At 33.1% G+C, this 72,089-nt stretch overlaps 1 protein-coding gene across 16 annotated transcripts; it reads right to left on the reverse strand.

The window, feature by feature from the left end:
- Window positions 1–291: 291 nt before the first annotated feature.
- On the reverse strand, window positions 292–36,456 carry LOC143253713 (ras-related protein Rab-24-like). 16 transcript variants are annotated; one of them, XM_076508010.1, is made up of 8 exons: window positions 35,754–36,445; window positions 28,593–28,648; window positions 27,500–27,573; window positions 26,353–26,524; window positions 19,025–19,120; window positions 15,582–15,702; window positions 12,831–12,977; window positions 292–5,876 (listed from the first exon to the last, which is right to left on the reverse strand). In XM_076508010.1, the coding sequence occupies exons 6-8, from the start codon at window positions 15,693–15,695 to the stop codon at window positions 5,808–5,810; spliced, it is 330 nt and encodes a 109-aa protein (XP_076364125.1). In that variant the 5' UTR covers window positions 15,696–15,702; window positions 19,025–19,120; window positions 26,353–26,524; window positions 27,500–27,573; window positions 28,593–28,648; window positions 35,754–36,445; the 3' UTR covers window positions 292–5,807. The 16 variants fall into 16 exon arrangements, with proteins under 16 accessions (XP_076364125.1, XP_076364173.1, XP_076364167.1 ...); XM_076508058.1 differs by lacking the exon at window positions 27,500–27,573 and having other exon boundaries at window positions 36,197–36,445; XM_076508052.1 differs by lacking the exon at window positions 27,500–27,573 and having other exon boundaries at window positions 36,152–36,445.
- Window positions 36,457–72,089: the final 35,633 nt, after the last annotated feature.

A 72,089-nucleotide genomic window follows, 5' to 3' on the forward strand; every position in this document is an offset into this window, starting at 1 on the left:
CTTAAGAAAAGAAGATGTAAATATTTGAACTTGAGCAGTTTTATATATCTCATCTACCTGTATCAGTTCTTCTAGAACAGTTTATATCATGCCATGATTGTTTTCTTCACTACACTTGTTTAGTAATAACAAGTTCAATAGCTCTTTCTGTATGTCAAGATATCTTCTTTATTTAATTTACTGCATAGTATAAATAAATATTTAGCATGAACTTGTGAAAAATTTTCAAAAGAATTAAAATTTATTTAATAACTGATAAGAAAATGAGTATTTACATCACCAGGTTGTCCATGTGATAAACATTTATTGATGGACATTACAAAAGACAAATATAAAATTAAGAGAGACATCTAAAACAAAGGTATAATTCTTGCCTTATTGCTTCTTGTGTTTCTTTATGCTTCATTAAAACATATTCTAGGTTATATTTTATATTTACACACAACTGCCTGGTGTTGTGCATATTATTGTTTTTACATGTTTTTGTTACAGCCACATTTTTATACTCTGATTGACAAACAAATTTAACAGTTTTGTTGTTTATAACCTAGAAAATAATGTCAAAAGAAAGTATCTGATGTACTATTATAAATTTTGTTTCCAAGTACTAAGCTACCTAGAAAATCTTAAGAAAAACAAAAGTACATGAGAAACAAAATGAGTGGTATGTTATTTTTTTGCACTGACTAGTTATGAAAATATTCTGAAGAAAATTAGCCAATATGAAGACGGAATTTTACTTTCTAATATAGCACAATTTAAGAATTCCTTTTTAAGGGAGATATTATTATATGATTGACTAAATGGAAATATGTTTTCATATGAAGTATATATTTTTTTATCAATCTTTTCTTTTCTGAAATATAGAATTGTGGTTTCTTCATAATCATTTTCAAGCTTTGTTTTGTCTCAGCCAAATCATCTGCATTACTGTTTTAAAAGTCAATGAATACAAAATCAAGCTTTGCTCTTTAGAGGTTTATTTATGCATTTAAATATCAAACAACAGGGATGTGTGGCACCTGAATGGGAAATTCTGAAAGCTGCAAATGTTTCCTTTATTTCTTAAGAACAAAATAAAATGGGCAGTTATAAAATATTTAGATGTTGTACTTTAGGGAAATTATTTCATACTAACTTGTAGAAATGAAGTTCAACTAAGTTAATGTTACTTTGTTTATGCTTATGTGGTTTATATGTACATCATACATCCAGTGCTGTGTTCATACAGAACTTTCAACATTCCATTTACTGTAGTATTCAGTAAAGTATAAATTACAAATATATAATTTAATCAGTGATAATTGTTTTATGCCATGCAAGTATTTATTTTCTCACATATACAAGATAAATGTACACAAATCTACTACTGCTGTTGCTCTAACCTACTCTTACCATTCCAGTAACCCTCATCTAAACCATTTCTTTCTTAAGGTAGGGAACACATGACTGAATACAATACTTCAAATGTAGAATAACCACGTACCTATACAATGAGATTATAACATTTTATAACTTGTATTCAATATTTCTGTAGATACAACCTAAAATCCTATTTGCTCTATCACTGGCAACAGCACATTGCTTGGATGGCTTGGGAGACTGATCAACCATTATACCAAGATCCCTTTCTTTCATAACACTATTGAGTTTATTCTCATCCAAATTATATTTATAATTCAATAACTCATGTTCATTATCTTGTATTTATTATAATTAAAACCCATCTAATTAAATGAAATTAAATTCACTAAATGATCTAGAATTTTTTGTAAATAAGCAGCATCTTTTACACAGCTAGTTACAACCAAGACCTTACTAGCATTTGCAAACTTAAGTAATTTAAACCATTCCTTCATCTATATATACATGTTGTTGACCAAAATCAAATAGGGCAAAAGTCCTAAGACTGAGCCCTGAGGTACCCAACTTGTGACATTAATTCAGTTTCACTGCACTTCACTTCTACTTTATTCCATTAACCAACTACAGATATTCTGCTTTTACAAGCTTTTTATGTGGTGTCTTATCAAATGTTTTCCGAAAATCCAGACACAACAAATCCACACCCTTACCCTCACCTACAAAAGCAGTAACCTTTTCAAAGAATGTCAAAAAATTTGTAACCATATTTAAACCATGTTGGCTATCCAATAAAATTATAAACTTTGTTAAATGGCTTTGAAAAATATCTTTTATCAGACTTTCTAAAACTGTTCTTGCAGCTATATCTCAAGACAGATGGTATGGGCATTAGAACATTTATTAAAATAAAGTGGAAAAAAAACGTTTCAGTCTTCTTAGGCCATTTTTAGGTTAACAATGAGAGTTTGTAACACACCTTTGCTGGGCATGTCTTAGGGACAATAGTGTAAACGGTTACAACGTTGCTAATGTTAACTTGTGAACAGAAAAAACTAACCAAACAGCATTTCTCAACACCAAGGTCGCAAAAACCAATACACAATTCAAAATAGAAATCCACAGAAAAATAACCCATACTGGACTATACATTTCCTAAGACTCAAAACATGAAACAAAACAAAAACTCAACATATTAAGAAACCAAACAGCCACAAAACTATGCTCATCTGATAAAATTAATGATGAAATCAACAAAATAAAACAACACTTTATCAACATCAACAAAGTTTTTCCAAAAACCATTGAAAAAATTATATACACACACTTAGATCAATAACATGGTCAATAACAAACAAACAATAATAAATCCCAAGAAACAACAAACTACAAAACTTTACACTGCTGCATACCATATTTTCCCAATATCAGCAAAAAAAAACACCAACATTTGGAAAAACTTATAACAAAACATAACATTGCAGTAAACACCACATTTATTCAAAACCCAGACACAAAACTAAAGTCCATACTATGTAAAAACTACACTGACAAACACAATACCAACATTATTTGTAAAACACAATGCAACAACTGACATGACTTTTATATTAGAGAAACAAGCAGAAAAATAGAAGCCAGATTAAAAAAACTAAAAGAAAAACCTTCACACATTTTTTTCACACTGCAAGTCAAATAAACACAACATAACCAAAGAAAACACCCAGATACCAAGCAGAGAAATAACATAAACAAATACAAAATCAAAGAAGCCACACCTATAAAACTCAAACCAAAATAAAGGAACACCTTTATACCTATACTAATTAATAACCTAACATATACTGTAGCGCCCCCTACAATCCCATACCCGTTTTCACTCTCATCCCTGAGACATGCATCTCACAACAGTCAATTGCAAAATCTCTTTGTTAACCTGAAGATGACCTAGAAAGGCTGAAATGTTGTTCTCTATTTTAATAAAAGTTCTAATACCTATACCAGAGGGTCTTGAGATACATTTTTACTTTAAGTGGGTTTCTTGTCATCACAAATTATTCTACCAGCTGGTGTAAGACAAATTTCATTACCTCCCTTGAAAGGAGGAGTGACATTAGCTAGCTTCCAACCCTTTGGCACTTGACAGCTATTTTAAAACTCACAAAATATAGCAGCAAGTGGCTTATGTATCCAATCCTTAACCACCTTCAAAACAATATTATTCTGTCCAGGAGCCTTATACTTTAAACTTTCCAATTTTTATTTAACAAGTTCAGAATTCGTGCAATTGTCTTGTTCAATCTTGTTTCCATATATCAACTGTTTAAGTTGAAAAATACTGCTTAAATCTTCATTAGTAAAAACTGACGAGAAAGGTGGATTTAATAACCCAGACGTCTCATAATTATCAGATACAAGCCTTCCTTTATTACCCTTCAAGGGTCCTACCCCCTATTCTAATGTTTTGTTTACCTTATATGTACTTAAAGAAATCCTTATTGTTAATTTTTGTATTTTCAACTAATCTTCTTCATACATCCTTTTTGCTGCCCTAACTTCCTGCTTAACCAACTTTCTTGATTTTTTATATAATATTCTGCATCCCAGTAAATTAAATTTTTTAAAATTTGTGATGCTTTTCTTTAATTTTTATATCTTTTTTGAGCCAACCTTTTTTTTTTAACTTGAAGCTGCCCTCTATTTTGTGTGTAAGGAATATGTTTATCTTGAATATTTATACATTTTCCATATCTGATGAGTGTCTCCAAATAACTCAGTTGCCTAATTCACAACAGGTAATTCTTGCCACATCCCACCAAAATACCATTATTTCTAATCTCCATATGCACGAAAACGTCAAACCTAATGTAGCAATGATCACTTGCACCTATATGTTCTCCAATTTCCAACATCTCAACAACCTGTACATTATATATTGACAATAAATCAAAAATGACCTGGTGAACAATAACTACCTTGAACACTTTTCAAAAACCTTTCTCCTTCATGGTTGCTCATTAAATTTATCAATATGATTTGGTGATCAGTAATAAATTTCCACTAAAACCCTGCTAACAGAATTATAGAAATCCAAATGAGTTCAGTCTTTTTGCAATTATCTTTGATATCCTGTATTATCACTATCATAATAACTTATTTTGTTTATTATTTTACACATTATTAGCTTGAATATTAAAAGCACAATTGATTAATACAGCTAAATTAAAACAGCTGCTTTATTGAAATTTTTTTTTTAAATTATAGGTTTAAAAAATATAACATATTCAGTGGCATAATTTTCATTTCAAAAGTGAGGATTGGGAAAAGTTTCTGAGCAAGGATATATATGAGGGTATTCTGAAAATAACAAAAAGTCACAATAAGGGAAAATTATATCTACAAACATATTCCAGGTAATTGATGTGTTCTAGACCTCCTTACATCAAGTGCAGTTCCAGATCATGTACATCACTGAGAAAACAACCTTGATTTTGTTTGAATGTTTAATGACTTTGGGAATAGTCTTTGAAATTGAAGTCAGTAAAAATTACACAGCTTCAAATAATGATGTAAAGATAACAGAGAAATAGATATGAGCTATCTTTAATGGTAATGTAATGTCATTAAAATGTTTGTTTATCAAAAAAAAAGACAATTATGAATTTTCATTTGCATGAATGGTGAATTTGAGATGCACCCTGTAAACTTTCAATACTGCAGTAAACTAATTATTACTTGGAAGTTGTTTCTTTATCCAATATGCCTTTAACAGGAGTTAACAACATGACAAGAAGAGGAAATAAATTTTATATACATTTGAAATAACAAAACTATGACAAAATAAAGAAATAATAAAATTTTACACTTCTACAAGAGTGGAGGTTACATTTGAATATGAAAGAAGTGTCAATAAAATCAACAAAATAAAAATAAATAAGCAAGAGAATCATTACTCATTATGCTCTTTAAATAATATTGATAAAATACCACAAACTGGTGTGTGTTACATTATGTGCAATATTAATGTCAGTATATTAGTTGATACTTTTTATCTTTAAATTGACATTATGTTCTATAATTCTTACTATACACACAAGAAACAAAGAGAGACAGGAAATTTTGTGTTTATTAAACAGTTAAATATATATAATTATTTAAATATAGTGCAAAAACTACTCCCAAAGCACAGTTTCTTTTAATTATACACAAAATTATTTTGGTACAAATTTAGGTTGATTCATAATGTGTGTCAGCACTCATCATCCCAGAGTTGACTAGCTTAATTATTGCAAGTTTTAGTATTTTAACTGTAAACTGTCCAATAAAATACAAAGGCTATCTTGTTTTAAATTTTTTGCCCAAGAAAGGTGATAAAGATGACACTGAAACAGACACATTGCCACTTCCACAGTTGAATATACTTGCTCACAGTTTAGATCTTTAGGCTATGAATGTGTAATATAAAATAAAATAACAGATATAGATGTGGCTCTCACATGACCAGAAAATGCATCCTGTAAAATAAATACAATGGGTTTATCACTGATTTAGCCATTTAAAATTTGAAGCAGAAAATACATGCAATAGGTTAACACGTGATTTGACAGTGTAATATATGAAAGAGAAAATAAAGGGATTACCTGTGACTTGACAACAGGACATATAAAATGAAAAAATTTATAAATTTACATATGATTTGTCTATGTAACATGTGAAAAGGAAAAACAGGTTAACCTATGATTTAACCACACACGTGAAACATGAAAAAAAGTTATAATTTTCCTATACTGAAAATATATTTGTAATAGATACTTGCTTTTGCTCACAAGATTAACTATTCTTGTTCATTGATGTATTCTACATGTGAACTTTTTATGCATGCCACAAGTCTTCTGCTCCCCTCATTAGAATCAAGTAATTCCAACATGTCTCTACTACTTTGAAGTTTGGCAGAAAATGGAAGCACTGGAAGAGTGGGAAGCATGACTGGAAGGAAATAGCTAGCAGAAATACATTTTCAGTATAGGAAAATTATAACTTCCATAAGGGTACTTCCCTCCTCTCACAAGATCAGCTAGAGTCCCACATTGATTACAAGGAAAAACAGGTGCAAGTGAAGAACAAATCTAGATGAAATGGATTAACATGGTATAAACAAGTGAAGCAAATTATCACTGATTAAGTGAAGCAAAGACTCTCTGGCAAAGGGAAATATGAAGATCTGGAATAAGACTGCTTGATAACCTGAAATTGAGGAAACTGAAGATTCTGGTCAAATATACATCAGAAACTTGGACACACCAGCCACAGTAGGTCGAGCAGCTGGAAATCCCTGAGCATGGGACCATGTGTGAAAGACTTTCCACTTCCAATGATATATCTCCAGGGAAGAGGGATATATGGACTCAGCCAAATGGAAGGCTTCACAATAGAAGAAATTTGATTTCCTCATTCAGGACTGGATAAAAGCCAGGCTTGAAGATGGATGATGTAGAACCAGTGACTGAGGTTGATAAAGGAGGACAGAGAACAAGGTACAGCAAGTAATAATTGGAGTTGGTGCAAACAAGGAAATTACATCTGAGTCATCCAACAAAGAGCTGTCAGAAGAACTCAGAAGGGAGTGGTATGGACTACGGAAACCTTCTGATGAAGCATTCTGATGTGAGGATATCGAAATTTGTAAGACCAATATTGGTTGAAAGCGACAATATTCAATGCCTGAGAATGAGGCACTGGGAATTTCAGCAATGGTAAATGTATCAATGTGAGGAAAACCCCACTGACTGCCAAGCTACTGGAAAACGAGAGGATCAAGGGATCAGTCCATCATATAAATCTTGTCATGGTGGGAAAAACAATTTGCCATGAGATTTAAAGCACTTGGAACATGACAAGCAACTGAAAAATTAGAGGCATGTGGGACCAATAGTAGAGATCCAAAATGTGAAAACAGAGGGATCTTGACCAGCTGCCAGCTGGATGATTGATATATGCTTTGGTTGGTTGGTTGGTTGATTCAGTGCTTTATGGCACAAAACAGCTAGGCTATCTGTGCCAAACATCTGGTAAAAATTTAAAAGTAAATTTAGTAAAATTCATAAAAGGAAATTAAGGTAAAACAAAACAAAGTTTAAAAAAAACATAAATAGCATAAAACCAATGTTTACATCTGGTCTACAACATCAAGAGAAAAACTACAGTAATTCAAGTTGCAAAGGACTTTCTGTAGCGTAACTGTAATAATCATAACTTGCCAGGAAGACTGAGGTAAGTACAAAAACCATTGTCAGTCACCTGAAGTTGGCCTTTTCAGTCCTGGTTCCAAGTTATTTGACGTTATGGCCATTTTCATAAAGGAAAGTAATAAAATGGTTAAAAAGAGGTGTAGCAAAATTATAATAATAACTCACCTGGATGACTAACGGGTAGTTCAAACAGCAGCATTAGTCACTTGAAGCTGGCCTTTCTAGTCCTGGTTTCGAGTTATTTAATGTTAAAGCCAGTATCTAATTTCAAATCAAACTAGATGAACTGTGATTTTTAAAGGGGAGCCACATTAAAAAGGTGTAATGTATAAATTAAAAAAACTTAAATGGCATTAAAAAAAATTAGTGGTCTTTAAAAAACTAAAAACATTACCAAGGTGGACAGTGTCACCATCACCAATAACACTGTCTAACATTATGGACAAACCTTGGGACAAAACATGCTTAAAATGGTGCCGTTGTTGAGAGTCATAATGGTGACAAGAAAGTATTGTGTCCTAAGTGTTACATAGACTATACACTAGTGCATTAGTTCCAGATAAAAGAAATGATGAGTCATAAAACTGTGATCAATGCATAGTCTAGTTAGAATAACTTCATCTTTTTGATCCTTACAGAAGCAAGATGGCCAAAGTCCAATAATGGGGTTTTATTTGGAAAAGCCTGTTATCACATTGCTCACTCCAAGTCAACTGCCAACTGGTACAGAGCCAAGCCTTGAACACAGGACCACAGTCCATGTATGAAACAGGAACAGCGATGATAGTGCCAGAGCAGATAGATATAGCTGCAATGTCAGCAAGCCCATTCCAGCAAATACCAACGTGGCCTGGTATCCAAAAAACAAGATAGAAGTAGATGTTAAAGAGACATGGGCCAGTCTGTTTTGAATATCAGCGAGAACAGGGTGTGAACCAACGTGAAGCGATTCCAGGGCCAGTAAAGAACTAAGCGAAGTATAAATAGTACAGTTTGAGTACTGCTTAGCTTCTGTGTGATCCAGGGCAAGAGAAATAGCACACAATTTAGCAGTGAACACAGAAGCTGTAGAGGGGATTATGCACACAACCACCGAACCACAACTAACCATAGCAGAGCACATACAGTCACCTGATTTCAAACCATCTGTATAAATAGGAATGGAAGGATGGTTTGAAATATGTTCAGCAAATATCAGACAGTATTTCCAATCAGATGACTTAAAGATGGGTCACAACTGGGGACTGTAAGAAACCACGGTGGGATGGGCTAACCAGTGGATACAGCAATGTTATCCAAGGACAAACCCAATTCATCCAACTGCGCCTGGATAAGAAGGCCAAAAGGAGCAATGTCAGACTGTCTGGTCTGAAAAAGCATGGCCCATCGAAGAAAGAAAACACAACCCCAGGTGGGATGCTTTGGTAAGGAATGAAGTTTCAAAGCATATAGCAAAGACAGTTGCAAATGGTAGAGGTACAAAGAAGGTTCATGAGACTCTATGTATAAGCTCTGAACCCCAGGCCCGTTTATGAGCCTTACATGCTGTGTGGCAAGCAGGATTTCACCACAAACAAGGATATCATGGAAAATGTGTCTAGGTTTTATGAATACACTGAGCAGCTGCTTGTATAATACAGTCAGTTACTGCTGCCACACAGTCATCTACTGATGGCTTACAGATGACGGCAGGATCAAGTTCTGCAAGAAGAGCAAAAGAGGGCCAATTTGCTTGATCCAGCTTCCACCGGGGCTGCGGGTCGGGTGGTATCGACAAAGGCCAGTCTCTCTCAAGATTATAAGAAAATGATCACTGCTTCATGGATTATTATCAACCCTCCATGAAAAATGGGAGAATAATGAAGGGGAGCAAACTGAGAGATCAATAGCAGTAAAGGACTGACTAGGTGCATGAAAATAAGTAGAAGAACCAGTATTGAAAAGAGAAAGGTTGCAATCAGAGAGTATACACTCTACAGAGCAACCCTCCTATCAATATCAGCACTTCCACAGAGGGGATGATGTCCACTAAAGTCCCCCAGGATTAAAAAGGGAGATGGCAACTATTCAATGAGAGCATCAAGGTCTGATTGATCATATGTCTGTCCAGGCAGCAGGTAGAGAAAACAAACAGTTATGGTATGGCCCAAGGAAACATGGATGGCTATGTCCTCCAAGGGTGTGTCGAGTGGCAAAGACAGGGTGGGCACATGCTGATCAACCAACAGTGCCACCCTTCCATGCACTCATCCATCACAGAGCCTGTCATTTCTGTACAAAGAAAACCACCGAAAAGGTGATTGTATCAGCAGGTTTCAGAAATGTTTCCTGTAAGGAAAGACATACAGGATGGTAGGAAGCAATCAGTGTTTTGATGTCATCCAGATTATAACTTAAACCTTGACAGTTTCATTGTATCAAGGCAGCCATTTTTATTTATGTGTAGGCAAATTGGGTGGAGAACCCTTGTGTTTACAACCACTTTTTTTTTCTTTACTCTCTTTATTTGAGTGAGGTCTATTGACCTCCATGGATCCTGCCCTATGTCAATTGATTGTTTTGCATTTTGGTGTGGGAGAAGAAGATGTATCTGAGGAAATATTTACACCCAGAACCAAAGAAAGTGAATCTTGGGACTTGTTGGAATGTATGTAAGGGAGAGAGATGGGTGTTGAAGTTGATTCATCAACTTTATTAACCATGGAGGTCAAACGATTTTTCATTTGTTTTGAGAATGATTCTTTTGGAGGCACAGAAAGATCCAACTGCACTCCCACTGTAGTAGTGGTACAAAGTGTAGCAGCGTACATCCAAGATGAAGTAGTGGACAGCAACTTTCGAGCCTCAGGATAAGTAATGTTATGAATTGTTTTCAAATGCTACAACTCTTTCTTCCAACCATTTAGGACAAGAACGAAAGTAGGATGGGTAAGAGCCATTGCAATTGATGCAATGAGAGCCCATTTCACATTGATAGGCATTGTGGTCCTTGCCACGACAACAAGAACATGTCAAGGAACAACAACATGATGTCTTTGAGTGAACGAACTGCTGACACTGGAAACATTGGAGATGGTTTGGAATGTATGACCATACCCTGCCTTAATGGTGGCAGGTGGACGTGATGATGTAAAAGTCATAATGAGGATATTAATTGGCATTGTAATTCCATCTCTGCGAGTGGAGATATGCCTCACTGCAGAAATATCTTGAGTGGAGAAACCAGCGAGAATCTCTGACTCAGGAATGTTCTTCAAATCCCTCTCGTGATGAATTCAAAGTCAAAGTAGCATGAGGTGTAACCTCAATAGGTATATCCCCAATTGCCTTTGAATGCAAGAGGAGTTCACTATGTTGAGATGTGGATATTTCAACCAGAATGTCACCAGATTGAAGCTTCTTTACTGATTTTGGAGAGCCAGCAAGTCCCTCTAGTCCCTTCTGAATGAAAAAGGGAGATATTTGCCCTGAAGGTCTGTCTGAAAGAGAATGTAGGATAAGAAAATGAGGTACAGCAGGTGTTACAGATGTTGTAGATTGCTGCTCAGAATCTTCAAGACGTAGTCATTTACCTGTGGACTATTTTTTCATTATTTTATTTAAGTTTTTATTTCGAGGATCCATAATAAAAAAATGAATATTTTGGTGCCCACTGACCCTACCCACCATGGAGCTCTACGAGAGGATGCACTACATCAAACAAGGGCACTGCAGCAACACCTGGGTTTTGTGAGCACTATACCCAAACACCAGCATCAGATACAATGTCTACAACACCTGTTGAGAACATCCAACACTGATACTTGGTTGATCCTAGCCCAAGTAGACCAGCCGACTGACCCAAAGGGGACCACTTCAAGACTGCCTGTCTGCAGGAATTCAAGGCAAAAGTGATATGTTTGGGTTGAAACCCTGCCACCAGTATCTTCTCCTCCTCTTCACAGGTCACCACACACAGAAAATACGTGGGTGGATGTTTAAATCTCAGAGGAGGTAAAATGAAAGAACAGACCCTTCCCTAGGAGGTCCCCTCACCAAGTACAGATATGTACACCAAGGGACCTGAGAAATACCTAACAAGTTTATTGGACTGGTCCATAATTTATAAAGAGCCATATAATAAACATTTTTTTACATTTTTATAACTTTAGAAAATGTTTATTGCAGCCAAAAAAGGAAAAAGCAATGATTCATTGTTCCTTGTAAGGAGGTTTCTACTTTAACTGCTAACAATAAAATAAACACAGGCAATAGATGTGAAAAGATAAGAAGTAAATACTCTCAGAAGTATTGTAGTCTGGAACTTCATTATCAATACTAAAAGAATAGAACAATACTACTCATTTCTTTCATATTATTCAACCTTTAAAGTTTTATAGTAGTTTCAAAGTCAGCAAAATGACCAGACCCATACAGATTCAGGGTATTGAAATAAACAGATAAAATATTAAGTTTTTCTAGGATAAAAATAACAAAACAAACTTTGATATTTATTAAGGAGGTCTTATAAATTGCTTAACTTAAATTTCAAAATTTTCAGATGAAGAAAAGTATTTTTAACTTTGCCTTAAAATGGGTTTTTACTCAGAGCAGTCAAAATTGTGACTCCACATGCTCACCAACAAATTACATAATCCAAGTTTTTGTCTGTAAAAAGCTTGTGCCATTACTAAAAACTTGAAAACTTTCATCAAAATACATAAAACATGTTAAAAGTTATACTAACTCTGATGGTCATTTTGGGGTTAATCATGAGATTGGTGTAATCAACTGGGACAGGAACAAAGGAGTTAAAAGAATAATGAGTGTCAGCCAGTGTATGTATGAACTGTCACTCACTTATACTGAAAATGTATTTTCAATAGGCACTTACTTACTTTCACATAAATAGCTATTCTTGTTCAGTGCTCAAGTTCATGTTATAGTAAGTTCCACCCAAAAGTATGAACTATCACATTATATTTTGGTAAAAAATGAAAGCACTGGTTTTCAGTGAAAAAGAAGAGTGGAAAGAAGAGGTAAGTACCTATTGGACAAACATTTTCAGTTTACAATATATTACTTCCATTCACATAAATAGTTAGAATCCTACACTAAATAGGTGAAGGGACAACGTGAGGAAAAGAAAGAAGCATTGTTCGAAAGTCTCGGAGAGAATTGTATTTACAATTCCTTCCATGTTTTACTGCCATCAAATGCAAAGATAATGTGAATACAAACCTCCTCAAATTTCTTTAATTCTTCCACCCAAAACTTAACCCTTTCAAAACTGCTGCTATCTGTGAGGTCATAACAGACGATAGCTGCCTTGGCACCTCGATAATATATCTTACTCATTGCTTCATATCGTTCGCTCCCAGCAGTATCCTTGGAAATAAACAAAAGAAGAAATATCTTATCATGGTATCTATGGAACAAAATCAAAATGATAAAATCCAAAGTTATTCTCACTTTTCACATTATATAATGTTACAATGAAAATAACATTTTCACTAAAAGATAAAAATTCACTAGGCAAGTACTTAATAGAAGAACTTATATTTTCCTCCTTTTGCAGAGTTTACTTTGAAACAGAAAAACCAAGTTATGGAACATTCTGATGAGAGTAGACTAAAATTAGAAGATCAAAATTAATTAAAACATATGTTAACACAGCAAGAAAAAAACAAAAACTGATCCTAACACCACCAAAATAAATTTCTATTTGAAGCTACACTGCACTGCATATATTACATATAAAGTACAAAACTCTACGTATCTGTTTGATCCTTATCAGACTACTCTTAGATTGTTATGCCAATCTCAAGCAGAATTTTTTGAATAATAATTTGGAGCAAGGGGTATGTAAATGATGGGTTTACAACTCTCTCCATCCCTATTAGTGCTTTAACTGAACACTCAATAACTTTGACTAAGGTAACATTCACTATACTTACAGTTTACACTACTGACGCCAAATAGAAAAAACTTTATTAGGTATTCTATAAACACAAAGTGGGGAATGCCACACAAATGTTATATTTCAGACAGCATGTGAGCACTCTGCTTGGAGCAATGAATAAAATGACCACAAGTGATGCAATAATACCTAAAAGTTTCTACTCCAACAGCCACAATAAAGCTGATATGAAGAGCATTTCTTGAATTATGCCTACTTTCTAATTTGGCTTGTAACCTTTCAACTCTGGCCCATAAGACACTTCTGAAGTCAATGACTGTGAAATAACTAATAACGTGAAACATTGTGAAAGGACATTAAGAGTTGAATGTTGAAGGTAGATAAGAGACAGACACCTACCATCACTACTTTGGCCACTAACTCTTTCTACAAAGTCACACTGACCATCACACAGCGTATAACATGTGTGAAACATGTACATATTGAGTTCTTAAAGCTTAAACAAAACATTTGGTGAGATAATGAATAATACTGTAATAATACATTATGTAGTAAATAAATTATGTAAAAGTTAGGATTTTGATGTTATTTATCACATGATCCACACACACATTTTTGTAGTTAACAACTAAGACAAAAGACAGGTACCTCAGCTTGTTCATTATAAATTAAGATTTGAATTAAAGACCTTGTACACTATTACAATGTTAATACAAAATTAAAATGTTATATGCAACATCCTGTTCTATGCAACAAAAATATTTGCTAACATTATAATTTTAATGTTGGAAAAGGAGCACAGATGTAACTGTACACTTCCCTCTCCAAGGCATATGTCTAATTAATTAACAATGTTGTTAAGAAAATTGCCTGATAATAAAACACTTTCTTGTAACTTTTTATAGTTGAAGATCCACATTTATTTTCAAGCTAAGCTGTGAATGCTATTCTTTTCCCCTTTGTTGATTGTCTATTATGAAAATGTATTATATTTGTTTGATCAATTTTATGTTAAAAAGATTTATTGTTAACCTCCTTGGAATGATGCTACTGGATAAAAATTTGCTTTGCTTAATTCAGCTTCATTTATTTTAGTTGGCTGAAACAGGATACTCCTGAAATACAAGATTACTGTATGTAGCTATACAAACATCACATGTACCATCAAATGCACGTTCATAAACAATTGCATTTTAAATTATATTTAAAATGTAATAAAACCATGAATACTATTACATATGGCATATTTAAAAATAAAATGTGAATGTTTTATTTCATATATGTGGACTATGTATAAAATATCAAGGTTTTCAATGACATAAACTAGTAGTTATAATTATTAGTGAGTAATGCAAATTAGTGCCACCAAATGTCAAAATCTACCCTTTATTATGGCCCTGCTGATATACAGGCCACCAGAGAAATACATAAGAATATTAACAACATACTTTGTGAAGTTTCATAGTATCTGTAGAAATGTGAAAGTTTGTAGACCATTAAGGTATTTCTTATAAAAATCTTACTGAGCCTGAAACAATTATTAAACATGATATGCAGGTGAAGCATCCCTCCTCTAATATGAATTTGAAACACTGAGTTACTTCAATCAAATGTAATTAATTTTCTACAAAACTGGAACAGAAAATGCTCACAAGAAAAAAAAAAGTCTAATAAAGACAGATTTGGCTTTACACAAAAATGTGTAAAGTACATGGTGTTAATTTGCTTCTTCTGTGTTTTCTGACAATATTCTAAGAATTATACCACCTGTTTAAATCTATTACATAAATAACATCAGTAATATACAGCACAATATATGGTAGATTCTTACAAATTCATTCATTCTTTTTTGGCACACTACAAAAATAGTTTTAAAACTGGTAAAAAAGTTTACATAATATTTACAATTAATTTCCTGTCTCAATATAATTATGACTCATTTTTTTTCATTTGACATATAGATAAGTATCTGAAAACCAATTTAAAAAAAACAACAAAAAGATTTCCACACAGAATATTGAGTTTCTTCATCAAAATTGATAATCAAATCAAACAATACAGGAGTCACTTACATTCTGGTAAGGAAGATCCCCATTGAAACGATCATGCAGGTATTGTTCCAACAAACTTGTCTTACCACCATACTCCTTTCCAAGCAGCACAATCATTAAATCAACTCGTTTCATGTTACAACTAAAACAATGAAGAGTTAAATCCCAAAAATAAAAATCCAAAACTTAAAAACGTAACACCAACACTAGTCAATGGTGAAACAAGTACTAGAATTGTTTTGCAACTAACTGGTTCTCTCATCCTTTAATTTTTACAGTGCTTGCTTGAGAAACAAAATCACATATTCCAGCTATTTATTGACCAATTATTCTGTACACTAAACACTTTATACAACTTACTTTACCTAAAATCCAAATGTTCTCATTTGATGAGATCATCAGTCTAAGCTCTACCCATCTTACAAGCTTACTAAGAGCTAAAATGTGATTGAATATAGTAAACAATAGGTTATATGCAAATATAAGTTTTAGTTTTCAGACTTATGAAAAATAATCACTTCTGGACAATGTTACATACTATTACTTCATAATTTACAAGTTACTTTTATCACATTATTTTGATTCTGATTTATATAGTTAGCTCACTTTTAATCAGCAGTTCTTAATCAAAGATCAATACACTTCACAAATATGCTAAACCTTTTGTATATAATTTTTTTTCTAAAAATCCTTAAAACTGTAAAAGATTTGGGCCTCATTTTTCACTTTTATTAGGTGTTTTGACATACTGGACATGAATGATGAAATTAAGTTAAAATGCAAATGTAAGTCATTTATCTTTGACATTGAACTATATGTTGTTGCTCAGGTGGTGATGGTAGAGAAATCAGTTATCAATGTTTACTGCTCTGTAGGAAAATAATACAAAGATCTTTTACTTGCATCATACTTATCCAAATAACCAGTGATAAAAATATTTGCTGTTACAAAGCATTAACAGATTCACACATATAATTGTGTAAAATACATCCTAAGTAACACACACACACACATAAGTATAACTACTTTTCCCAGTATGTTGTATTTGCAACATACAAAGCATCCTGTGGAGTGTAATTCCCCATAGTGGCTCAATGTTGGCATAAGTTGTGTGTTCAGTAGATATAATTTTGGAATCCAGCAATAATTCCTTATTGTACTGGAAAGTGTCTTCAACTAATTCAACAGATTAAGAAGTAGTGCATAAAATTCAGGAACTTATCAATTAATTCAGATGAAGACTGACTTCTGATTAAGATGGTAAATTATTGCAATACCACTACTAAACAATTAAAACCAAAAAGCAACACTAGCCTCCACAATAAATATTAAACTATAGAGAAACTAGCAATGTGGAGAAAACACCTAAATGTTAATTGTCAATTCTAATAAATTACCCATAAACATTCATTCATTTGCAATGAGTAGTGATATGAACTGACTGATCAATACTGTTGTCATTTTAGCAACAATTGATGTAGTAATTCTCACTATTTGCCCAACAAATACGTCTTATGGTTTTTGAATGTGTAAAAAGTACTTAAACCTTGAGGGATTAGCTATATAATTCATTTACATTTGTGTGCATATGCTGTTTATGTATTTCACACTTTAAATTTTATTTCCAAACTTGCAGTAGTTTATTCTAAACTCCCAAAACAAATGATTTTCAACCACTAATTGCAACTAGGTGTTTTAATGTTTTAAAGTATATTCATGTTCTGTGTATTAGTTGTTTGTAGATATAGCCATCAATCATGTGATATATTTTCTTATTAATAAGTTATATCAATTTTTTTTTACATTAATTTTATTCTTTATAATACTTCAAGATATTTGAAGAATTTTTTTTATATTTATAGCTATTGTCATAAAAAACCTTTGTATTGTTAATTTAACATGTGAATAGCATTAACCTTATGTAAATTTCCTAAGCTGGTCAAAACCTTTGAAAGTTTTTTAGAACTATTACTGAAACTTTGTTAATAATGAGGGTACCTAAATGATGACACAATGTACCCTAATCATTATGAATTTTAATTTTCTGGTGTACAGATTTAAAACAACAGGCATTGCTAATCAATTGTATAAATGGATGTCTTTGTTAATGTACATTATTTCTTTTATAGATGCACATACAGGGGTGAAATTCTCTAAAACAATTCTGAAAAAATATAGGTAGTCAGCTCAGTGTGGACATGTTTTGGAAAAAGAAAGATAAAATCTACTTGTAAACATAAATAAACAACAAAGCAACTCAAATACATCCTGGTATTAGTACTGTCTTAAAAAAGTTCTAGCATTTAGTACCAACAAATACTAGCAGAATTTCACCCCTGGATATATACACATCCAGTTAGTTTCCTTCTGACTGGAAGATTTTAGCAGTTAAAAGTAACAATAAGCTTTGAAAGCCAAAATTCATATTTGTTCTGTGGTGAAACTAATACTCTGTTAATATATAACAGAAAAAGGCATAATATTTTCAATATTTTGATAAAGAAAGAAGATGTTTCACTCAGCTTAGCATTTTCAAGTGAAAATGTGAAATATTTTATGAGGGCACAATTGTATTGTAGTGTCTATGTGACAATTAACAAGCCAATGGGAAGTAGCCACTGGTGGGATATGATCGTTTAGTTTGGCTAGACCCATTTCCGCAAATATAAAGGGGGATATATTACTGAGGCTTCTTTCATTTTCCTAATTGCAAGGTCATTTTCATGATTTACAATTTTCAACTCTTAGGGCTCTTAGAAAAATTAAAAACAAGGAATTTTCTATGAGTATGCTTTCTAAGTTTATTTTTAAGCTTTCTTCTTTCACCATTATACTATTACATGGAGTAAATTCTATTTTATAAATTACTTTACTGTTATGTTTGTTAGTTACTGTACCTTTGTGACAAGTCATAACCTAATTTACAACTTAGTTCAAATACAAATTTTCTGTAAACATTTACCTCATATTTTTTTACCTTACTAAAAATGCTCAGATAAAAAGGTAAGGTGCAACAAATAGTGCTATTGAAATCTATATCAGGTTCTTTGTTATGTTAAAAATTATTTAGAACAGTTTTACAATGTCCCAAAACAAGTTATCAGTTAGCATTATTAAAATATACATTGGCTTCATTGTTCTTTTTAAAACACTTCATTCAGAATATGAAAAGGTGAAGTAATAGTTTTATTGAAGGACTCAAGGACCATACTGCAGAGCCTAGAATGTTACATTTTAAAATGAAGTCTTCAGTGTTCTTTCAAAATACATTAATGTCTAGAGATGTAATGAGGAAAATCCAAGCTAAAAAATTGGTAAGGTTATAGCTGAAGATATCATATGGAAACACAATGAAATGTAAAATGCATCTATTTTTGTGGATTTAGAGAGATCAATATCTTTGAATTCTGTACAGCAATGTAGGAAACCACAAGTTACAAAAAGTTATTGAATCAAAAACTTACCATTAAATGCACAAAAAGTGACTCCAAATCAGTTATTTATCAGTAGTTCTGAAAAACAGTTCTGCATGCATATCTATTTCATTGTCTCCTCAAAAGCTAGATGTAAAAATCATATAAAACATGATTTAAAAAAAAAAATCCACAATAAATAATTATTGTACATATTATTCTTTTTATTACAAAAATACAGAAATGCAGATTAGTTGTATTTTGATTTTCAGTTACAAAATAACTGAATTAGGTACATTTTAACCTTTAATGTAAAAACAAAACACATATGTGAACTACATTTTGAAAAAGGTTACTAAACAATAAATAAAACTGAACCAGGTATACTTTCTACATTAATAACCCTTGCATAGTTTTTGATAGTTACCAAACAGCAAAACTACTCAATCATTTTCTGTGGCTGGATCCCTGTCAAGAATTTTGATATAAATCAGTTTGATGTTGTGTTCATTGTTTCTACTATAAATTCCTATAGCAGAAACTTCAATATAAGTTTTGTTGTCATTCTTGAATTTACTTATACATACATAAAGAAGACAAGCACTTAATTTCTTATTTTTGTTATGTCTCACATTTACATAGTGCATTGTACAAATGGTTCATTTTGTTAATTTTCTTTTAAACCCTCAAACTGCAGTTGATGTCATATAATGGAAGCATTTTGCACCCCTCTGGTGGTGATGTTTTCACAAATGATTTAGTTAACCTAATCTGATGAATGAATGTTTTTGGTAACAGTTTTCTCTAAATCATTTGACTCAACATAATCAGTAATGCAGGCTCTAAGAATATGTGCAAATCATTCTTGATATATATTTTTTCTTACATTTATTTTGAGGTCAAGAGAGGATTCAACTGTATTTTTGTGTCTTTAATGTACATGGAAGATTTAAGTATATTTTTTACAATAAAACTTAGTAATGGTTGTAGTGTTTCCACTGGAGTTATAATGTGAATTATAAATTTAAATATGTCCTACAGTTTTTAAGTTCATCAGAACCAAGTAGCTACAACACATATCAACAATATATCTGACACTTTCTCCTGTTTTAGTGGAAAATAAAATGTTATTAAAACAGTTTTTCAAACACTGCATGTAGCTTTCCACAAATACTAAAATGGGAGAAGAATACATTAATTATTTTGTAAACTACTTTTTCTGGTGGAAGTCACGTGAATCTAGAAATAATTCTAAACTGGAAATGATGGTTAAACTCTGAATAATTTCAAGCATGAGATATTTATGTTGAAAGTTGCAAACTCTTCAACTTTTGTTCAACCCAAGAAACTTCCTCTTACCTAAAATGCAACTAAATATATTTCATGCCAAGTGTACTTTCAGTTCTAAAAGTGAAACGTTAGGAAGGGAAATTATTTTCAAGTAAGTTTCCATGACTGGAATTGAAAATAGAGAGGAGACAGTAAACTATTACCTTTCATGGCTAATTTATCTCTAGTTACCAAGTCTGTTCTTGCTGGGATACAATGTAGATGTAAAGGATCACTTATGAAAATACAACTTTCTGTTTTCAAACATTTCGCGTTCTTTGGCATGTAGCAACTATCAAGGAATCATGTCTCAACACTGAATATATCTACACTCTTGTGCAAGTTAAATGAAACTAGGAAAATTATGATTTTTTCAACTTTTTGCATTTTATTTCTGAGAATCCAAAATTACTCACAAATTAATACATGATATGACCACCTTAAAATTACAAGGAGGATATGGAAAATTCGATCAAATGTGGGAAGTGTATATACATTCCATTGCTGGTATTGTGAGGCAAATGAAGTCAACTAAACTGACCTGTAAGTGCAGGTAAAGAATTTTCCAAACTGAATTTAACAAAAGAAGGAGCCTCTAGTGCACACAACTTCAGAAACAGAATAGTGCCATTCTGAACCTCATATTATAAAGATCATCTGAAACCTTTGTGCAAATTAACTGAAACAAAACAGAAAATTACGATTTTTTCAATTTTTTGCATTTTATTTCTGAGAATCCAAACATTACTCACAAATTAATACATGATATGACCGCCTTTATTTTCAGAAGATCATTAATCTGCTTTGGCATTGAGTCCACGAGTTGACTGTAATCTTTACTAATTTTTGGTAATCTTTCGTAGTACAGTCTCTTGCCCAAAGTCTTTCTTTACAAATCACCAAACGATTTTCAATAGGATTTAAGTCCAGAGAGTTTCTAGGCCAGTCCAGTACCTTTATTCATGTTGTAGTCATAAAATTTGTCACAAGTTTCAATGTGTGGCATGGAGCCAGATCTTGCTGAAAAATGCCAGATCCATCAGGAAATCTCTTTTTCAATTCTGGAACGACTCTTCTCTGCAAAACTTTGATGTACTGTGGTCCTCGCATCATACCTTCTATGATATGTAAGCCTCCGATGCCATGGTAGCTGAAAAAGCCCCAAAACATCTTCTTCAAGAGATGTTTTACGAACTGATTGATGTGATATTCTCGGAAGTTTCTCACCTGGAGATCTGTGAACATGCAGACATCTTTGACCCTGTACGAAGAAATGAGTTTCGTCACTGAATAACACCTTCCTCCATTGTTCTTGTATTTCAGACCCTATTGATACCATTTTTTCTTCATTGAGTTGGTAAGAAGTTGTTTTTTAAATGGTCTCCTTACCCTTTTAACGCAATTTTGAATGAGGTAATATTCCTCAAAATTTTGTCATATATCCCAAAAATAGATTGACCGTACTGCAAAACACAGCTAATGACACCATCTGTGTGAAAAAATGACTATTAAAGGAAATCAGCGGGTCCAGTGAGCCTACACCGGCTGCCATGTTGAAAATACTGTGAAATGACCATTTGTTTCAATTAATTTGCACAAGGGTGTATAATGTGGCCAACAAAAGATGAAACAACAAAACTGTTTCTATAATGTTTTACTTTTATCAGAAGTTATGCTGTTTTATTTTATCACAAATAGATACTGTTAGTGCATTGTTGTTTGAAATACATAATGAAGTCATGTTGTAAGGACTTCCAATCACTGAAAATATATTAAAAATACATTTTAATCTTTATTAACAATGGAAACACAATTAATTTCATTACCACCTGCTTTTTTAACTTAAAGTATGTATCCTAAATAAAAAATATTAAGAATTACTGTGTAAACAGAAACATACTATAGCATCTTGCTTCTATATAACCTATTATCATCTCCACCCTTATATTTATGCATGCTAAACATCATCTGCACCCATACATTTACTCCAATCACAGTAATGGAAAAGTACTTTCCAGGGATGATAAAGGGCTTATGACAATATTTATCAGACAAATGGCTACTAAGCATACAAAACTATTTTAACTTTTATACAGAGATAAAGTAAACTGTTAATCCTTGGTTTATGACATTTCATTCAGAAAAAAAAAAAGTTTGCAGTTTGACCATGCCAAATCATATCTTTCCTGAACTAGAAATGAACCATCATATTTTAACTTTTCAGAATTAAAAATAGTAGGAAACTGTTACTTGTATAGTTCATATAAGAGCAGCAGAATAAATATGTTTTGCTAAAAATGATGATAAAGCAGGTAATTCTAATGCTATATGAATGTAATATATAAAAATATTATGTTTTTATTTCCGTGTAGTACAATACAATGTTATTTTGAATTTATTATTTGTTCCAAATAATGTTTAGGTTTCACCAAACATCTTGCTGAGAAAATTTTTAACTTGATCTTGTTTCCAGATAACTTTGTTTTTGTGTTGTTATTGAAATAGGTAAAACAAATTACAATGTGGGGAGAACACCACTTACTGTAAAGTTGTATAAAGATATTGACAACAGTGTCTTTCAGTACTTTTTCTGGCAATATTTAGAGGTTACAGTTTCACCTATGATGTAATCACAATGACCAGTTATGTGGAACTGTAGGTAACTCTGAGTAAGTGGGAGGTTTCTTGGAAACAAAGAAACCTGTCATTTAAGTAGTCTGTTATTAGATTTTAATGGAAAGTCTAGAACTGAATCTTAATCAAAATCATCAAAGAAGAATTATCTATAGCAATTGTGTAGTACCAGAACAGCAAGTTTACACAATGTGTTTAGTATAAAATATTGTGCAATTTGTTCTGCATTTGCTTCAAGTCTGATTCTTATTTTGTTTAACATTGTCTCAGTTGTCTAAGTTCTAGTAATATTCTAAAACTGATCAGTTGAACAAATCACTATTTATATGGTGGACCAATTCACCTGAATATATCACAGGAGCATAAATATAATTTAGAAAAAGTAATTACTTTATAATCACAATGTTTTATCTTTTTTTACAAGATTAAAAATATTCTTCCATTAAAAATGTGGTCAGAAAATACAACTGCATTTTTTCATTAACAAAAGAAATTTCTTTAAACATTTTTATTATCCAAATGTTAATATAACCAAAGAAAAATTAATATTTCACAGAATATAAAGTTAAAAAAATATATCAAGTTGAACATAAACATATAAATGCCTTCTGTCATGCCAAAGATGAAACATGTAAAGTTATTAAGTTTTTTTTTTGTATAACAGAAATTTGTAGGGCTATCTGCACTAGCCATCCCTAATTTAGCAGCGTAAGACTAGAGGGAAGGCAACTAGTCACTGCCACCCACTGCCAACTCTTGGGCTGCTATTTTACCAACAAATAGTGGATTGACCGTTACATTACAACGCTCCCACGGCTGAAAGGGTGAGCATGTTTGGTGTGACAGGGATTCAAACCTGCAACCCTCAGAACATGAATTTCACTTATTAAAGATGGATAGCAAAGATTTTATTTAATTTCTTTATTGTGGAAGATTAAATTGTTAGTTGTTTGGCTTCAAGTATGACTATAAGAGAAAACTGGTCTTTCTTACAATTATGAATGAAAAATAAATTATACATTGAAATGAATGAAATACCAAAACCCTAATATTATAATATCACATTACATTAAAAATATTTTTGACATAATAGCAAACAATATAACTTAAACATCTATTATTCTGTAGAAATATTTTCATACCTTTTTTTAAGCAAGCTATGTTTTTGTTTTTTTTACATATTTTTCAGTTTTGATTTCCTTATACTTTTTATGTTTAATCAACATAATAACCCAGTTAACCAAAGTATGATGTAAAAAAGGGTTACAAGTTTTTTGTAACATTCTTCTTGTTGAAACTTTCCATTCCTTTTCCACGTGTAAATAGTCCATCGTCAAGAATAAAGTAAGAAATCCAAAGGAAAATACAAAATATGAAGTTTTTAAAAATACTTCTGTATCTTCTCTCCATATATATAGTACTGTGCAAAAGTGTTGAGATAAAAAGTCAAAAAGTATATTTCAGGTTACTTTCAAAGAACAATGGAAGGCAAATCACAGATTAAATATCAAAAATTTATTAATCTTCATATTTAGTACAACATAAACTCAGTGGAAGTGCTTGAGCTCAGCAAACAGTTAATACTTTGTGTGTGTTTCCCTTTCACTTTAATAATTGCAGACAGTCTGGGAGGTATTGTTACAACATATTTAATCAAAATATCTTTTGGGATTTTACTCCAATGTCTCTAATAGACTCCCATAAAGTTTCTTTGGAAGTAATTTTTTTATTTGTCAAGTTTTTGTTGTATTAAATATTAGATCTACTCAACTGGGTTGAGACTGGAGTTTTGTAAAGGCCATTGTATCATTTCAATGACTCCAACAGCTTTTTTTTAGCTATGTAATTTATGAATAGATTAGATGATCATTTGGGGCTATTATCTTCTTGGAAACAGAATACTGAGCAAACCACTGAGCATTCCGTTAAAGATCAGTATCTGATGGTACTTACACTGGTCCATTATTCCATATATTTTGCAAGTATCTCCTCTTGCCTCAGCATAAAAGCACCCCAAACCATCAACTACCTCCCCCATGCTTCATGGTAGGTGCTATGCATTTGGGGTAAGTATCTTTAACCTTTCTTATGCAAGACATACAACTTATGCTTTTAACTATATATTTCAGACTTGGACCCATTCATGCATAACACCCTTTTCCAATTGTCAACAGTCCAGTTTTATACTTTTGGCAAATTACAGTCTCTTGATAATATATGGAGATCAAGGTAAAAGTTTAACTTCTACATGACCAAATATACCACTCTTATTAAGTCTTTTTTGATACTGTAGATCTGGACACTCTTCTATGATTTGGTACGTAGTCATTTATCTCAGTCTTCTTTCTGTCCTGAAGGTTGAATAAACAAAGATACTTAACATCAGCATCACTGAGTTTAGGTGTTCTGCCTCTTCCTTTCGTACTTTCAAATTTATTTCTCTTGGTCTCATGACACTTGACAGTGTTTGGGAAGCATTTGTCAGTCCAACTAGCATCATGTTTTTTCAAAGTTTATATATGGAGTGCTATTAAATTGATTATTTCTAGCATATAATGGTACCATATGCTAGCTCCTTTCTATATAGTTAAGACACTGCATGTAATTTGTATGTTCTTTGAAGTGAAACCCTTATGACATGCCCTTAGTACAAATATACAGGAATTCTAAAAAAATAAGTATTCTCAACCTGGCTCATTCAGTTGTCAACAGGGATCAGTGAAGCATTACCATAGTGATCAAAATTACATTTTCTAAAGGCATAGGAGAATAAGCCCCATAAAATGGAAATAATGACAAAATATTCTCTTTTACAAACACATTTGCACAGTTCAATATATAATTTTTTTGATATTGTTTTCTGCATGTTTACATACATCAGAGAATAGAATGACATGTTAGGTTTTATTTTATCAATATTAATACTTTATGAGCTAACTGATAGTGATGTTACTACATGTAATATATTTTAGATTAAGAAGGAAAAAGAAAACAGCAATAGATCAAGTTCACTGAAAACTAATGTTTAGAACATGCAATTTACTTTTACCATATTATGTCCAATAACAATCTTAAGGATATTTTTATATAACTTTGTTATCAAATTAAATTCCAGAAATAAACTAGAGAAACAGGAAAATGTTTTACTTAAATGTGATACTTGTGCCAAGTTAGAAACATTTTACAAGAGTAAAATATTCACATAATTGTTAAACAGATAAGACACAGAGAGATTAGATAACAAATCAACTAAGGAATATATTAAGTATTCTCCACATAAAGGGGATTAATACCACATGCTAATGATTTTACAAAAAAATCCTAAAGGTGGCAAGTATAATATTAAAACAATTTTCAAGAAAGAATGTGAACAACATATTAAGATACAGTAACTGAAAAAAATAACAGTACTTTACCTTTCAATTTTTCTTGAACAATTTAATATATGAATTTGTGCTACTTTTTCAGCTGGTTTCTTTTACACATAAATAGCTTCCATAAACCTAGCATCTTCAACTAAAGATGGAAGAGATAATGAAAATGTGCTCTGACACACTGCTGAGTTTTCCTTGTGGAAGCAGTTGTTACCTGATAGTGAATAATATTAACTTAAATTAAACTAATGAATAAAGTTAGCTACTTAACCTCTTCATTAACATTTGATCTTTATGATATTTTATTTACTACATGCCACTATCACACAGTTTTAATCACAGGAAAAACAATTACTAAGAATATCAATTGAAAACCCTGTAAATCTACAAAATTTCAACAAAGTTGGAATATACCTAAACAATATGTATCAATTAAGTTAAAAGCTTTACAATGATTCAAATGTTTTGATACTTACCTTAAAAGAAGAAATATTTCTTCAAAATTTCATATTTTGTAATAATAATACATTCTGTTTTTATAAAATACTAAACAAATACTGAAATAAATTTTTATCTAACACAAAATATCAATAATATGATTAAATTGTATAATATCTATGTAAAGCTCTATCAAGATGTGGGAAACTACAAATTCATACATTTATGTAATTTCTCAAAATTCTATTGGTATTTAAAGTTCATTTAGTACCAATCAATTTTTTTTTTAACCACAGCAACACAGTTAATGTTTGATGAGGTTATGTTTTGTAAATTTTAATTTAATAGGTTTATAACATGTGGATATCAAAAGATCATTTGGCACTTAAAAGGTTACATTTGAGAAAAGTAAAAATTTAAAAACCACCTTTTACTTTACAAAAAAATACACACACACACACAACTTTTTAGCTTCCACATCTTGCTACTGATGACAAATAATTCCATAAAACAATCACCATGTTATAAAAACAAATTTATCTTTTATCTTGAATCTAGCCTGTCTTTTCAAATCTTAAACTTGTACCTTCTGATCAATCTTTATAGAAATCAGAAGCCTTTATTTTATTGATCCTCCAAACATAATTCTTTTAAATTCAATAAGATTATCTAACACCCTCCTTTTCTCAAGAGAAAATAAGATGAGAGATCTTACCCTATCCCTATAAAACAAAATCTCATAGTGCATCACCTATTGCTTCTTTCCAATCAGCAAGTCTCAACAGGTTTCAGCTCATTTGTTACATAAAAGACCCAATCCACCACCTTTGTTTAAATATTTGTCACTATTAGATAACTTCTAACTTGGAATAAAAAAATAATTCTTATTATCAATGTTCTCCAAATCTAATTAACTTTTGCTAAATCCTATTATGTCACAATCTTCATTTATGAACTCACTCATCATTTTTCATAATAACTCTTTGAGTATAATAACATCTATTAACCTTATTCTTGAATGTACTGCACTCATTTTTGAATCTGACATACAGCCTTAAAGGACCAAATGGTTCCTTGCTGTCTGTATGTTATCTTCAAAACTATTATTTTTTACACCCTAAATATTTTGTCTCAACTTCTTTATCCTATGAATTTATTTATTCCCAAACTCCTTCACTATTATTCAAATTCAGGTTAAACTATGAATAACAAAATTCTTTATAACTTCCCTAAACATCCTGTTCTCTTGCTTGATTAAGTAAAGACCATCTATGCCATACAATTCATCTCATCAACCTCACCTATTTCATTTAAGCTTTGGACACTGCTAGATAGTACATTCCTACATAGCCTAAGAAAACATTCCCAAAATTAAACATGTCATTTTCTATCTATAAATCCCTGAAGGTTTTTTTTTTTTACATTTTAAGCAGTTTTTCCAATTTACAACTTCCATGAACATTCAATCCTACATGCAAAAAGAGAGAATGCTTCTTCTTGGAACTAAAAACTACAATGTCAGTCTGCTCAAGCAAATCATAGACTCAGGCTTTCTAAGCTCTCTACTATAAACAAATTTATCAACTTATTTAATGAGATCTCTTGACTGTGTAAGCCTTTTTATCATCATCTTCTTGCTCATTTCAACCAGCCAAAGGTTCAACATTATTATTAGACTATAGTATCTAAATGAAAGTTGAACAAGATTGTATAGCCCTTTCATTTTGCCTTCACAGTATTGTGGATCCTTGTAAGCCTCAAAATCTCCCAACCTTCAAAACCATTTTTACCAACTGCTAAAAGTTACACAAGCAAAAATAGATAGAGAGAATGAAATAACTAACATTCTTGAAGATTATAGATTAGGTTTAATCAAGTATCTTCTCATCTTTTTCTCATTCTGTAAAAGAGATTGATAATCCAATAAAAAAGTTATAAAAAAGCCACACCTTTTTCAATTTCCACATAAAGTGAACCAATAATTGAGAACATCTGTGTAATGTAATAATATGATTTCTTTTTCTTTTCTGATCAAAGAAGTTTTTCAGTGTATTCTTCCAAAAACCTGAAGTCGTTGTCTTCAGCACAATTTTTAAGTGAGTATTGGCTTTATCCCACTCAGTAATCAATAAGAATATCAACTACTGTTGGTTTTTCCTATGGTGTTAATAAATGAATTAAGTGCAACAATTTGTTGCAAGTTTCTTAATATAAAACTTATCCAATAAGCTGGATAGTGCAATAATAAGTATAACCTAGCACAGAATTGGCAAAAGAGAGGAGCTTTTACTCAGAATAAATTAATTTTGTGTTCTTTATTTCTTTGGAAATAACTTTATTCAAATTGATTATTAAGATTTTTCTTTCAAATGCAAAAATAATTTACAGTTACAAATGCACAACTGTTTTTTCATGGATTAAGCTTTAGAGCATGTGTACATCTGTATTAAGGGTATAGAAAAATATATTTCACATTATGGATACCAGTCTGAAAATCACGTTCACTACACAAAAAACCAATAATGACATCTAGATAAGGTGTAGTATTTTACATACTTAATCAACCTCATTAACACTATTCTTTCAGCAAAAATACAAATAATTAGTTAGTAGTTAGATATGCAATAAGAAAAGCTCACATTAGAATTTAAATATACAAAGACAAAAAAAATCAAGAATCTAAACAGGATAATGCAGAATATTGTGATTTTCTTAGGTGTACTGATACTCTTGCAATATTTTTTGAGTGACTGTGTTTAAAAAACAAAAAATAATGCAAAATAAAGTAAAATGTAATATTTATTTCAAAAAGCAATCAAAAGCAAATGATGCACAGGATGATAGCATTTCACTTAAGTTTTATAACTTGTCAATTCCAAGAGTTGAAAGCATTATATACAATACTTCATAACATAATATTCATAGATCTTATCATTCATATATTATCAAGCTTTCTCATACACTCACTTAAATTTACTGCCTCCACATCTAAAAGCAACCTATTCCAAAGGCCAATGACCATGTTAGAAAAATAAAACTGTCTTAGCTGAAAATGACTCTTACCACGCCAAAATTTAAGTTCTGTCTTCTAGTTTATTTTCACTGTTATGTGTGAAAAAAATTATATATCAACACTATCACTTCCCTCTACAACCTTAAACTTCAAATAGATCTCCCCTAACACTTTTTTTTCCAAGATAAAACAATTTAGGAAATTTCAACCTCTCCTTGTATCATAACCTCTCCATTTCAGGTACCATTCTAGTAGGGTCATTCCATGTCAAATCATCCAGATGACACCTCAGAATGCCTTGAAAAAATTCACATGTGCACATTTACCCATATAATGAAAAACTGCCAGAGATTAGATCAATACCTCTAATAGTTTCTGATTTACAGCCCTGTAAAATTTAGTTAATTTTTTTTTATATTTGGTGAATTCATTTTCAGGCAACTTTGGCTGCTTGAAGCTGCATGAGTAATGGTGGTAGAAGGCTGAAATTTGCTACACCGACTGAATTCATCTCACAGATTTCAAAAATGGTCTGAAACCAAGTTTATCTCTCTTAGAATTTTTATAGTGAGGCTGTAAAATCACCTGAAAACCCAAACTTGTAAAAAACATTGGTTTATTTAATAAGCCATATCATATCTCTAAGACTTAATATGATACAAAGTTGAATTTTGTTTTCAAATTTCCTATAACATATCAATTGATAAATCAGCAATTGTTGTAATTAAAAGTCTGTTAGATCTCCTGTAAAAAAATATAGTTGCATGCAACTTTTTATGATTTAGCTAGAAATAGCCCTACTTCAGGCCAGGTTTGACCATGTCACCAGTTATTCAGCCTTTTCAGATTTTTACCATATATTCTTACATCTCTGAATATGATTCAACCTACTTTTTGAGTTATAATTTTTTAAACTATCCTCTGACCATACGTTGTTTACTTGAAAAAAAAAATTCAATTCAGGTGTGTTACTGTGTGCAAATATATCCATACAATTTTGAAATAATTTATGAATCCCATTAAAATATTCTAATCAGCCTTTACCATATATTCTTACATCTCTGAACATGTTAAAAAAAAGCAAGGTTGTGAAAAATAATAAATTATCAAATGTTAAGTGTCTCTCATATGTACCATTGGGCAAAGGACTACATTCAATCAGGAATCAGTCCTGCAGAATTGTGTAAAGTTTAATCTACTTGAGCACTATGAAAAATTCAAAACTGTGGCAGGTATTAGGTCACATCATAGCTTTATTCCCCACTCTACCAACAAATTGTATATCAGAAGGCTATCAGATAATAAAGTGTACACAGTTGTAACTGTTGGTAGTAGCAGTGAAAATGATGCTGCAGCAGCTCAAATAGGGTCTAATGATAGCAATGACAATTATCGGCCAGGGAAATATGTGGCATGCATATACGATCATGAATAGTATGTGGGAAACATAAAAGATAGATCAGATGAGCATTCCGATGTGTTGGTGCCATTTATGAAGAAATCAAAAAATGAACTGTTCTCATGGCCTGCAAGGTCACGTAAAGATGAAAGCTGGATTCCTTTCCAACATATTCTTTGTCTGATAAGTGCATCTACTATGCAAGACAGTAGTGCTTGCCACTATGTTCTAAGTCAAAGTGGTCTCAACACAATCAAACTCGAATTTCAGAAATTTATTCAAACTGTCTGAACAAAGCAATGTTTGTTTGATGTTGTTAAGGTTAATTTATCGCCAAAGCAGTTTTTTAAACATTTCATTGTCACAATTATTGCAGTTTGGTGTGACTATTATCTTTCTCAGTTATCCCTTGTTGTAGCATTGTGCTTTTTGTGTCTTATTTACCTTTGTATTTACTATATTATGAATCTTAAACTCAGCCATATATGCATAACTGTAATGCATACACAATATATTTGCATTGCCATGTGATCTAATTAGTCATGCCAATAAACCTGTTCAGAAATGAATTCTTTCTTTCTTGTTTCTTACAACTTCATTATTTAACATTGTGAAAGGCTGGTTAGAATATTTCAGTGGGATTCATAAAATTCTAACAGGTATTTTTCAAAATTGTAGGGATGTATTTGCACACAGTAACACACTTGAATTGAATTTTTAAAAAAAAATAAAAAATGTATGGTCAATGGATACTTTAAAAAAGTATAATTCAAAAAGTAGGTTGAACACCATCCTGGTTTTTTGTAGACCATATTCAGAGATGTAAGAATATATGGTAAAAATCTAAAAAGGCTGAATAACTGGTGACATGGTCAAACCTGGCCTGAAGTAGGGCTATTTCTAGCTAAATCATAAAAAGTTGCATGCAACTATATTTTTTTACAGGAGATCTAACAGACTTTTAATTACAACAATTGCTGATTTATCAACTGATATGTTATAGGAAATTTGAAAACAAAATTCAACTTTGTATCATATTAAGTCTTAGAGATATGGCTTATTAAATAAACCAATGTTTTTTACAAGTTTGGGTTTTCAGGTGATTTTACAACGTCACTATGAAAATCCTAAGAGAGATAAACTTGGTTTGAGACCAATTTCGAATTGTGTGAGTTTAATTCAGTCAGTGTAGCAAATTTCAGCCTTCTACCACCATTACTCTTGCAGCTTTAAGCAGCCAAACTTGCCCAAAAATGAATTTGCCAAAAATAAAAAATTAACTAAATTTTACAGGGCTGTAAATCAGAAACTATTAAACATATTGATCTAATCACTGGCAATTTTTCATTATATGGGTAGATGAGCACATGAATTTTTTCAAGGCATTCTGTGAGGGCCACCTGCAGTCCCATGGATGATTTGACATGGAATGACCTAGTAACCCTTCTGAAAACCATTTCCAACAATTCAATGTCTTTCCTAAAGTTAGGAGCCCAAGAATGAACACAATATTCCAAATATGGGCAAATCAGATGACCTATACAATGAAAGTATAACCCTCTATAGATTTGTATTCAATATTTCTGAAGATAAAACCTAAAATCCATTTTACCCTACCACTAGCAACAGCACACTGCTTGGATGGCTTCAGAATCTGATCAACTATTACACCAAGATTCATTTCTTTCAGGACATTGCTAAGGTTATTCTCAACTAATTTATGATAAATCACATGCATTTATTATAATTAAAACCCATCTACCATTTATTTGCTCATCTCACTAAATGATCTAAATCCTTTTGTAGATTAACAGCATCCTCTTCACAGCTAGCAACACCCAAGACCTTAACATCATCTGCATATTTATGCATTATCTTGAATTTGTTACAATTAAAACCCATCTACCATTTATTTAAATATGTTTACATAATTTATTCATCATTTCTTCATTTATAGGTGTAAAACAAAGAGTAAAGACCCTAAGGCTGAGCCCTGAATTATCCCACTAGCTTCTTTGGACTTGTATTCAATATTTTTGTAGATCTGTAATAATAAAAGAGCATGTGTCTGTGACTGCCATAGCACCAATAGGAAAGAACTCAGAAATTAATTTTTCACCCATCATTTTAATGAGGCAAGCTAGCAAAACCCACATTGCTAGACAGACACTCTTTTTATTACAAAAATGATAGAGCAGGTAAAACTAATCTATGTATAGCCCATTAAAAACGACAAGACAGGTACTACTATCCCATAGTATACCACATAGTATGTCAGTTAGATTAACAACTTCTAATACATAGAAAAACCAATGTGTTTTGGTAACAATGCATTCCAACAATGATTTTTTGATATATTGCTATGCAACAAAATTATAACCTAACATTTCTGTTAGTCTCTGCAGTGATAAACTATTATGCCAAAATCCCTTTCTTTTATAATACTATTAAGGTTATTTCCATCCAAATTTTACTTATAATTCAAACTATGATAACCCACATGCATTATTTTGCATTTATTATAAATAAAACCCATTTTCAATTTATTTCTCCAACTCAGAAAATGATCTAAATCCTTTTGTAAATCAGCAGCATCCTCTTCACATATAGCAACACTCAAGATCTTAACATTATCTGTAAATTTAAGTAATTTATTGATTGTTCCTTCATCCATATCACTGATGCAAATGAAAAAAGCAAATATCTTAAGGCCAAGTCCCTAGGTACTCCACTTATGAGATTAATCCAGTTTGACTGAACTACATTTCTAACAGCACTCTGCTTTCATCCACCCAATATGCTAAGTTATCCCCCAAACCTATAGAAAACTTTTATGACTTTTATGTGGCATTTTGTCAATTGCTTTCTGAATTTCCTGATGCACTAAATCTACACATTTACTGTCACCTACATAAGTAGTAACCTTTTCAAAAAATGTTAAAAGATTTGTAAGGCAAGATTATCCCTTAGTGAAACCATGTGAACAATCAAACAACTCAGAATCGATGCAGTTATCTTATTCCCATCCATCAACTGTTCAAGATTTGGAATACTGCTTAAATATTCATTAGTAAGTTAATGGTAATTACCAGATGACTAAGCACTAGGCTTTATACTTTGTGCTTCTGTAGGGATGTTGACTATATTATATTTAAAGGATTTTGAAGATGCAAATCAACAAGTCACATGATGACCATAGCCAGTGAGGTGGAATAGAATGCATCAGAACTACATTTTGACAGCAAATGTTTTTTGTAGATAATGTGATGTCACAGAAAACTATTTTTAAAAAATGGTATTTAATAGCCATTTCCAATACAAGAACATCTCTTATATTTAATGGCATTGAAAAACAAAAGAATACAGATCAACAGGGGCAGTCAGGAAGATCCAGAATAAGGTTTGCAACAAGTCACACCCATAACAAGTAAAGTGTAGTGTCTGGTAATGTAATAATCCATTAATGCAAATCTCAGAGGTAAAAACTATCTAAGTGCTACAGGCAATGGTATGCAACATAATAAAGAAATGCTTTTTATCTAGAAATCAGAAGAAATATGTATGGGCTCAATAAAATAAGACTACCAGTCATACTTGCCATTGAATCATTGGGCAACTCAAATAGCTAAAAAAAGAAACAAGTATTCACACTATTTCATAAAAAAGGACACACTGGTCAAATGCTGGATGCAGCACCTATGAACTTTTATGCAATAAAACAATTGAGATGGGCAGAGGGAAAGCACTGTCCTCATGCATAAATGATTTCTGTGAAGTAAACAGGAAAGTTTCTTTTCTTTATTCATGATATCCTTGCAATGGAAACTATGTCACAGTTATTTTCAAAATGTATCACTGTAGAGCATGACTATACATGGTGATAAGAGCTGTAGTAATGTAGTGAGGCTTCAAAATAATTTTAATATAATATTCTTAAAATATTTGTATTGATTTCTATGTTACAGTTACAAGCAGTAGATATTGCTGGTTACCTACACGCATCACAAAAATTATTTCTAGATGTGTCACTTTCATAACAAATGTCTATCTTGTTAGCCACAGAATTCTGGAAGGTCTGTCAACGATTCCTATATTGTACCCAAGTATCAACTTTATCTCCCTTGAAATTTTTCTTACAAGCAGTTATGAGTATTATAATGTTTTGTTGTTCTTTTTTTTTCTGAACAAAAATAGCTTGCTAGAAAGCCTGTCTGTAGAATATAACCCCTGTGCCTCCATATGTTATATTAACTTCATAAGCTCTATGCCTCTAACTAATGTTCATGAGAATGGACCAAAACAGAATACAAAGGTGCTAGGTTTATAACTCAAATATAAAAACTTCATTTATCTCCACTTTCTGGTTACCATGACTATCCAAATAGGGAAGGTTAGTAGTGCCCTTTCCACAATAGCAAGCAATAAAAATGGAAAGTTTGTTACATATTCTTCTTGAAGTTCAATCACCCAAGTTATGTCTTAATACTGTGTGTAATATTCTAATACAATAAAATAGCCTAATCAAAATAAGTGAACAGAAGTTCAAAATTACTTTTACCGGTGGTGAGCTTAATATAATTATCATACATTGACCTTTAAATTAATGATTCACAAGCCTCAGTTTATAAGTTGTTCTGTTGCAGATTGGGTCACTCATGGATTTTCTATTATCCACAGACTTTTTGGAAGAGCAGCGCTTATGCATGATGCATTTTATACTACTTTAACATGCCCTGTAAATTGGTTAGTTCTTTATGGATTAATTTAAAACAATAATATGAAATCAAGTCTAAGCAACACTATCAAATCAGTATGTTTCTTCTTCAATGCTTCTTAAAGGCACTTTCACCTATAGGCCTAACTTCAAACACAAAACCTTTGAATAGATAAAACTGTAGACTTAATTTAATTAATGGTCATACACTGATAACATTTAACAGAAGCGTCTTAATTAATTGTAATTACATCTAACGATCAAATGTTTAATTTACTGATTTTCTTTGCTAATCGTTCAAATAACTGTGAATAACACGCACATCAAAATAACGGTAGCGTATCATGCGGTCACGATAAAACATAACCACACAATTATAAGTGCGTTATTACAGGAATTTGAAATAGCTTTAATTAAACATTATCGTTATAAAGAGGTCAAACGTAGCCTGAAGATCTTGCTTTTCTTCTTCAGACCATTGAAAACATAAAGCGAAACAAAATAAGCATTTCATTAATTGATTTCTTTCAAATTTGGTGCAAATGTGGCATATATGTTAATTTAGCACTACAGAAAATGCTGTTTCACTCGTTCAAGTATTCACCGAGATATGAGCAAAAATAAGAAAATATTATGCTAAAATCCCATAAATTTTTTTGCGTTCACCTGGAGAAAACTAACTAAATAGACAGTGCTGAAATTTCTACCATAAATTAAGATATCTCGAAAAGAGGTAAATCCTGGATTTACAAGCCTTAAACTAGCACTGTGTAAAAATTTTCATATGATTTTTGCGTACGAATTTGCATCAAACTTCAAACTAATACCCATCCCTCCCCCCAATGTTACAGTGATATGTCTACGGAGTTATATCCCTACCAACCGAGTTTCGATACCCGTTGTGGGCAGAGGACAGATAGCCCTTTCTGTGGCTTTGTGCTTCATAAGTTTGTTTGTTTTGGAATTTCGCACAAAGCTACTCGAGGGCTATCTGTGCTAGCCGTCCCTGAAGGCAGCTAGTCATCACCACCCATCGCCAACTCTTGGGCTACTCTTTTACCAACGAATAGTGGGATTGAACGTACATTATAATGCCCCCACGGCTGTGAGGGCGAGCACGTTTGGCGCGACTCGGGCGCGAACCCGCGACCCTCAAATTACGAAGCGCACGTAAGCATGCCAGGCCTATTGTGCTTCATATCAAACAAACAAACAAACTACTATTTAAAGCTGTACAATGAACGTGATAGCTACTGAAAAACGTGATACAAGAGAAATTTAGACCTTCTAACACATATTTACAGAGAAAACATTGTATAGCTCTGTACTTAACTACAAACAAGCAAACGTTTCCCCTTTTTTGGTATTAATATAAATTTTTCAAACGTAAACATCATCAGTAGTCTGCATTTAAAAACTTTCATTTTGTTGTTGATATCACAATTCCATAGTCTAAACTTATTTTAAACCGATGTATTGTGTGGATTTTACGATTTGATACTTGTTTTACAATCAAAACAAACTATCTACTTAGGGTTAAACTAAAAATCAATCCAGTAATAAAGGCCCGGCATAGCCTAGCGTGTTAAGGCGTGCGATTCGTAATGCTGAGGGTCGCGGGTTCGCATTCCCGTCGCGCCAAACATGCTCGCCCTTTCAGCCGTGGGGGCGTTATAATGTGACAGTCAATCCCACTATTCGGTGGTAAAAGAGTAGCCCAAGGGTTGGCGGTGGGTGGTGATGACTTCCCTCTAGTCTTACATTGCTAAATTAGGGACGGCTAGCACAGATAACTCTCGATTAGCTTTGTGCGAAATTCAAAAACAAACAAATAATCCAGTAATGAGTAGTCAATTAAACATACTTTTGTTACAAAAAAACATGTATGTGAAAACGGCTCGTTTGGCTTGAGAAAATATTTTACGTAGAGGAGCGAACGAGCTGTTTTTACATATATGTTTTTCTTTACAAGTGTGTTTTCTCGACATCACTGAACAATTTTGTTACGTTGCTTTTAAAATACGTTTCATCAGTTTGGTGTCCTCGCCGTTAATGATATCTTCGGCCGTAAATCCTATATATATATATAATATCGTATGAGGTCAGCTCTCCTTAGGATATTTAGGTTAGTTCTTAATCTACATATTGTAAAATAATTTCTGTCACAAAAGTCTAATAAAGATCAACAATAATAAATTCTATGTAAATAATACACTGCAGTTAATCTGTCTAGAACATTTCTTGAAACATTCTCGATCAAATGCTATAAATCTTGTATCGTTAGAAAGGCTTTGTCCAAGGAGTTCGAATTACATTCAGAATCACCTTAACTGTTTTTTGCACAATCAAATTTTTTAATTAAACGAGTAAGTTACACGATGACACAATGTCGTTGTCATCGTGTAACTAAACCTAAAAACCTTAACTTCTGAATTTCTTCTTAATACGAACAAATTTAATCAAGTAACACCATGTTAATAAAACTGGTAAATTCTTGCATATTCTCATAAAAAAATATTGTGCACCTCCTGTAGTAGCTTAGATCTTCTTATACCTATTAGTCTACATAATGGGAGGGAGGAAACTTGTTTGTTCACCCCCTGTATAAATTAAATAAAAATATATTAAAAAGATTATTTTCAGTTTATTTTCCATTATTACGTCTTTCTTTTAATGAGCGTGAATCTTATTTCCCCAGTGGCGCAACAGTGTGCCTGTAAATATACAACACTAGAAATCGGGTTTTAATCTCAGTGGGTAGCTTTAAGATTGACTACAAACAACCCAAAACCACGGATCCTAGATACATTTTACTAATACGAAAACTCTTACATCATAAATGTTATATAAAAAAAGATTATATAAAAAGTAATGAAAATAAAGTGTCAGTTTGTAAGCCTTATGAAATCCATAATCTTAATTAAAAGAAATTTATTTCCTTTACATATATTTTACATTTGCTTTTTTGCAGGGCTACCAGTAGTTTATGTACCACGGTAACAAAACCTAATATTCAGCGTTATAAGTCTCATATTTACCGCTGAGCTCACAGGTTTTTTTTTTCCCTTAACAGTTGTTTCGAGAATTTTCAGGTCAACATAATATATTTAAGAACTGTGATAAAAAATTAGATGAAGTTGTGGAAGTAAATGTAAATTAAAAACGATTTGAAATTAGATGTTGCTTTGAAGTGAAACTTGAATTATATATAATACCAAAAGTTAATTGATAGACCTAAAACCTTAACTTCTGAATTTCTTCTTAATACGAACAAATTTAATCAAGTAACATCATGTTAAGAAAACTGGTAAATTTAGATCCTGACTTCTTAACTATAATGACAAATGACATGGGTTTCTTTTTTACCATAACGGCCCTTCAGTGTTGTGACATTCTTCTATCCAGGTCACAAAATAATTTGTTATCAAGTTCTGTTTTAAATGAATTTTATGATTAACATGATATATATATACAGTCATGTAAAACAGTTAGGACACCCTATGAAAGCCTGTGTATCTTAGTAACATTTTTGGATATATAGGTATTTAATCTCAATTTTAACAATACTGAGAGATTATAGAAATATAACTAAACAATTAAAACTGAAGAAAAGACTTTTCAAGATCTTCTGTAAATGTAATTCTACAAAAATGCATATTCTACCTGAGGAAAAAGTTAGGACACCCTATCCCCAAAGAGCTAGTGTTACTCCCTTTGGCTGAAATAACTGCAGTGAGACGCTTCTTGTAGCCATCTACCAGTCTCTGACATCGGTCTGAAGAAAGTTTGCCCCACTCCTCAATGCAGAATTTTTTCAGTTGTGAGATGTTTGAGGGTTTTCTTGCATGTTCAGCCCGTTTCAAGTCACCCCACAGCATCTCAATGGAATTAAGATCTGGGCTAAGACTCGGCCATTTCAGGACTCTCCATTTCTTAGTTTTCAGTTAGTTCTTGGTAAATTTAATGGTATGTCTTGGGTCATTGTCGTGTTGCAGGGTCCAGTTCCGCTTCAGCTTTAATATTCTTACAGATGGTCTCACATGATCCTCAAGCACCCTCTGATACATAGTAGAATTCAGAATTCATGGTGGATTCTATGATTGTGAACTGTCCAGGTCCTGCTGCAGCAAAGCAGCCCCAAACCATGACACTTCAACCTCCATGCTCCACAGTTGGTATGAGGTTCTTTTCCTGGAATGCTGTATTTGGTTTACGCCAAACATATCTCTGTTCTGGTGTCCAAATAATTCAATTTTGGACTCATCTGTCCAAAGAACATTATTCCAGAAGTCCTGGTCTTTGTCTACATTCTCTCTGGCAAACTTCAGTCTGGTTTTGATGTTTCTCTTAGAGAACAAAGGTTTCCACCTTGCACACCTCCCATGCAAGGTAAACTTGTGCAGTATCTTTCTGATTGTAGAGGCATACACTTTCACATCAACAGTAGCCAGAGCCTGCTGTAGGTCCCGTGATGAAATGTTAGGGTGTTTGGAGACCTCTTTTAGCATCTTGCGGTCTGCTCTCGGGGTGAACTTGCTTGGACGACCAGACCTGGCCATGTTGGCAGTTGTTCTGAAAGCCTTCCACTTGTTGACTATTTTCGGGACAGTGGAATGGCTGATTTCAAAATCTTTTGGGATCTTTTTAAATCCCTAACCAGACTCATGAGCTGCTACAATTTTCTTTCTGAAGGCCTCAGACAGCTCTTTTGCTCTCACCATGGTGCTCACTCTCACTTCAACAGTCAGGAGCACACCAAACTAAATGTCTGAGGTTTAAATAGAGCAAGCCTCATTCACAATGCTGAGTAATGATCTTCTAATCATGTGCACCTGGTGTGATAATCTGTGTGTGAGTTGAGCCATTTTAAGTGGGAATAAATGTGGGAATGTCCTCACTTTTTCCTCAGTTAGAATATGCATTTTTGTAAAATTAAATTTACAGAATATCTTGAAAAGTCATTTCTTCAGTTTTAATTATGTAGTTATATTCCTATAATCTCTCAATAGTGTTAAAATTGAGATTAAATATCTATATATCCAAAAATGTTACAAAAATACACAGGCTTTCATAGGGTGACCTAACTTTTTCACATGCTTGTATACAGTCTCAGTAGTTACCATAATACAAATTAAGAAGATAAAGAATTGTACAATGTTTGTAAGATTACCATTATTGTTCTGAAATAGAACAGTATTATTTTTCTGTATTCTAAAATATTATTTAAAAAAACTTGGGTTAAGGTGTGAGAGAATACTCTTGTTCAATAGAGGATTAAGGTCTTACATCTATTTTCTTTCCCTGGTTTTGTAAGTTATCTTCTGTTATGACATTTTTATATTTCAACTGTACGCATAGCATGACAATAATTAGGTGTAGGTCTAGCCTTACGAATGGAGTGTTTAGATGCTTCAACCGACGATTCGATTATAACATTTTGATCATCCTGATTTTCCCCCCGCTAGTACAGCGGTATGTCTCCGTATTTACAACGCTAAAATCAGGGGTACGATTCCCCTAGGTGGGCTCAGCAGATAGCTCGATGTGGCTTTGCTCTAAGAAAACACACTTTCATCCTGATTTTCTTTCTCCAGTCATATGGTAGTTTTGACCATTGTTTGAAACAAACAACGATAGCAAAACGAAACCCATCACTGATTACGGATCCATAAAAAAGTTAAAATGACAGAAATGTAAATATTTTTATGCTTTATTCTGTACATTTTCGTTAAAATTAAATCTTTACATGATACACAATACAAAAATCACTAGAAACAACAACCTTGTTTCATAATTCGATGTACAGTTGATTATTTAGTTACATTTACAAATTAGTAATAAACCTGTTTTGTTTTTTAATTTCGCGCAAAGCTACACGAGGGCTATCTGTACTAGCCGTTCCTAATTTAGCAGTGTAAAACTAGAAGGAAGGCAGCTAGACATCACCACCCACCGCCAACTCTTGGGCTACTCTTTTACCAACGAATAGTGGGATTGACCGTCACATTATACGCCCCCACGGCTGGGAGGGCGAGCATGTTTGCTGCGATCGGGATTCGAACCCGCGACCCTCGGATTACGAGTCGAACGACTTAACACGCTTGAACATGCCGGGCCAGTGATAAATCTCCTCGTTTTGGCGACAGACTAAAATAATTTTATTCCTGCGGAAAAACTAATATGCATATACATACATACATACATACATTCATACCTTCAAATCTTTTTGTTGTCATCTTTATGTATATGATTGTGTGAAAAATGCTAGCGATTTCTAGGTTATTAACACTTTTTGTTCAAGAGCAACAAAACGCACTCACGATTTCCATTTATGTCTGACGTTAAATATTACAAGTAATTACCATAGGAGATTGTCTATATCTCTTTCAGTCGTCTAAAATTGACAGTGTTTGTCTACGTTAAATCAAATTAAGACAAATAAATAAATTCACTGTAAATCACAATGTCAAACAGAAACAAGTGCGCTGCTTTGTTTAATCGTACTTACTTAGAGTATGGTGTAAGTCTACTCTTTACAAAAATGCGTCTGTTTGAATGATTGTTAAGTATTCAAATTCAAATCTGTATTTTATGCTTTTTACCATGAATTGATGTTCTCTATGGTTTTATGTTATAAGTATATTATCTGCAGGGGCGTAGATTTTTTACACCCGATGGGGGGGGATGATTTTCGCAACCACTTATGTGGACTGTTCAATTTGCAAATTGGTAATCTCTGATTACGTGAACCTGAAAGCTGTAAACATGCAGTCACAGAGTAATCTTGTTGCCACGATACTTCAAGGTTTCCGTGTAGGTTTGTATAAGTGAGGTGTTGTGAACAGTTTTCAAAATGTTAAAAGAATAAAGACAAATGTGTCATAAATTAACTGCCACATGAATCTATTCCTGCACACTGCACAGTATAAAAGATGGCCATTATACTTGACAAGGTTACTAATAACTTTCATTGCATGAATTACGTTTTCAAATATTAATAAAATTAGTAATTACCCTTGATAAGTTTATATCTACTGAAAAACTGTTCATGTTGTTTGATAAAAATAATTAAAATGTCTTTGTGAATTCTTGAAAATTACACATCAATACAATGTAGCACATAATTATTCATACTTTTCATTGAAGTAAGATTTATTTAGTCCTCTAGTCTACATGTTCCCAAACGTAGACCTCCTTTGTGATGATCTCTTTATGAATTCTTTCATAAGCTCTTCTATATTTATCTTATCGACCTCATCTTTATGAGTGTGACAAACTGCCACATGGTTGAGGCGGCACTGAGACATAGTTGACCTTAACCACGTATTCAACCGTCTTAATGCAGAAAAGCTGCGTTCACATTCGTAGCTGGATATTGGACATACAAGCAAAATTTTCATGAGAAAAAACACTTCATTAAACATCTGCTGGCTTGTTTCATGCATTTTACAGTAAGCATCCCTCGCACCTTCCAGAGATACTGCTTTTGTTGTTCCTTTAAACATGGGCAACTGAAACGGCTGATGCCGTTGTGCAGAGATTTCTGGATAGAAGTTTATAACCGAGTTGTCAATCTTGCCAGATGTGATCATGTTTTCAAGTGCCAGATATTGCCTCAAGTTATTGTTGTCTGCATCGAATCTAGTGGTGAGATGTTCTATGACTGTGTTCACAAATTCAAAATATTGGCTTCTGTAGTAATTTCTAGCTGTTGCAGAATGGTGTGCTAAACAATCACCTGTGATCCTTCTGGGGGTCTGCGAATGCAATAGTTCAATAGGCACCAGATCTAGGGAAGTTACCTTTTCTCAGCTTCATCAAATATCTTGTAATTTTCCTCTGTTCGCAATACCTGCAATTGCTCAACTGTCATTACAGATGCTTCAATCATGCCAGATACTGTCGCTGATTTTGCTTGGAATGCACGGTTTAGTTCATCTAATGCAGCTAATGGATGCTGAGCCATCAACAAACCTAAAACTGTCTTTCCTTTGTCAAATCTGTCCAGCAGACCTCGTGCTTTCACTGCTACATGTGATTTTTCATTTGCTAATTCAGACAAAGAATCAACAATGTCACTGTAGTAATCATTAGCACATGTAATTGCAGATAGACGGCACAACCAGCGTGTTGGACACAGCGGGCGGATGTATTTAACTGGACCGTTGTGGCTGTTTGACGATACAATATTTTCAAAGATTGTCTTGTATTTGTCTGACCTCTGAAGCAAGACACCAAGTTCATGTTCCCACTTGACAGAATCTCTAAGACATTCACAAGCTTCAACTGCATGTTGTATTATTAAATTAGCCTTGTCAGCTCCGCAATGAAAAAACAAAGCTGACGGTTGCTTCTCTTTTATTTTTGCCTGGCATCCACTGTACGGACCACTCAAGTTAGCGGCTCCATTATAAGTTTGTGCTCTTAATCCTGACAGTGGTAAATTGAGTCTAGTCAGTACATCAAGTATAGTCGAGGATATTGTTTCACCAGTTGTATTGGAAACACTGTATAAACCAAGAAATGTCTCATGGACATCAAGGTTCTCATCTGCGTATCGTACACATATTGCTTCCTGTTCGGCACGTGTAACATCTTGAGTGCCATCAACCATTGATGCAAAGATTTTACTTTGCTGCACTTCGTGTGCTATGTTCCTCAGTATTTGAGGGCTGTACAACTTCATTATTTCATTCTGAGCCTGGGGTGATGTGAATGTGGTTTTCTTTGACAAGTAGGCCATCAACTCAGGATCTTCCTCTTCCAGGAGCTTCATTAACTGCAGGAAATTCCCCTCTGTATCAGTATGTCTACGTAATGCTAAGCTTTGACGCAGTAATAAACGTAAACTTCTGAATATTTTGGCTAGAATCAACATATCTGGAGATATAGCGAATCTATGCTGAGAGGAGGATTGGTGTTTGTTGAATTTCTGTTTAGCCTTTTTCCAGTTGCAAAAACTGGTGGATATGAAGGTATACTCCACTGGCCTCTCCAATTTCCCTGTAAAAAGGCCTCTATTTTCCGCCTTGACACAATGAAAGCATATGACTTTTTGAGTCTGATTGTCGAAGTGCAGCCATGGGAACTCATCAAACCACTTGACCTGGAAGTTGATATTTTGAGATTTTGCTTTCTGTCGTGGTATTAGTTGTGCATCTGGATGATATGGCTTTCCACACTGTATCTGTGGAGTGTAAGATTTTTCATTACTGCACAAACTTGTTTCACAACTATCTGGTGGTTCATGATTTGCAATAGTTGTACAAGCATTTTCAGACTCGTCGTCTGATGAACACGGTATTTCCTCTGTATGGCAAGTTTATATTTCTTTGCTTGAGGTTGTTGGATTATCTGCATCTGCATTGCCACTTATAGTACTAGTAACTGGCTTGCAGAACTGTCTAATATCGGAAAGTTTCAAACGTTTGCTTGTCATAATTGGAATCTGTTTCCCAAATGACTCAACAGGTTAAAATACAGTCTTTATTGAAAAACTCTAACGTATAACGAACGAAGATAGAACAAAATTGAAATAGGACTGAACTGTACAATGTATTTAAGTCAACGCGCGAACCTCACAGTGACTACCGAGCCGACTGACCACCTGGGCATCGCTGGGACAATAATGTGTGCTAGTTACAACACAAGTAATTGCACGTTTTTCGAAAAATACTTAAACAATCACAAATATATTATATTCCTGCTAAAGCTCATCAAAAGACAAACACGTTGTGATATAATGTCTATAAGCACGTCTATTAAATAAAAACATCTAAACAAAAACTAGCAATACAATTCCAGTAGAGGCTTCAGGCCATTGAAATCGCTCCTTTGGTGTTCTAATTATACAAGAAAATACAATATTTTTACTATCTATGATAAGAAAATATATTGTTCTTTTACCATAAAGCACCAGCACTTTATTAGAGGGCGGTGATAATCTGAAACTTCATGGATTAATGAAAGCCACAAACACAGGTCTAATGAGCCCTGTTGTAAAATCGAGGCTCAGACTAAAGGGAGCGGAGGGAGGTGATGCAGGGCGCGTCTGGATCCGAGCGGCCCGAACCTGTCGTTAACAAGAAATGATTTGTACATCATTACATTATAGATGTTGTACATCTATATATCCAAAAAATCTTACAAAAATACACAGACTTTCATAGGGTGTCCTAACTTTTTCACACAACTGTAGATCACAGGAGTTTACGCTTGGGAGTAATATTTTCGAATTTCATGCTCTGTTCAATCTGTTGTGATGAAAATTTTACTTAATCTTACACTACGTACCAGACGTAGGTAGATTCTGTGATAGTGCTTGCAAGCCTTGCATGTAAACTTAGGCCTACTTACTGATACATACGAAATATCGCTTAGATCGAAAAGCTTAGAACCACGCCTGCATTAAAGATGTACATTTTGGCTACTGAAAAAGCCTACATCTAGGCCTAATTATGTAATTCGATTGGTAAGAACACGAGAATCACAAGAACAAACACACAATTTGTAGGCCTGTGATGCAATAAAACAATTCAACAGACCAAACTGTAGGGGGGATGATTGTATGCACCATACCACCCACCTAAAATGAAGGGGGGATGTATTCCACCCATTTCACCCAGGATCTACGCCCCTGATTATCTGACAGGCAACAGTTTCAGTTATATAATGCTTGGTCGTGGATTTTTTCTCTCGCATTAAACTAAGGCTTAACATTAAAGCTTAAGTTTAATAATTGTAATATGATGATTTACTTAAGAGATAGGAGTCTATATTTTATTCTGTTTAGAAAAAATATTATATCAACTAATCTTCTTCAAAAAATATTCTTTTTTCATATGAATAAAATAATAGAAAATATACCTACCTATCGGTTTAAGGCAGCACACAGACATACTTCAATTTAGACCTAAATGGTTACTTAAATATTATAAAATATAGACTGCTGTTTGTGCTACTAATTATAATTAGTAGTAACCACACCGAAGTAGAACAGAAAGAAAAACTGAATTTTTTCTTCAAAAAAAGATTCTTTTGTGGGAAGTAATGCATGGGAAAAAAATGTTTGGATTGTGCTCTATAGTAACACGCAACTAAGTGCATGAACATTATTCAACGTATAAAGTTTAAACTGTTCATAAATTTTACTGGTCGACCTTCTATGCCTACTCTCATAAACTTACTTGATTTTTAAGATCATACACCACATAACAAAAACTGAAAATACAGACCACAACACTGTTATTGAAATTTGTTGTACATATACACTACATTTAACTTTAAGATAAATTTCTAAGAAGCAATAGCAATGCTTTAGACTTGGTGCTGTTGTTTTTTATCATAACTTTAAAATAATTAACACTTGCCCTAGAAGCAGTGCTTTACAACAATTCAATCTAAATACCATATATTATGAAAATAATTTAAACTAGTAGAAACACTACTCTAAATGCGGTTGTTTATTCTAGAAATTATTAATTGTAGTATTCATTTCTCACTGAAAAAAATTAGAAGAGCGAACATTTCCTAAAAAAGGATTTTTTTTTTTTACTGGGAAGTACTTACTGCGCGGGAAATATGTTCAGATTGTGATCTTTATCTATATGCAACTCATTACACCAAAATAATTCAATGTACAGATTTATACATTTCATTGATTTAAACTGTAATAGTTTTTATATATTAAAAGTGGTACTGTTTATTGAAAAAATAATATTTTGTTTAAGAACTTCAGTTCATCAGGACTACATTGAAAAATTACACCAATAAAGATGTAATCAAACCTCACATACACTCATAGTGAAAGTCATGTTCATGTTGTGAGGCAAGAACGTCTATTTAAAATTATGTTCTATTATAAAGAAATGGTGGTTGCACGTACCACAGTTATTTTTGTGATTTTCTGAATATTGAATAGGGCCCGGCATGGCCAAGCGTGTTAAGGCGTGCGACTCGTAATCTGAGGGTCTCGGGTTCGCATCCCCGTCACGCCTAAACATGCTCGCCCTTTCAGCCGTGGGGGCGTTATAATGTGACGGTCAATCCCACTATTCTTTAGTAAAAGAGTAGCCCAAGAGTTGGCGGTGGGTGGTGATGACTAGCTGCAGTCCCTCTAGTCTTACACTGCTAAATTAGGGACGGCTAGCACAGATAGCACTCGAGTAGCTTTGTGGGAATTTCAAAAATGAACAAACAAACAATATTGAACAGCAAGTGTTAAATTTGTATGGATTTCAGTTTGTGATGCCATTCACTAGATGGCAAAGGAGTTTTAGTTACATACAAATATATTGAAAAACACACCGCATCCATTATAGTAAGAACATGAACGAACATTTTTATTGTGTAAGTTAGAGCATGTATTTATTTTAATTTTTGTTAGATGTACAACAAACAAAGGGATCACACAGTGTATAATTTGCAAGTTTTAGGTTATTAAAATATTTCTCAACATAAATTGTTCTATTTCGCTTTTTTATGACGTATTTTTTACGCTTCTGATAAATATCATAATCTAATTTTTTTCAAAGCATTAACAATAATATTGAACTCATGTTTGATAAATGCATTTAAAACTGACAGTTTCTATTTATCTGAAAAAGAAAATAACTTAATAGTTAGCATATGTGACAGAGTATCTGAGGGTCGCAGGTTTGAGATGTAGCGTTCCACATCGGAATTATCTGTTGAGTCCACCGAGGGGAATCGAACCCCCTGATTGTAGTGTTGTAAATTCGTAGACTTACCGCTGTACCATCACTGGACTTGAGATATAGAACTACTCAATACTACTATGTTTCCTACCGTTAAGCAAAGAGTTAAAAAAAAGCAAAAAGACTTGAATTAGATCTCAAATTGATCAAGAGATAAACCTATGAACTAAAAGTCTGTACTTTTAAGAGTTATTCTATGAATCATTATGCCGCAGATAAAGAAAATGACCTTCTTAATTTGAGAGGGAAATACTTAAATATTTCATGTAGAGGAACATTATAACAAATTCTATAATTTATTATCAATGTAATTCACGTTAAGGTTAGATAATTTAGCTGAATATTCTTTCATTGTTAGTAAATTAGGTATCTTTTGTGTTAAACAAACAGATGCACATTAATCTTAACAAGATCTTCGCTGGGACAGTGGTAAGTCTATGGATTTACAACGCTAAAATCAGGAATTCGATTACCCTCGGTGGACTCAGCAGATAGTCCAATGTGGCATTGCTATAAGAAAAAAAACAACACACAATGTTATTAAACTTTGGTTATTTTAAGTATACTTATGTCAAAGGCATAAGTATTGGGCTTATTATATATACATATATGTATAAACACATATATTTTTACCACGTTCTTTAATTATTCCTTTAAAGTTTTCCGAAATAATAATATACAATAGTATTTCAACCATACTGTGCCCGCCATATCTATTGCCGAAAAGGTGTTTCGCTCAATACAGAGCTCATTAGACCGCAAGGAGCACAATAAGTACAGTAATATTAAGAACAATACATGCGTATTCATATAAAGCATTTGTTATAATAACAATTGTTACGGTGTAAACGCCTTCTGTAAGTTGGAAAGCATGATTATAATTAATTATAATTGTCACAAGATATAAGTACTAAGACAAATATATTTTTAAAACTACACCTTTCATTCAGACCATTAGAAGACGAAAGAATATTTAGTAATATTTCAAACTACTTTGTCCACCACTTTAAAAAATGCGTTCACACTATAACAATTGTTCTTGTAACAAATGATTTACATAAATAGTGTTCCTATCACAATTATGCTTGTTGTATCCCAGTTGTCCTGATGAGCTCCCATTGAGCGAAAAGCATCATCGACAATGGAATGGTGGAGTTGTTGTGGTTAAAATACTATTATAAATTATTATTATTCTTAAAAAATCCTTAGGGGTGAAAACAAAATGCAGTGTTAAAAATATAATAGATCTATTACTTAAGTCTTATTAAAAGTATAATTACTATAATATTTTGCCAATCTAGAAAAGGTGTATATCTTCAAGTATAAAAATTAATAATGGAAATAATTTAATGATATTTCATTTTCATTTAACCATTTCTGGAGAACAAGAATATACAATGCTGTAACGTTGTTTATCATTTATTTCGTTCAATGAGTTATTTTAGGTTACTTGGTGAAAACAATGCGAAGTCTAGTCCTCATAATAATAACAAATATACTAACTCTCGACATACATAATGTAGGCCTACTCTGATACCACCCTTCCCAGTGGAACAGCGATATGTCTGCGGCTTACAACGCTAGAATCCGGATTTTAATATACATGGTGGGCCGATTACAGATAGCCCGTTGTGTAGCTTTATGTTTAATTACAAGCGTACAAAATACTTCGATACAAATAGCAGGCCTAGGTGCACAGATGACGTTTCAATACTAACTGCACAATTAAATGAAAGCCTTACCTCAAGTACAACGTTTCTACGTAAATTACGAAACTTAGATCTACTTCAACTCGTTTTCCTAGATAAGCAAACACATAATACACCAACTTAATAGAACGAGACACGATAACTTACTGAAGACTCGATATCTTCTTATTAAAAACTTCACTTTAACTTTGAGTTGAGCTTCACTTACTCTTGGATTTATAAAATATCTAGGTTTGTTTCTCGATCTTTGACGAATTTATTAGGTCTCAACTTCGTGCACCTTCTATCTAAAATCTAAATTAAATCATTAAAACATATCTTACAACAATATTATCATTAGAAAGTTATGCTTCATCTGCACTAAAACTGATAATTAATACGTTTAACAATGACGAAAAAACATATGCAGTGAAGTCTTATTTTCTTTTAGTAGCATGTGTAAATATGTAAGATAATTCGTCACCTTTTATTCTCCTGAAGAAGAAAGCGTTCGAGTTTTGGGTCCAGTTTGAAAACACTACAACTTTTGTCGATGATTATGTGTGCTAATTTTTTAACCCGAATTTATAATTCCTCATTCTTTTCAAAAAGTATTCTCCCACTGATGGCTAAACGAACAGCATTGATGGCACAACAGTAGAAATTTTAAGAAGAGATAGCGTGTGCCTGCCAATAAATCAGTGTTGAATTTACTGTTCTTTTGAAATACTTATAACATGATGCTTGTCAAGCGGGATTCAAATTACCATAACACAATGCAGTACCAAATCTTGAAATCCAAATAACTTAAAACAAAGTTAGAAAAATAACATACAAAATATTTTCAAATTACAAATAAATTAACAAATGAAAAGTATATAAACGACAGAAAAAAACTAAAAATGATGCCAGTTTCGAATGGTTAAAAAAGTACATTAGAGGTATAAACACATCGACACACATCGAGGCCTTAAATAAGATATATTGACAATACATATTGTTAGTACATACAGTCATGTAAAAAAGTTAGGACACCCGATGAAAGCCTGTGTATTTTTGTAACATTTTTGGATATATAGATATTTACTCTCAATTTTAACAACACTGAGAGATTATAGGAATATAACTAAACAAATAAACCTGAAAAAAAGACTTTTCAAGATCTTCTGTAAATGTAATTCTACAAAAATGCATATTCTACCTGAGGAAGAAGTAAGGACACCCTATCCCCTAATAGCTAGTGTTATCCCCTTTGGCTGAAATAACTGCAGTGAGACGCTTCTTGCAGCCATCTACCAGTCTCTGACATCGGTCTGAAGAACGTTTGCCCCACTCCTCAATGCAGAATTCTTTCAGCTGTGAGATGTTTGAGGGGTTTCTTGCATGTTCAGCCCGTTTCAAGTCACCCCACAGCATCTCAATGGGATTAAGATCTGGACTTAGACTCGGCCATTCCAGGACTCTCCATTTCTTAGTTTTCAGCCAGTCCTTGGTGGATTTACTGGTATGTTTTGGGTCATTGTCGTGTTGCAGGGTCCAGTTCCGCTTCAGCTTTAATTTTCGTAAAGATGGTCTCACATGATCCTCAAGCACCCTCTGATACATAGTAGAATTCAGAATTCATGGTGGATTCTATGATTGTGAACTGTCCAGGTCCAGCTGCAGCAAAGCAGCCTCAAACCATGACACTTCCACCCCCATGCTTTACAGTTGGTATGAGGTTATCTTGGACTCATCTGTCCAAAGAACATTATTCCAGAAGTCATGGTCTTTGTCTACATTCTTTCTGGCAAACTTCAGCCTGGCCTTGATGTTTCTCTTAGAGAGCAAAGGTTTCCTCCTTGCACACCTCCCATGCAAGTTAAACTTCTGCAGTATCTTTCTGATTGTAGAGGCATGCACTTTCACATCAACGGTAGCCAGAGCCTGCTGTAGGTCCCGTGATGACATGTTAGGGTGTTTGGAGACCTCTTTTAGTATCTTGCGGTCTGCTCTCGGGGTGAACTTGCTTGGACGACCAGACCTGGCCATGTTGGCAGTTGTTTTGAAAGCCCTCCTCTTGTTGACTATTTTCCGGACAGTGGAATGGCTGATTTCAAAATCTTGTGGGGTATTTTTAAATCCCTTACCAGACTTCTAAGCTGCTAAAATTTTCTTTCTGAAGTCCTCAGAAAGCTTTTTTGCTCTCACCATGGTGCTCACTCTCACTTCAACAGTCAGGAGGTTTAATGAGATTTAAATAGAGCAAGCCTCATTCAAAATGCTGAGTAACGATCTTCTAATCATGTGCACCTGGTGTGATACACCTGTGTGTGAGATGAGCCATTTTAAGTGGGAATAAATGTGGGGTGTCCTAACTTTTTCCTCAGTTAGTATATGCATTTTTGTAGAATTACATTTACAGAAGATCTTGAAAAGTCTTTTCTTCAGTTTTAATTGTTTAGTTATATTCTTATAATCTCTCAGTATCGTTGAAATTGAGATTAAATATCTATATATTCCAAAAATGTTACAAAAATACACAGGCTTTTATATGGTGTCCTAACTTTTTCACATGACTGTATGTAGTGAAGACATTTTACAAAATAACGCAGGGGTAGGAAGTTTTAGAGTGTTTGGACGAGCTACCTATTTTTTATGATGTAGAAATTTATGCTTACATAATTACAGGAATACCTCAAGGGGCTATCTGCTGTGCCTACCGATGGAAATCGAACCCCTGTTTTTAGCATTTTAAGTTTGAAAATTTATCGCTGTCGTATCAAAGGGCTAGTTATAGCAAAACTGTTTACGGTATTTAACGTTTTATACATAGTATTATACATCCTTATGAACAAGCATTAACATTTTTTTTATTTGTAAGTGTCACATTTCTCCGCGTTCTCGTAGTATTCGTACAACATATATTGGCTTTTGATATCATAAGTTGGAAACCCCCTTTCTCACAAATAAATATACGAGCATGTCATATATGATGCATATGAAGGCTTTGAAGCTGGTCTCAATAAACTGGCAGTATCTTTGGGTCTGAAAGACGTTTATTATAGAATCTAACTGCCTATTCATGCTGACAAAATGCTCGTATTACACATTAGTGTAACGCATGTAAGATGAGCCATAACAGCTCTAACTACTAGAAGTTGCAATATGAAGCGTGGAAGTTTTCAATCAGAATAGATTACCATCAGCTTTGGTCTATTTAAAGTATCACTACTTTTGCTAATCCTCTTCTAGCTCCCTTAACAGTACAGCCCGATGCCACGTGCTAACCTTTGTCTGCCACATTCTGGTGCACAGTAGAAGTTCTAGCAAAGCTCAAGTTAAAAGCAAGATGCAACCGTTTCTTAGTAGTATGAGCAAACTGTTAAATGACAAAAAAGGTCATCAGTTTTGCCAAAGCCCCAACTATAATTTACAAATTCAACAACAAACATTAGGACAAACAATCACTGTGTGCAATTCTGTCCCTTTGGGAAAAACAGAATTACTGGGACATAAGCTTTGTCAGACGACTCAACTTCTCCAACCACACAAACACCAATATAACTAGAGCTACCAAAGGCGTGAATGTACTAAAAGTTGCAATAAAAATGAGCTGAGGAATATCATGTGCTTAAGTTCTATCAAAGTATTATCCTGGATTATGTACTACCAATGAGCAGCATGAGTGCTATACAGCTTAATATGATTGAAAAGATACGAAACTACTGTTTAAGCTCGGTCATGGGTTGCATCTCAGCAACTCACTCAAAGCTCGTTACACCTCCTACGCCTCAGCAATGTCGCAGAATATCAGTATTGCTTACATATAACTTTCTTCACTTGGGACTTTTAGTGTAATGACAAAACATTTCATCACTGAGCCACTACTTTTTTCAGTTGAGATATTCAAGCTTCACAACGACTCCACAGACTCTATATAAACAGGAGATTGCTTAAAAGGTGGTGCACGAAACATTTGCTGTACCAATACTATTGAGATAATTTGTCACCACTGTCTCTTATACTTTCTTATAAGGAATAAATATTTGAAACCACTGGAATTTGTAAAAATCAATCGAGACAGACAATGCGGAGATTGGGCAGAAAGTAAAACACGCAAAGCACTTTAACACCTATATAAAGACCATGGTAGGCAGTTATCCGTCATTGTAACCTCAAACGGCCCTTACATCAAAGACAATGAGAGATCTGGTTGGATGTTTATCGTCTTACGGAGTGACAACATTTTGTTAAAGGCTGTTGTAGCATTCAGACCCTTTACAATCAGGACAGGGATGAAACTGGAAGCAAAGAAGTAAGCCTACCTTTTGATCGTCGAAACTAATGAACCACAGATTCACGTATGCCATACTAAAAATTAGGCCAATGTAAACCGTCTCTTTGAATTGCATTTGATGTATTCACTACATAGTTTTCAGAATCTTACAAATTTCGAGTTGAAGATACTGTATGTTAAGCGCATGTGTGTTGAATGACTGGATTTAAATTCTACATAAATGTGCGTGTCAACGAGTGTATAAAGTGTGTTCGTTTTGATCTGTCCAAGGAATGAATTTGATAGATCAGTTTGAACAAAGGAATAAAAGCAGTTTACTTAAATTATGAAAAAACAACTAAGTACGACTCAATAATATATAACACTGTTCTATACCATACTGTCAATGCCATTTCTTATAACAATAGAAGTAATGCTCATAATGTTCTGTGGCAGGGATAGTTCGAGGAAATGAACAAAGATAACAATTAATTAAGGGCTCAAATGCTGGAATTATATTATCTATACCCATACAAGCACATAAACGGATATGCTCTTGGATATCTATGTCTTTGTATACTCATATATAAAGTAACAAGAACAAATTATTAAATAATTATAATTCTATAACTTATTTTTACGACATAATTTTTATATTAAGTAATCACTTGTTTATAATTTCATCCCATCAGATTGCTAACCTTTATTTGTTACTTTTGTGAGTTTCTTCTGAACTGTGGATTTCCATTAGATTGATTTGCGCGCTAGGGCAGTTCAGCACGGGCTATTCGTTTTCTAAACAGAAAATCCTGTCACAGCTCATTTGACAGTGCGCCTTCTTGGCTTTCGGAAAACAACTACTCTTGCAGTTAATGACAACGTTTTGTTGTCATTATTGTGTATATGTTTATTTATTTTATTACTATAACTTTAAACGCTAGGTGTCCAATATAAAGAACATAATTCAATACTATCTCTTCTACTACCATTAAACGCTTGAGGAGTTTATCACTTATTTTGACACAACTTCATCTCCTTCAAACAATCTCTTTATGGCTCTTCCAATAATAATGCCAATCCAATTTGATTTAAATAGTACCTGTCGTTTCCTCTTTTTTGAAGTGTCAGAAAAACTTTACCAAGCTAAAATTCACATGCCACGTTATGAGTTAAATATTGTTCATTATACGCCAAAAACAGTATTTCACACTTCATGTATTAAATATTATAACAATAAAATCTATAATGTACATTAAACATTTAAAATATTACCAGGTGTTTAATAGACCTATCAAAGTAGCTAGCAATCATTCAAACAAAATGTAGAAATATGTATACAAACAGATAATGACAGATTACTGCGTACCTTCGATTAATCAATCTGAATACAACATAAACTACAAAAAAAAAGAATAATGAGATTTTTAATATGTTTCTTTTTTCAAAGTTCAAGGAAAAATAAAAATCGGTGTTCAGTATCGACAAAACTTTTTATTACAAATATCCTAGGTAAACAATACCAAGCAAGTCAACAAGATTTATTTACAAATAAAAAATAACAAAGAATACCAATATTGTACTGTAATATATATATGCTAAAATATATACATATATTTAAACTTATAAGATGAACAAACTTGGCAAAATGAGTCTTTCGTAGATGGTAGGTCCTCCTCTATTGTTTATGGTTTATTTGCACTTATTTATAGTACTTCTGATAACATTTCGAATGATTTCACACAAAACATTTCACTCCTAGCTGAGGACAGCTCTGAGCTCCTGGAGCAGGTTCTTTGTCTCCAAATACTATGCCAGCAAGTTCCACATCTGCCCAGTCAGATTTAGGTCTAGTAACTTAACAAGCTAGTCCAGTACCTCTATTCCTTTATCCTGAAAAATCTTGCTACGTGATCCTGGAGATGTGAAAACGGGCGTTATCCTGCAAATACACGAACTTATCTCCAATAACAACAGCACAAGGGCGAACAACTGGTAGCAAGATCTCATCAAGATAACGTCTTGCTGTCAGAGATTCTTCTTCATCGCATAGATGATTGTACACCTCTGCATGCAGATGGTATTTCAGACCACAACTGAGCCCCCCCCCATAACAAACAAAACACATCATGGCGGACAACATTACATGCCGAATACCGCTCACCTTCATGTCTCAAGACTATCACCCGTGGATCACTTGAAGGTACTCAGAATCCAAACCTGTTCTCATCTGTGAACAGTACAGCACTCCATTACTGACGGATCTAGATGATGTGTCCTTGGCAAATGCAAGCGAGCTTTTCGGTGCTTTCAGGGTTAGTACAAGGGCTTTAACTGGTATCATGGACCTGAGCCCAGCACCATGGAATCTGTTTGTGACCATTGAGCACAATATACCTACTCCAGCGGCTTATTAAAGCTCATACTGAGGCCTCTAGTGCTGCTGGTGTTGTTCGTGAGCACTAAATTCCGCAGATACTGGCTGTCTGCTGCACCTGTATCCCTCCTACGACCCTAGCCAGACTTCCTGATATATTCGTCGATTACTAACACAAATTATTACACTCTCATAAACCATGCCATCTCATTTGAGGTGTGGCCTCCCTCAAAAAGTGTGCTAGCTTTGTAAACTTTAGTTTCAGTTAACTTGTCTTTTTATTTTCTAACAATTTTCACACTCTTCGCAAAAATCAATATTGGCAAAAAATATCTTTCCAAATCATTCAAAATCAGCTTTTCGCTTTGCAAAATTGGGTCCTTTCTTATAAAGTCCTATTACAAAAGGCATTATTAGTACATAATCTTGCAAGCCCTAAGCAAGATTAATGTATTGGTTTGTTGTGAATTTCGCGCAAAGCTACTCAAGGGATATCTGCGCTAGCCGTCTTTAATTTTGTACTGCAAGCTAAAGGGGAAGGCAGCTAGTCATCACCACCAACCGCCAACTCTTGGGCTATCCTTTTACTAACGAATAGTGGAATTGACCGTCCCATTATAAAGCCCCACGGCTGAAAGGGCGAGCATGTTTGGTGCGACGGGGATGTGAACCCGCCAACTTCAGATTAAGAGTCGAGTGCCTTAACCACCTGGCCATGCCGAGTCCATTAATGCAATTAATGCAATCTCTATAATAAGTATGCTAAGTTTTAAAAACAAACAAAAACTGATAAATTAAAAATATAAATTTAAACAAACCTCACTATACTTTAATTTTTTCATTAGTTTACAACAGATTTACCTTAGGACGACATCTTTTTTCTGTTTGCCAATGTTAGTAATAATCAATTTCACTTATGACACTTATCCGATGTTTTATTTAAAATATTTTAATTTCTATGTGCTATAGTTACAGAAAATCATTTTGAGCTCAGGACCGTTACGACAAAACTTTGGTTAGTCTATGAACTGGTTTCTTTGTTATTTTAATTACACTTAAATATATTATGCTAACAGCAACAACAACTATACTTTTCGGAAGACCATTAGGCTTCGGATATGTTAAAAGGTATTAGGCCTAAATAATAATTAAAAGGAATTAAGCCTAAATAATAATTTAAAGTTATTACGTTTTAATAATAATAATAGTAACACACACACAAATTGTTACCTCACTATTCTCCATTCCGATTCGCAAAGTAGAACGAAGGAAAAGTTTGTTATTAGTTGTATATGTATAAATCTGCTCTGTTACGCCTGTTAAATACTTATTCATTTCAAAATCCATGTATTGTTATTAGGTAGCTACTCGAGACTCAAAAATAAAAATGAAGATAAATATATTAATAAAAAATAAAATTTGATTCTAATATTCCTATTACATAGAATTTATGGCTCACCATTAAATAATATGCGTAGTGTTATCACGCAGTCACTTATTTCACGTTTTATCTTTTTTACATTGCTTCTAAATTCGGAATTCTTAACAAATTGGTTTGAATTTTTCTAAGCAATTTTATTTGATGGTAGTAACATTTCAAAACGTTGTAACAAAAAATATATTGTAAATTTTATTTTCTTCTTTTTCCATGAAATTTCTTTTAACAACAAAGTTTATTTGCTCAATGTGATTGGTTTGCATTTCTATAACTAATAGAGACTGTTTGTTTAGCGTAAAGCAACAAAAAAGGCTGTCTGTACTTTTCTCACCTCGGGTGTCAAAACCCGAATTTAACGTTATAAGTAATGAGACTTACCTCTGATCCAAAGGTTTGTAGGACTACGTTATACGGTAATATCCAAAGAAAGAGAAATGCTTAAGGCTATTAGTAATATCAAATAAAAACAAACAACTTTTATGAAGTAATAAAATAACAATAAAGCAGTCATGGTTTTATCACTGGAACAGTGATGAGTCCCCCCCCAGTGGTACAGTAGTATGTTTGCAGACTTACACTGCTAGAAACCGGGTTTCGATACCCATTGTAAGGAAACCACAGATAGCCCTTTGTGTAGGTTTCTGCTTAATTCCAAACAAGACAAGAACAATGATAGAAATTTTGCTCTTAACTGTACTCGCACATTTGAAATGTGACCCCAACTTTTATGGGAATTTATTCTCTGTAAATGAATATTTTATATTTTACATCGAATCTAAAAACATGTTGCAGACTTCAGTTTACTGAATAAGGTTCGTTTTTTAGCGTTCAATATTTTACATAATAATTTATTATGCTTGTATTTACGTACATTTGTTGAATTGTGAAATATTTGCACATCTTTTTAATAAGTAAAATCCCATCAAGTAGAAACATTGGAGCAGGTTAACAGCGTCGATGTAGAGGACAATTAATCGCTGTTGCTTGTGGTTTACTCTGTTGACAGTGAACTTTCTCTCTTTTTCCATATCTTGAGGTTTGTGACAATGTATACCACACCTTCACGTTAGTCATGGCCGCTCTTGGTTAATTATAACTTCGTAAAGAGCCTAACAATTCCACAAATGGGGAAAAAAAGCTAACAAAAGTAATCGTCTTAAAGAGGAAGCAGCCCTCTCCCCCTCTAAAGATTACTGAACTATCTGGACAAAATAACCCACCATCTCTCCTCTGTAAGCAGTATTGCTGAATATAGCATTGTGGTTGGCTGAAAGAAAGGGGTCAGGGCTGTTTCAATGCATTGGTTGAATGCAATATCCGTATATGTTACTAAATGCTGGAGATTATATTGTTAAGGCAGTATTAAATTATCTGGTATAGTATTTAATCTACAAGTCCCATCCATATCTTTATAGTCTATATACTAATGAACAACTTTGGCTCAAAACGTTGTTTATGACGTTAAAAGTGTTATTTACTTAATATATATTTATGTTTTTATCTTTGTAGTTTCTATTTAATATTTCACTTTATGTTGCAACTAATTAACTAGCTAATTAATTCACCAGGTCGACCTAGCTAACACTTATGATCAATCCAAGTCATAAAGTTGATTTGGTTATAGAAATATTTTCAATATACTAAAAGTAAACATTATACTCATAAAAGTTCCTTTTAACTTATTATAGGTATTAGAATCACAAATTAACATAAAATTATAATGAATTATATCTTTAATGCCATTTTTCAGCAAAGCACCATTTAAATCTAAACTAAAAGAAATTGATAATGTTTCCTAAAGCTGAATCATCAGCTTAGCATTTGCTAAGTACTTTAAGGCAGCTCATATCACGTGTAACCTTCGTAAAATAATAAAGTAACATACTCGCAAAGTAAATGGAAATGTAATGTTCCTCTAATCTACATTAGCTAATCAAAAACATTATTACCTCAGTGCTGTAGGAGCAGTTAATTACAGTACGGGATCAAACTTCTATTTACATATTTATGTGAGACCACATTCTAGGTGTTGGAAGACTCACCAAAACAAATATAAATTTTTTTTTGTAATAAAATTTCTTTAGCGTTTTCTTTATGCACTTTATATAGTTAACATTTAGATTTTCGTTTCGTTAGTCACTTATTTTTTATACATGGCCTTTCTTGTTGGAAACAAATTTTCTTGTCTAAACACCTGAGGCCAATGCATAAAAAATGGCGGCAATTCTCGAGATGATAAACGGACACAATGACTATATGTCGAATTACTATTTTTTTTCGTTATTGAATACATTTATATCTGTTTCCTTGTTTGTTTTACAATGTCATGAAAGAAAATGCAGTTATACGTTCTCACGTGGATATGCTTGTGACCATATTATATTTTTAGCGTCATAAGTAAGTCTCATTTCAAACTTTTTATACTATTCTTTTGTATAATTAAAAAAGTTGAAAGTTTTCTCAAAACCATAAAAACAACAACAACAAAATACACAAAATGTCGTGTTAAAAATTCTATTTTGAGAATATTACATTTTAATATTTATTTGAAGTTCAGTTAAATTGGTTTTAGTTTTGTTTTTATAGAACCTGAATAACTTTGCTAATGTTATCTATTTTATGATAATAAAATCGGCAGACTCTATACGTAGGGATGGATAAGGAACTCGATTGGAATGATGTAAATTTACACGCTAAAAAAATCAACAGTGAGAGAGTTTCACTTTAAAAGATGATTGCCACTCACTTTTATTTTTTTCTCTACCCAACAAGTTCAAAAACAAGTCAAGAAACCATCGTCAATACACTAAACCTAAAAGTGACCAATCCACCAAATTGTTAATCTTTCTTTTTCGAATTTCAATCGAGAAAACTCTACAACTACATTATCACTAACGTTAGTTTAAACCTAAATCCACTGTATGCGTTTCTGAGTAGTGCACGATGTCATCTCTTAGTCGTAATAACTAGTACTAATTCAAAGAAATATAGTTCTAGTGTAAATGATTTTATCGTTATCCCTTGAAGTTAACTTTTTCAGAAAAAATTGATATTCCTTCAAAAAACTTAAATACAGGGTGAAACATGAATTATCAGACAGTAACAGATGAACATCAGATGACTGTAACATGTAGAATACTAAATGTTTTGTATAATCGGTGGCTTTAAGGAGCCAGTTCCTGTATTATGTATGAAGTAGAAGTAACAAAAATCAATACATATAAAATTAAATTTTATTACATACATTCATGGAATACACTTATATTTAGTCGAAGGAAAAATGTCACAAAACAAGGAAAAAAACTAGAAGGGCACTCAGTAGAGCGCATACCTCCGTCATGCAGCCCTTAAAAATTACGAAAATGTGTTTGTATGTCGGTCGTTATAAACATACACGGACCACTGTTTTATAATAATGAGAAATCATGTTCTACATAATTACATCAAGTTTAATTAAAATCTGGTTATTTTTGACTGAGTTGTAGAGCAAAAATACTGTAAAAATTGGTCTACATATTAGAAGATAGGGATTTGTAGGACTTTTGTTACCTTGACCTTTGATTTTAAAAAAACAACAACAACTAAACACTTCTAAATTGAGTCATAGTCCAAATGTATACCAACTTTCGTTCAAATCCGTTTTCGAGAAATATTACTCACAGTCACACAAGCAGGCGTACACAGTAAGATAAAAATTTAAAGTTACATTATAAAATGCATAAGTATAAAATCGCTACGAGATCTGTCAATTTGACTGACTTCGCAGTGAGAGTCTGATAATCAAGACATGTTTAGACTGATATTGGTTGGTTTTACTTGTGGGTAAGCACTAGGTTCTTAACTACACAACATTGACATGACCATAATATTGTGATAACAAAATGCACACCAACACTCAGGGATACATATCTTCCAACTGCAGTAGCAATCAAATATGCATTCTGCAGTATAACATTAAAGTATAATTATAAAAGTCATGTTGGTATGATCTATGTATAACTGTATCATCCCTATATTCTTGATTATTTTTTTACACTGCTATTCTTAAATTATATTATATTCATAACATGTTTTTTTATTATTTTGTTAAATCTGAATCACAGTAATTAGGTTTTAACCTAAATAAGCTTGAATAAATATATATATTCATAGACTTATTTTGTTATTTCAAATTTTTCAGACTTGACACAAACAGTCAGTTACAAACAATATAACTCTTCATGACTTATAATTAAATCTAGACTGCAATGTTGATGATGTAATTACATGTTGAGACACTCCATGATGAGCTCATCATCCTATTGAAGATCGATCTATTAAGAGAAACACAATTGCTCTAGTAGTTCTAACCTTAGTAACACAATTTGCCAATTAATACTATCTGTCTATAGAACCTTAGTAACACATTCTACTTAGTAAAAATATCTGCCTTTGTAAAAGACATGTAATATGAATTGAAATCTGCATGCAGTCCTATGGAAGTTTACAGTAACACCATTCACCCTGGTAAAGTAAAGATAATATGCTTAGTGAGACCATTTACCTATAGATCCTTAGTAAAAATATCCTCCTATATAATTTTGATAACAGCATCCCAGATTCAATGTTTTACTTATCATGTGAAACAGTAATTGGATAATTTTTTAAAATACTTTTAACTGTAAACACAAAAGTATATAAATTAGATAAGCTATTATTTGAAGACTGTTGAGACACGTTGATCAACAACACTTTCTCGTGATACGGTCACGAACTATCTTCACGCTTGTCACACTAACGCGCCTTCTGGTGACAGTTAGTGGAAGTTATCGCTTTATGGTGCCTATTATATAATAGTCGTATAACCAACTGCATAATCCCAGGTGGCGGTAGACTTTGAAACAGTGTTCTTAACTACTCTTATGCAATGTTAAATCCTTTTAAAACTACAGATAATAAAAAGTAACATAACTTTTGAAAAGAAATGGCTCAAGATATGCAACGGGGTAAATTATTTGTTTGTTTGTTTTTGAATTTCGTGCAAAGCTACTCAAGGGCTATCTGCGCTAGCTGTTCCTAATTTAGCAGTGTAAGACTAGAGGGAAGGAAGCTAGTCATCACCATCCACCGTCAACTCTTGGGCTACTCTTTTACAATCGAATAGTTGGATTGACCGTCACTTTATATCGCCACCACGGCTGAAAGAGCGAGCATGTTTGGTGTGACGGGGATTTGAACTCGCGACCCTCGGATTATAACGGTGTAAATAATGTTTCCTTTTTTTACTGTCACAGTGAATGTATTCCTTTGTTTCTAAAGTAGTGAAAAAAGCTGCACATTAACAATGATCATATATGTTTTTCTTCTGTAATAAGCAATGTCATATTCCTCTTAGTAGTCTATAACGCTAAAGGTAGAATTTCGATGCCTGTGATGGGCAAAATACAGATAACCTATTTTGTAGTTTTTGTTTAACAATACGTAAATCAAAACAAAACCAAAAAATAATAATAGACCTCAAAGCCTATTGTTAACCATTATTTATCATTTTTATACCAATGCGACGAGAAATAATAGTGTTTAAGCTCGAAAGTTCAATTAACTTTGACAGTTCCTTACTAAAATAATTTGTTTACCTGTATGGGAATATTAAATAAGATGCAACTGACACGGGTTTGCGCAGTTCTATCCTTGGTTCGAACCTTCAATAGTCCATTATTTGTTTTCAGGAAGAACAGCAGCCTGAAACGTTAATTATACTAATAAAAAACAAACATTTTTTGTTGAAAATATAAATAAAATACGACCTGTTACTTCTGGAAACATATTCTGTTTTAAGTTTGTTTGTTTGTTTTGGAATTTCGCACAAAGCTACTCGAGGGCTATCTGTGCTAGCCGTCCCTAATTTAGCAGTGTAAGACTAGAGGGAAGGCAGCAAGTCATCACCACTCACCGCCAACTCTTGGGCTACTCTTTTACCAACGAAAAAGTGGGATTGACCGTCACATTATAACGCCCCCACGGCTGGGAGGGCGAGCATGTTTGGCGCGACTCGGGCGCGAACCCGCGACCCTCAGATTACGAGTCGCACGCCTTAACGCGCTAGGCCATGCCAGGCCCTCTTCTGTTTTAAGATAATATTTCATCATTACGGCTTTATCGGGTCAAACAACATACAGTAATGTGTCTTGCGGCCAAACAAATAAAAATAAAACCTGGTGCAGGACACACTGTGTGTTATTAATAAGAGTGGCACTTTAGCGATTCTTCTATCTTCTATACCTCGAACTGTGATAATCTAAAGTAAACATATTTTCAGTGGATGTGTCCTACTGGACTCTTACTTCACGTACCAAATTGCAAGGCAAACCAGTACAAAACACCTGGGATATGACATATCCAGTTTTGATTAAGTTCCCTTCCTTTTCTTTTAATTTTGTCCATCACACTGAAAGCACAGAAATTTTATTTGATAGAAAAATATACTTACCTTTTATGAATTTTTTTTTTCAAATTTGGTACGTACTACACGTGATAAGAGTCTCAACTGGTGTAAATGCAAGCCACATATTCATAGTTTTTCAACGGAAACCGCTCAAACTTAACGAAAAATTTAGCGTAAGCCTACGCAAAAAGTCAAGAGAGTGTGTGTTGTCCTTAAAGCAAAGCCACTTCGGGTTATCTATTGTGCCCACCGAAGATATCGAACCCCTCATTTTAGCCCTGAAATCCGTAGACTTACCAATTTCCCAGCGGGGGGCTCAAAAAGTTACATGAACTACATTCTACAGCAGTTTCACGTAAGAGTAAAAGAGCCCCCCGCTAGACAGCGGTAAGTCTACGGATTTACACCCTTAAAATCAGGCGTTAGATTCCCCTCGGTGGGCTCAGCAGATAGTCCGATGTGGCTTTGTTATAAGAAAACACACAAGAGTAAAAGATGAGATAAAGTTTTTAATTTTTTGCCATTCGGATTAAAGACGGCTGTTTTACAACAGCAACTCTACAGGGTGAAAGGACGTGTAGATAGATACATAAGTATTGGTCAGGCTAAGCAATCTAGATTAGCAGATTTTTAACTAAAGTTTTTAAAAGAATCATACGGGTGGAGAGTCGTTATTGATTTCACAGACTTGTGAATTTAAACTTCATAAAGTTGCCTTGATTTCAGTAACGCATTTTACATAACTGAAATACATAAACATCGAAAATAATAGTTATTTTTCATATTACTTACGGATATTTTAGAAATTGTGAAGAAAAACCGAATTATTATTTCGTTTACTAATATAAACATTTTTTGTTATTATGTTTGTTAACAGAAATACAAACAAACTGAAGAAAAGGGAAGAACATTGATGTCAAACGAACATGCATCATCATTCATTCCGACTTTTTTGTGTGAAATTTACATTTTTTTAGTCTCAAAACTACTATTGTGGTCTTTCTTTTATGTATTGCGCCTGGAGCATCTCGTTTCAATGACCAGCAGTAATCAGCCATCTTGCTGATGTTCCACTTTCCTTGATATCTCTTCTCCGTTACCCTGACATCTTTATGAAACATGTCCCATTGTTCTTCGCTGATGATGCCGAGACTGTCAGGAAAGTAGTCAGTATGTGAGTGTAAGAAATGAACCTTCAAGTTCTTATTACAATCCAGTTCTTTGAGTTTATCGAGCATGTTGTTGACAAATGTTTCGTTATTTGAGTAATTGTTGTTTCATAATAAAATGTCGATAACATCTTTAAAGACAATCCACGCTTCTTTTTTTCAACTTTCCTCGTTGTCCTTTCGAACTGTTCATTCGAAGTCATTTACTAATCTGAGACCCAACGAAAATTTCTTCTTTAAGTTTTGCTTCGAAAAGAGCTGATAACTGCCCACATCGGTAATCAAAACAGTCACTATATTTTTTAAGGTCTTTACAAACAGCTTAATCAAGTCAAGTTTTATGGCAGGTGGAGACAATAGGACTTGTTTGTGTCAACCAAATTTTTGCATTCATTATTTTTCGATCCTGACTCTGCGTGGCCATTGCTTCTTCATCCAGTGCTAATTTATTGCTCTGCTGTCCCATTCGCATAAAACATGTAAACTTTGTATAACTGGATTGTTGAGTCACAACATACAAAAGACTTTTGTATTAGCCAACATTTGACATCATTTAGAAGACGTTCGATATATTTCTACGTTTTCGCCTTCAAGTGAACCAAATGAGCAAAAGGAACAGGTGCATATATGTTACCATTGTGAAGGAGAATTATTTTAAGGTTATTTTAGAGGAATCAGTGAATAATTACCACTTACTTGGTTCAAAGACTGCTATTTTTAGCTTTAATTCAGGAATACCGTTGTAGTAAACCTTGCGAAAAGTATGGTACAAACTTTTTCTCGTGATTTCTGTATCAGTGAAAAAAAAATGATCTTCGTTGAGAAAGTAAGTTCTTAGCTTGAAATCTGGACTCCAACATCTCTGAAAAATCCTTTGGAAGGCTCAGATCTCTTACCAAATTGTTGAGTTCACTTTATGTAAAAAGTTGTAGTTCACCAGGCGTTTCACGTTGTAAACAATCCCTATCATCATTTCTATTGACATCAAATTCAGATTAAGATGAAACTGTATTAAGAGTCACCGAGGAAGTAGGTGTAGGTACGTCAGGTTCATGAGCAACAGGTCTTTATAGCACACTAAAGGTTTGGGAACGAAACTTCCATTTTATTTAAAGTATTGTCGCCTTGCACGTTACATGAGGAAAAATAGAAATCATCTCCGTGCCTTCTAGGCTCACGCTAGACCAATGAAATTTCACAAGGTTTTTTTACACATTTAGGGAACTGTCTCAACTTTTTGACACAAATGGTACAAACTTTGTGTGAAGTCTCTGATTTATCTTGGTCCCGAAATTTTATTGTAAAATGCGCATAATACGCTTTTTAACGAATTCTTTAATGCTTTGTCTTTGTTTCTTTAAAATTACTTTACCACAAATATAACGTAATATGTTTAGGTCACTTAGACAAGGTTCTGTTGCCATAACGACGAATAAGTAATATTTCAAAATAATAATGTCCAATGTGCACGCACAAAGAACTTCTATCTAGAAATTACACGTCATGCCTGTTAACCGTTTATATACGTGCGGTTTGTTTCTTGTGGGTTCTAGAACGATCGGTAAGACTCTCACGTCGAAATTGGTCTAGAGAAATCTATAACTAGTCGTTGTCAACATTTTAAGCATAACAAAATATCAGATTTCAGTGAAAATGATTCACTTATGTAAAAGTCCATATGATTTTTTGTGAAAAACCTGTAGATGATGGAGAAAAGTGGATACCATTTTCTGATTCAGCGTGGAGGAATTAACGTATAGCATGTAAAAGCTTCAAAACAATAAAACCATTGCAGGCTTTATTATTCATTACCAACTTTTCAGCACAAATTCACTCAGTTTTATAAATTCATATTAAAGAATGTTTGGTGATATTAGCTTAAGCAATTCGCATAAATAATGCTTTTTGATACGGTGGTACCGATTACATGGGGATGATGACAATAAAATGTTAACCTAAATTCCAAGGAAGCTATTAACACTGTTTTAGAGAGGTAAACTACTACCATACAGCTCAAAGAATTTGATTTGTTATGTGAAGTATAGATCTGTTCCGAATAATAGGGTAACAATCATAAAGCTAATTTGGTTACTGTCGAGTGTCACTTTTTTATTTGTAGTTGTTTGAGTGTATAAAAAATTTCATGATATCTAATCAGAAACACCTTAGGTTTGAAAAAAAAGACGCGTCCAAAAAGGGCTGAGCGTGCGACTTAAAAGAATAAAATCAAAATTGGCGGCGAAACTGGTAGCTACACTTAAAGCACTCATAAGAATTTTACAGCAGTAAGCCAGGCCGCGTATTTTGTTTCACCCATCATGATCCCTAAAAATAAACAAAAAAACACGACCTAACTAACTAACGAATGACTAAATGAGGAAATCTAACTCTTGAATTTTAATTTTATGAACATAAAAAGTTATATTTATGCTTGTTTTCTCGATTGTCGTAAACATAAACATGACTGCACATGTTTGTGTTGTTTGATCTTTGATCATATAAAATCTTTAAAAAGGCCTAAATACAAAAAAGTATTTATTTGTAATTGTAATTAAGCACTAAGCTAAACAATGGGCTATCTGTGATCCGTTCACCAGTGGTATCGAAATTCAGTTTCTAGCGTTGTAAGTTCGCTGATCCAATGAGGCGTAGATAGCCTACTCGTTTTGTGCCATAAAACACCAAACAAACCAACCAATCCAATGAGGCGTAGAAAAAGAAATAAAAAAATTGTCTGTGCGTATTAGACGGAGGAATAACCCTACAAAGTTTCAAGTCAGTATGCCGAGGATAGAAGTAATGACCATTGATTAAAAATGTTTGAAGGAATAAATAAATAAAATAAATCATTAGGAAAATAGTATGTTTCTCTGCAGAGGCATAATTAACATGAAAAATACAGAATGTTTGAGGTTAAGTGGCACTGTTTTATTTGAGATATTTTAAGAGTTTCTTGAACTTCAGTTAAAACATAAAAACGCACATCTTTCAGACCATGTTTATTTCTAAATTTTAAATGGTTAAATACAAGTGAAATGGTAGAAGAAATATAGTACTTGCATTTTTGTTTTGAATTGTCTAAGCTTTTTACAACAGTTTTATTACATTCTAATTGGTTAATCATCTTTTGTTATCGCTAACGTACTATTTTCTAAATAGCAATATGTATTTAATTAAGGAAATCTGAGTAGTAATTTTATATGAAAGTTAAAAGTCTTTGAATTGAAAGCTTAACGTTACACATAATTGTTATTAAATCATAAATGTCTTTCAGTTGTCATTTTTTGAATAAAGTAATCTCCCCTTCAGGTGGTCTTAGCCATAAATTTGAAGGCTTATAACACTAAAAATCGGGTTTCGATAACCGCATTGGACAAATTACAGATAGCTCACTGTGTAGAGGCCCGGAATGCCCAGGTAGTTAAGGCACTCAACTCGTAATCTGAGAGTCGTAGGTTCGAATCCCCGTCGCACCAAACATGTTCGCCCTTTCAGCCGTGGAGGCGTTATAATGTGACGGTCAATCCCACTATTTGTAGGTAAAAGAGTAGCCCAAGATTTGGTGGTGGGTGGTGATGACTAGCTGCCTTCGCTCTAGTCTTACACTGCTAAATTAGAGACGGGTAGCGTAGATAGCTCTTGAGTAGCTTTGCGCGAAATTCAAAACAAACTAAATCCATTGTGTAGCTTTTGTACTAAACAAAATACATACAAAACTGTATAAAAGTGAAATTGATTTATACATAAAATGATGCGTCGTACTAAATGTTTATTTATTACAATAAATCATGTGAAATTAAAAGAAAACGAAGTCAAAACATTATAATAAAAATTATCTTTTAAGTATTTTTCGGAAAGCTGGTAGCAGTTTATCTCCAATAGGTGAAAACCAGAGTGCCAAGGTTACTAATAATTTTAACTACTCTTTATCATCTTGATGAATATTGGTTTTAATTTAAAAAATCGCACTTATAACATCTTAGCACAGTATGTAGTTGTTTTCTCCAGACCTGCGGTGAAATAAAAGGGGGGGATAAGACATGTTGTCTGAATTTATCTTATTATTCTTTGTTGCCATAATAATTACAAGCTAAACAGCCAGTGTCAAGAAACAATTTTTAATTTGTTATTTACTGTTTTTTAAGGTGACACCTATACTTGAGTTACACTTAACAAAGAAACCAGTGACAGTATATTATTATAATTTTGGATTGGTGGTTAGTTGTATTTATTTGTTAGGTTCAATTAATGTTGTAACAAGTATTTCTCTGCAATGCAGGATATGTGCAATATTTAAAATGCAAAACGCTTATAAGTGTATTCTTGCATATGGGCAAGGTATTTTGTCGTAAATGGTAAGCGACTGATGCCTTTCCTTGCTTTGTAGCTAATACCTTATCCATTGTTCTTTAAACTTTATAGATAATTTGGTTAAAATATTGACCAAAATGTGTACAACTATGTTATTCTAAGAACTTATGAGTGAAATATAGAAGAATATGTTATAATACGCCCCTGGTTAAGGGCGCTTGACTCCCAATATGAGGGTCGCGGATTCGAATCCTCGTCGCACCAAACATGCTTGTCCTTTCAGCCGTGGGGTTCTATAATGTGATGGTCAATCTCATTATTCGTTGGTAAAAGTGTAGACCAAGAATTGGCGGTGGGTGGTGATAACTAGCTGCTCTCCCTCGAGTTTTGATATATAATTGTACTTATGAAGATTATACGAAACTGGGTTTAACTTTTATATCTAATTGTTTATCCCCAATATTTAACCAAGCATGGTACAGAGGTAATAGAAATTTTAGAAGAGATTATCTCCACGTTTTGCGAATCACATATATGAATTTATTTTCGTTATACATGGTACAATAACCACCAAATATAGGTTATAAAATGTTACCATATAAATTATTCTTATATGGGAGCAAATACACAAAGAATTTAAGAAAAGTAAATGTAATTAAACATAAGCTGCTAAGGTCTTTAAAAATATATTTCTGAGTTTCAATTTAAAAACACTATAGGTTAAAAACCGGAATAACCAAAATACTTATATTTTTAGTGATTCCAATTTTTGAGTTAAATAAAGTTGTTAAAACCTTTCTTTACTATATACATCCAAAATATCACCACACCCTTCAACACTAAACATATTTCAACCAAGCTGTTTAGAAGGATCTGGTAAGCTTGTTACCCAAGTTTGCATCATAAAAAAGGGGTGACTGCTTTTCAAAAGAAAAGTGTAATAATACATGTTCCTTACTGAATTAAGCCTAGCGGTTTTCTAAAAGTTACAAGTTTATAAAGGTATAAAGAGATGGTGCAAAAATTTGTAAGTCAATTAACAACAGTATTAGCGTTTTGTTGTCTTTTTTAAGTCGAATGTCTTCAATCCTCTCCTTCTTTCTGTATGGTCATTTATTTCGATTTAAGGTCAGTAAAAAAAAAGAACAAAACCTTTCAGTTAAATTGAGTTTATGTACTAGATACAACTGCTGCTTAGAATGCTGCTAATTATAACTGTACTGTTAGATTGTCAGAGAGTATTTAGAAAGATACAGACTAGATATATGTGGAGTCGTTGTTAAATTCACTGGCTTTGTGTGCCTGTTGATGTTACTTTTTGTTTTGTTTTCCTCAAACCACAAACGTAACTGTAAAAGTGCATCCTCGTTATGATGTAATCAGATTAAGTATCCGAATCTTTTTGATACTTTGCACAGTTTCCTTTTTATTTAAGCATCTACTGTTTCGTAAGAGAAAATATCTTACCGATAATGTTTTAAACAATATATTCGAATGATAATTCAAAATCAATAAGGTTCCGTTAAAAGCAAAAAGAAAAAATGGGCCTGATGAAAGTTTATCTTTTTTTCTAGCATAAAGCATTATATCAACGAATCCTTATTAAGAAAGTTCAAAGATCAGGAAGAAGAAAAAATAGCTTCCTTTGCACTTGTAGATGAAGATCATCGTTTTTGGTGCAGTTTTTATTTGACCATATGTGCACATTTGTTTATACCTTTTACTCTGAGTTTATGTAGTGTGCTCTACTATCCATGTGCACTGTGTGGTACTGAATAACAGTTTAAGTGCGACAGTTCTCTTACAGTTCGCTTGCCGTATATCGTCATCTTACAAT

This window comes from Tachypleus tridentatus, chromosome 1 (genome assembly GCF_004210375.1).
Source record: "Tachypleus tridentatus isolate NWPU-2018 chromosome 1, ASM421037v1, whole genome shotgun sequence".
In the NCBI taxonomy this organism is placed as follows: domain Eukaryota; kingdom Metazoa; phylum Arthropoda; class Merostomata; order Xiphosura; family Limulidae; genus Tachypleus; species Tachypleus tridentatus.

Bases quoted from the DNA above. Each gene is read 5' to 3' on its own strand.
- LOC143253713 (XM_076508098.1), bottom strand. From the start codon at position 15,695: ATGAAACGAGTTGATTTAATGATTGTGCTGCTTGGAAAGGAGTATGGT. The intron at 12,978-15,581 runs GTAAGTGACTCC...TTTATTTCCAAG, and splicing joins GGGATCTTCCTTACCAGAAT to GATACTGCTGGGAGCGAACG. The intron at 5,877-12,830 runs GTTTGTATTCAC...TTTATTTTACAG, and splicing joins AATTAAAGAAATTTGAGGAG to GATGCATTTTCTGGTCATGT.